The 68,103-nt window shown below is 39.8% G+C and overlaps 1 protein-coding gene across 1 annotated transcript; it reads right to left on the bottom strand.

Moving 5' to 3' along the window:
* Positions 1-22,017: 22,017 nt before the first annotated feature.
* Positions 22,018-58,990, bottom strand: LOC111572771 (vasorin-like). Its single transcript, XM_023276584.3, has 2 exons — positions 58,724-58,990; positions 22,018-27,341 (listed from the first exon to the last, which is right to left on the bottom strand). The coding sequence occupies exon 2, from the start codon at positions 27,318-27,320 to the stop codon at positions 25,209-25,211; it is 2,112 nt and encodes a 703-aa protein (XP_023132352.2). The 5' UTR covers positions 27,321-27,341; positions 58,724-58,990; the 3' UTR covers positions 22,018-25,208.
* Between the last annotated feature and the right edge of the window lie 9,113 nt (positions 58,991-68,103).

Genomic DNA, 68,103 nt, shown 5'->3' with positions numbered 1-68,103 from the left:
TTCTTTTTTTAAAACTGACCAAGTCCATTGTTGACCACCAGTAGGTCTACACTGTTCTGAGTTATGTGGATACACATATATTTTTAAAAATAATCTGTGGTCCACCTGTTTTTTGGGGTCTTTTTCTCTTTAAGGACAGTCACCATTTTTGAGATTTTTGCCTGGATAAAAATAGTGCATAAAAATGCATGCAGGTATAAATACACACAGAGCATATTGTAATCTGAGGGCTAACAGACCACAATGTAAGGTGGTCTGGCTCTCATTGGGATTGGGTCTTGAACCAAGTCAACCAGGCTTCTTTCATGCAAAAGCATTCCTTGCTGACTGATTTCAGATGCACCATGTTTGGTAAAAAACCTACCAGCTGTTCTTTCTTATTTTTGCATATTAAAGTCCAACCCCAATGTCAGCAGAGTCACAAGAACATGAATTTACGCAGTTCTTACTATACAGATCACATGTGGCTGAAAGGTGTAAATGGTGTTTATTGCTCATGGTTCAAGTATGAGCTGTTCTCTGGACTTGAGCCTGAAAAACGTCACACCAACACCATTGTCTGTGGTTGATTTTAAATCTCAAAGAAATATGTTTACCAGTTTAAGTCAGCTGATCCTGGGCGTGAAGTGTGGCGTAGTTTTATGGTTTGGGCCTACTTTATATCTCCCTAGCAAGAAAGTAATGTTCCGATTAGCAGTAAACAGAAATAAACACCTCATAGGTAAAGAACAGAAAGAAAAATTGAGTGAAGACAGAAAGAACATCAACATCAGAATTGGTTTTCTATTCACCAACACTTCGCAGAGTTCTCAGCCACATGAGATTGCATCATGGGAGTTTCAGCAGAAGTTTTGATTAGCTTGTGCAACAGTGGCTCAGTTAATGCTGTAATCCATCAGTTCGTAATGTCATTTCCAGACGTATTTAAAACCTTACATAACACACCTTTTAATCATTATACAACAGTGGGTGATAAGGGCATTTTGGTCTACTGAGAACAATGAGGGAAAAGGCAGCAAGAGTTTCTTAGTGATACCAGAAGAGTAAAACCCTGTAGAATACTGGCAGACATGAATCAAAATGTACAGCTTAAAGAGGCATAACAGCTCACGCACCAACATCAGTTTGTCCATGTGGAGGAGCACTTCTCAGCTTCAAAATATAAATTAGATTGTCTTAAGCTGGGTTTGAGGCTGGGCTGCACAGTGGCTCGGTGGTTAGCAACGTCACTTTGCAGCTAGAAGATCCCCAGTTCATGTCCTGGCCTGGGATCTTTCTGCATGGAGTTTGCATGTTCTCCCTGTGCATGCGTGGGTTTTCATCGGGTTCTCCGACTTCCTTCCACAGTCCAAAAATATGCTGAGGCTAATTCATAATTCTAAATTGTCCATATGTCTGAATGTGAGTGTGATTGTTTGTCTCTCTGCGTGTCCCTGCGACAGACTGGTGACCTGTCCAGGTGTCTCCTGCCTTCTCCTAAAGTCAGCTGGGATAAACTCCAGCCCCTGAGGACAGCAGTGTATAGATAATGGATGGATGGATGGGTTTGAGGCTTTACTTCTTATACTAAGAGCCTGCATTGAATTGCAGTTTCTTGCTCTATTAAAATAAGTTATTGAGTTATGGAAAGTGTAGGCATCAATTTCAACCATTCTTTTAAAAAATCTGTCTCCTATACAATACTTTAAAGGCCCTCTCTGGTAAAAAAAACAAAAACATTCATATGGTGCTGGATGGCAGATCATGAGCATAAGAAGGAGTCAACAGCATGGCCGAGTATTTCTACCTGGAAGCTGCAGTGTCTGATGACAGTCACAAAAACATGGACTCAGACTTCCAGGGTTTCAGATGTAACAAACCTAAAGAACCAGTCCTGTACTGTCATTCTGTCATTGCTCTTCAGAGTTGCTTTCCAGTTTAAATGATAGAGTTACTCCCATATCACAGCTTCTCACTATGTGGTATACAGAAGCTTGCAGAGTTTGAGCAGAGTCCTAGGTGAGCTGGTGTGCTCCAGCTGCAGTGAGGACAGCAACGACATCATAGATTCTACACAAAGCAACAATGCAGAGTTACATCTAATCCATTTTAAGACAGTGAGGGATTATTTTAACAGAAAAAAAATTCCAGATAAGCAACTTTAATACATGGGGATGAGTTTTAAGGTACTAAATCAACAACATGAAAATGACTTTAAGTGAGGTTTCATCATTAGGTTCATTAGTTCAGTCCGGTTAGGTTATATACAGGATGCTGCAGGAGAAGAGTGTGACTCACACTGGAGGCATTTGTCATTTTTTCAGTTGCAGTTTTGTATTTTAATTCTACAGTTTGAAATCTGTCTTTTTAACTTCAATTTATTAGTGTAGTTTGCAAGTCTCAGTGGTTTACTGTTTGAGATATAAAATATTCAGTCAGAAACCTACACTCTGTTTCCCAAACTGTTCCCAAATCAAATGTCACAACCACTTCTGCATTACAACGAATCCAATAAGCCAGACGAGTGATTCTAATAACATCTTCCTGCTAAGCTCTCATATTTGTCAGAAACAATAGACTGAATCATTAAAGAAAGAGGCTGCAATCTGAGCTACATTTGACAGAATTATTCATTTGTATGATTACATTACAAAACACAGATTTACGGATCAAAATAGACTGGAAACTGTGTTGCATTAAAATGAGAGAAGGAAGTGTTTTCACTTGCTGTTTAGGACAGAAAGTATCACAGATGTGTGCATGTGTGTTGCGTGTGTTCATGCTCGCTGGATCGCCTGTACTTAATTCTTTGTCAAACTCTGCGTTAACACCCAGAGAAGAAGCGGGAAATTTCCACAGAGCTTTGCCATAGGTCTTAAGATTATGTTGTCATCACAGTTCTAGTTATAGCCTCTGTTTGTTGGAACACACTTCTGTTTTTCCTGTTTGACTGCTTCAGTTTCTTCCACTGTTTGTTGGAGCTGAATTACGCAGGTTTGGCTTATGGAAATGACAGACTTGTGACCAGTGGAAGTTTTTCTTTAAGACAATTAACAGTGTTTATGTGAGTCTGGTAGGAGGCTGTAGCTTGAGCAGAGACACGAAAGGAAACTTGTGCAAGGTCAGACAAATACAGAACCCCACACTGATGAGGTTGAACTATAATTAGAACAAGGATTGTTTAAAATGCAGACATTTAGATGGTTGTGGAGTTTCACAGAATGTTTTCACCCAAACTATATAGAAAGAACATCACAGATAAATAGAAATAACAGAGGAAATGTGGAATACAAGTGAAAAATGGCTTGGTAAGATTTCTTGAAATAAGATATGATATTTAGAATATTGAGATCTTAAAATTAGCTGGGAAAACTAATTTTAAGCTCTATTTTACCAGGATGGTCAAGCTTAGGTGTCTTAAAATAAGCCAGACATGATTTTTTAAAAAAAGAAGCAGTTTTTCACTCAAAAATAGATTTTTGCTTTCATGCAACCTCCTAATTTGAGATGTATTAACCCTCCTGCTGTCTTGATTTACGGGCACCAAGAAATATTGTTTCCTTGTCTGAATAAAATCCAAAAAATCAGCAAAAAAAAAAAAAAAAATCCCAAAATTTCTGAAAATTTGCAAAACCTTCAGGAAGAAAATTCCACTAATTCCTTAAAAACTTCCCTTAAAAAAATTTTTTTTTAAATCCCCCAAATTTGGCAAGAAAATTCTTGTAAATATTTTCAAAAAATGAGTAAAAATCTTTCACATAAATCCTAAAAATATCTAAAGTGATTACATATATATCAGTAAAACTTCTATTTTCTTTAAGAACATTCACATAAAAACCAAAATCCAGCAAATTTCACTGGATTTTGTTAGATTTTTTTGTGAATGAAACATTTTTAACATTTCTTTTTTTCCACCAAAAATGTTCAAAGATTTCCCAATAATGTTGAAAATGTGGAAATCAGAAGTTTCACTATGAACATTTTTTTTTTTCCCCACATTTTGAAACTTAAAACGGGTTAATTTGACCCACAGGACGACACGAGGGTTAAACTTATTTAGAGTTTTCTTGTAAATTTCAACTCAAAACAAGATAATCTCAAGATTGTTTGACTTAACAAGATATTTAAGATGCATTGTCTTAAAACAAGTCCCTCCATCTGCTGAAATGTCACTTAAGTGAATTTATCTTAAATCAAGTGAGATGAGACATTTTGACTAAAAATAAGATGAATATACTTGGTAAGATTTTGAGTTTTTGCAGTGTATGGAGCAGATCACTTATAATCTGAGGCTACAAAAGGACGGAGGGGAAGGATATTGGGAAAAATGGACTTCTTCTTAGCCCAGTGACTTCAAAAATGCTGTCTGCTTAAACCTGCCTAAGCAGGTGTCTATACAGACGCATCTATACTGTGTGAGAATGCATGTGGGTAGACAGATGAGGATGAGTGTATTTATTTATTAGATTTTTTTTCCCTATGTAAGTTGTGACTCCTTGACCTTGTTATTTGTGCTATGTATGTTTAACCATGTTTGTAGTAAAAATAAGAAAAATAAAGTTTCAAAAAAAGAAAGAAAGAACATCTTATCCTGTATGTCAGTGATACGGTTGAAGGAAATGGTCCCTAATCGGTAAATTCTCTGTTTCTGTTCTGTTGCTGTGTGTCCTGCATCAGCAGTTTAAACATCTTGTCATTAGTTTCTCCCAGACAACCTGTCAACACATCCTGGTGGTTTCTCAGTTTGATTCTCTCATATCTCCTCCCAGCGGTTCCACACGACCTGCTGCTGAGATTTAATATTCAATCTCCCACCTGCGAGCTTTTCACTGTTCACACAGCCCACTGCTGATCCCACACAGTCACAATCTCCCTATGAGTGTTGGAGCAGGAAAGTGATTAGTTTGTCCAGCGAGGGCATGTATGTGTGTGTGAGTGTGTTTGTGAGGTTTAGTTTGGCACAATGCATCCAGAGAGTTCTGTTTTTATGATTTCCAAATTTTCAAAGGAAAACAGATTGTAAAAAAACAAATCTTTTCAGCATTTTTGTTCACAGTTTCGCTTAAACAGCAACACAGTTTGAGAGGAAAATGGTCCTAAGCAGGTTTGATTAGTAATATACGTTTAGTATTATCAGTTTAATGTCTTGTTTTCTCTCAGGATTTGCTGTTTTATTGTCTATTAACTCCAAGCCCATCACAGTGAAATGACATCTAATTTGTACTTTCTTCAAAAATCAAGCATGTTGTCATTTAGAGTTAATGAATTGAATTTTAAATTGCACCCTTGAATATGTTCTAAGTCAGGAACACTCAAGTTTCAAAAGTCATCCTCAGACTCAACACATTTTTAGAAATGTTGTAGGCAAAATAAATGAATTAATAGCAGAGCTGGTGCAGGATAAAACTCTGATATAAAAAAACTTTGGTATTTTCTGGGATGATAAAGACATACATTTGCAAATGACAGAAATAAATAAACAAAAACCAAGGGACCAGTCACAAAACTGTGAGAAAATTGTTGTTTTTGTTGTTGGCGGAGTACTGCACTCTCTGAGTGCTTTTCTAGTTTGAAGAATATCTTCATTAACTTTTAACTTTTTTTTTGTTTTCTATTTTGACGATCATATCTGTTGCCACTTGAAAATTGTGACGCTGCAGCTCTATTCACAGATCTCAGCATATAAATAGACAGATATCATCCTTTAATTTTGACAGTGTAAAAAACTAAAGCCATGTCAAATCCTACTTAATTCTTTTGCATGTTTTTTTGATGTACTTTCTGCTCAGCTGGCCCACAGCCACACCAGCACTCTGTGTGGCTCCATAATATTCACAAACACTTTTTAAAATCAACTCCTAGTAACATCTGAACCCAGCAGAAGGAAACACACTGATCGTATTTTTAGCCTATGAAAACAGTTCATGAGTGTTGCTTGACAGTCGTACGGGAACCTAAAGTGAGCACCAGAGGAAGTAAAGCACAACTTGAGCATGTCTGTGTGTACATTCAGACTTTGTGTGTGATTGTGTTCCTCTCACAATGGGAGCATAGCCGACCTTGTCTGTCTGGTCTCCGAGGTGAAATCATTGTGCCCTGGTCGGACTGCACCTGCTGACCAGGGCTGTTCTACACGGCGTCTAACAAGATTAAACATTTCATCACACTCAGTCATTTCAGCAGAGAGGGCCACATTGTCTTTTGTCTGAGGAGGAAAACCTCATATCTGAGAGCGGAGGTCACTCCTTTGTGTGGAGGCTCTTGGGGATTTATCTTTGTGGAAGGAAATGAAGTGGTGTCTGTCAGTCAACAAGCTTCAAGTAGCCAAACATGAATAACTGATTTTTAAATGCATAGAAAAGTGAACTGCACTGTGTTATTAACGCCTCTCTCAGGATAGTTTACACATCCCCAACTTGGCTGCTGTTCATCGTATAACGTTTTTGCTGAGCCAAGAAATGAAAAACTATTTCAAATTTTACTAGAGGAAACCAAAAGAGCACAACATGCTCATAAAAGTGCATGGAACAATATGGGTTTTATGAAATATTGGAGACATGAGACAAACTCCACCCTATATGAAAACTGACATTTCCTGCTCTTGCTAAAGGAAAAGTTCATTCTGCATGCAGTTTGGCTCACTGAGCTATGATTCATTTACTAATCTTGTATTCCACTGAACTTTGTAAAATGCCACTCATTGGGTTTCCCTCTTTTCTCCTCACCTCCACCAACCATCACTCACTAGGGCCACAAAAACACAGCCTCAACCATCTTCCATAGGAAACTGTGAATACAGAGAAGACCAGCTCCAGGTTTGGTTGCAGAAACCACATTGCTTGACGTACAAACAAACAAGGATTATGATGAATGCCCATCGAGAAAGCCAATGGAAAATCCAATGAATGTAGAATAACCTGAGAGTCGTTCAAGAGCCTGTTCTGTTCTGTTCTGTTCTGTTCTGTTCTGTTCTGTTAAGAAAGAAAGAACATCTTATCCTGTATGTCAGTGATACGGTTGAAGGAAATGGTCCCTAATCGGTAAATTCTCTGTTTCTGTTCTGTTGCTGTGTGTCCTGCATCAGCAGTTTAAACATCTTGTCATTAGTTTGTCCCAGACAACCTGTCAACACATCCTGGTGGTTTCTCAGTTTGATTCTCTCATATCTCCTCCCAGCGGTTCCACACGACCTGCTGCTGAGATTTAATATTCAATCTCCCACCTGCGAGCTTTTCACTGTTCACACAGCCCACTGCTGATCCCACACAGTCACAATCTCCCTATGAGTGTTGGAGCAGGAAAGTGATTAGTTTGTCCAGCGAGGGCATGTATGTGTGTGTGAGTGTGTTTGTGAGGTTTAGTTTGGCACAATGCATCCAGAGAGTTCTGTTTTTATGATTTCCAAATTTTCAAAGGAAAACAGATTGTAAAAAAACAAATCTTTTCAGCATTTTTGTTCACAGTTTCGCTTAAACAGCAACACAGTTTGAGAGGAAAATGGTCCTAAGCAGGTTTGATTAGTAATATACGTTTAGTATTATCAGTTTAATGTCTTGTTTTCTCTCAGGATTTGCTGTTTTATTGTCTATTAACTCCAAGCCCATCACAGTGAAATGACATCTAATTTGTACTTTCTTCAAAAATCAAGCATGTTGTCATTTAGAGTTAATGAATTGAATTTTAAATTGCACCCTTGAATATGTTCTAAGTCAGGAACACTCAAGTTTCAAAAGTCATCCTCAGACTCAACACATTTTTAGAAATGTTGTAGGCAAAATAAATGAATTAATAGCAGAGCTGGTGCAGGATAAAACTCTGATATAAAAAAACTTTGGTATTTTCTGGGATGATAAAGACATACATTTGCAAATGACAGAAATAAATAAACAAAAACCAAGGGACCAGTCACAAAACTGTGAGAAAATTGTTGTTTTTGTTGTTGGCGGAGTACTGCACTCTCTGAGTGCTTTTCTAGTTTGAAGAATATCTTCATTAACTTTTAACTTTTTTTTTGTTTTCTATTTTGACGATCATATCTGTTGCCACTTGAAAATTGTGACGCTGCAGCTCTATTCACAGATCTCAGCATATAAATAGACAGATATCATCCTTTAATTTTGACAGTGTAAAAAACTAAAGCCATGTCAAATCCTACTTAATTCTTTTGCATGTTTTTTTGATGTACTTTCTGCTCAGCTGGCCCACAGCCACACCAGCACTCTGTGTGGCTCCATAATATTCACAAACACTTTTTAAAATCAACTCCTAGTAACATCTGAACCCAGCAGAAGGAAACACACTGATCGTATTTTTAGCCTATGAAAACAGTTCATGAGTGTTGCTTGACAGTCGTACGGGAACCTAAAGTGAGCACCAGAGGAAGTAAAGCACAACTTGAGCATGTCTGTGTGTACATTCAGACTTTGTGTGTGATTGTGTTCCTCTCACAATGGGAGCATAGCCGACCTTGTCTGTCTGGTCTCCGAGGTGAAATCATTGTGCCCTGGTCGGACTGCACCTGCTGACCAGGGCTGTTCTACACGGCGTCTAACAAGATTAAACATTTCATCACACTCAGTCATTTCAGCAGAGAGGGCCACATTGTCTTTTGTCTGAGGAGGAAAACCTCATATCTGAGAGCGGAGGTCACTCCTTTGTGTGGAGGCTCTTGGGGATTTATCTTTGTGGAAGGAAATGAAGTGGTGTCTGTCAGTCAACAAGCTTCAAGTAGCCAAACATGAATAACTGATTTTTAAATGCATAGAAAAGTGAACTGCACTGTGTTATTAACGCCTCTCTCAGGATAGTTTACACATCCCCAACTTGGCTGCTGTTCATCGTATAACGTTTTTGCTGAGCCAAGAAATGAAAAACTATTTCAAATTTTACTAGAGGAAACCAAAAGAGCACAACATGCTCATAAAAGTGCATGGAACAATATGGGTTTTATGAAATATTGGAGACATGAGACAAACTCCACCCTATATGAAAACTGACATTTCCTGCTCTTGCTAAAGGAAAAGTTCATTCTGCATGCAGTTTGGCTCACTGAGCTATGATTCATTTACTAATCTTGTATTCCACTGAACTTTGTAAAATGCCACTCATTGGGTTTCCCTCTTTTCTCCTCACCTCCACCAACCATCACTCACTAGGGCCACAAAAACACAGCCTCAACCATCTTCCATAGGAAACTGTGAATACAGAGAAGACCAGCTCCAGGTTTGGTTGCAGAAACCACATTGCTTGACGTACAAACAAACAAGGATTATGATGAATGCCCATCGAGAAAGCCAATGGAAAATCCAATGAATGTAGAATAACCTGAGAGTCGTTCAAGAGCCTGTTCTGTTCTGTTCTGTTCTGTTCTGTTCTGTTCTGTTCTGTTCTGTTCTGTTCTGTTCTGTTCTGTTCTGTTCTGTTCTGTTCTCTTCTTCTCTTCTTCTCTCTTCTTCTTCATTCAAAGCTAACTGGCTGCTGTGTGTAGCTACATATTTAACTGTATCTTGCTGTCTGCTGTCAAACTAATTCTTTAAGTCATGTAAATTGAAAGGCAAAACCTTGTTATTGTTACTGTTAAAGATCTTTTAGATGTCAGATGATTTAACCATTTATTTAAACAATTACATGTAAACCAGTATCACAGTGTCAAGACAGATCAACTGTTTCCCAGTTCTTTGCGCCACAACTGGAAATCCAGCGTATGATTTGTCAGTGGTTACAATGGGCTCTGCAAACTGCTCTGCTTCATCTTCTTGTCACAGTAACTGGATATTTTTTTGCTCACTTTTGACTGACAGGAAAACAAATACTAAGGGCAGATAAAAGCGTCACATGCGGCTTCAGCTGGCAGACGATTTGTATGGATCAGCACACATGGTGGTGCACAAATGAGAATCCACAAAATGAAACTATTCTTGAAATAATAAACTACATTGTGTCTGTCAGAAGTCTGTCTTTTTCTGCTCTCTTTTCCTACATTTACCATCAATAACATCTGATCAAATGTCGCGTTCCGCCTTTAACTACTAAGTTTAGAGAAACAGGTCATTCTTGTCAGTGCATCTGACTTTTAAAGTCCTAATAAAAACCACCAAGAAACACTAACATACTGTGATATCATGGTCCCACAATGGAATCCTACAGACAGTTGGAGTGGATTACTCCCTAAAACAAACAAATACCACGTGATAAGAGAAATCAACATGTCTAAAGTTGTTTGCATACATTTACTCCTCCTCCTAACCTCCCCTCTAATTTCTCCCCCATCCCTGTTCCCCTTCTTGCCAGGACGTGTTCGAACCTGCTTCACCTCTGGCCTGACAAACACCAATAAAACAGAGCTCTTTGTTATGTGGGTGGCAGTTCAATAAGACAATTGCTATCAGTTTGATGAAGGTAGAGGAAAAGCCCAGAGGCTTCCCACACCTTTCTGTAGACCAGGGAGGGAGGAGACCAAGATACCGATGAAAAGTGTTTAAGATGCTACAAACTGGATGTAACTTCTGTGTCGCAATGTAGCTGAGAGTCTGGAAGACAGAGGATGAGTAAGACTTAAAGAGAGTCTCATAAAATTGAGTGAAAACATGCTGAGTGTCATGACTAATGGGAGAGAAAATTAAAAGCAGCAAACAGAGGGACACAGAAAGGATAGAAAGCAGGTAATTAAAGTTGACAAGGAGATGAGATGTGTTGCTGAAAACAGCTACATAGTCCAAATACACCGTTTCTTATATAGGTGGGCATAAAGAGGCCGGTCATTGCCTATTCCTGCCAGGGGTCACAGGTCAACCATTGGAAGGCGAAGGGTCAAGAGGAACAAGCCCTGCAGCAGTCAGGAGTTTAGAGAGGAGCTTTGTGAGGGAAAGCTGAGGGACAGCATTCGGAACGGATTTAAGTGCAACAGCTGGATGTCAAGTCAGAAATTACAGGAATAAACAAAATCAAACGAACACTCACTGAGTGACAGGGTTGAAAGGTGGACCTGTAGTTGGAGCTTGGGTAGATGGAAGCTGTAATTAGCAGTTAACTCACAGCACTTAGGATAATGGCAACTTAGATTCAGCATTCTCCCACCACTCCTACATCATAGTCTACTTCTCTGCCATCATTCAGCGAGTTCCAGTCCGTCATCGCTTTGACAATAGATTGCTTATTATGCTCCTGTCCTTTAGTAAAGCAGAAAGTAAAGGTTTATGTCCTGCCATGTGTCTTAAGCTAAGGCCTTTTTTGCAAACTGCGACCACATTCTTGCTCTATATGCTTTTTGTGGCCTAAACATAACCATATCTTAAAGGTGAAAAAGGCAAGATTTTTAACATAAATACAGCAATAATATAGTAGTGAACAACTGCTATTTAAAGATATAGTAGTAATGTGATTCTGGGCAGATACTGAGGCTACACTCTGCTGCCCATTACTGTATGTTAGTGCATGTGAGTCCCTCCCTCTGACACTGTTGGCTCTCCAAGTATTAAACAGGCCGACAGTGACCTCGGCATGTTTAGGAAAGGCAAATGAAAAGGCGTAAGTGCAGTCCAGCATACAGCTGGTGCACTTTAAAGCCAAAAAGGTTTAAAAGCATAGCAGTTATTTTCATTTACGCTGCTTATTTAATTTATATTCACTTCCACTGACCATGAAAACAGACATACACAGAGTAGAACAGACACCAGCAGGGAAAATGAGAGAAAGGTAAAACTGATACCTTGTCACAGTTATTCAGTGTATTTTACAATGCTAGCATGAGAAAATAGCTGTGTCTGGACTATTTTTGTTGCCTCTCATGTAAACAAGCTTTCTGGCTGCAGATGAAAGTGAAGGGAAGTGAAGGGACATTCATCAGTATCATTATATCTGTGACACAATATTTTAAAAAGTACTTAGTTAGACTTTTAAATTACAATACTAAACTACATCTAGTTGCTCTGTGAGATAACCTGCGACTGTAACCATGGAATTAAAATTATTTTGTTGGGTCTAACAAATGCTCTGGTGTTTTCATCTTGATTTTAGTTGAATGTTAGTGTTTGAAAGGGCGTAACTTGAACAAATTTTCCACAGAGTAACAGGTCATTTTTCCACATTGAAACCAACTCAAAACTAAGTGGCACAGTTGTCACCAGACAGAACTGAGAAATCATAGCCTCATCATATTATGTGTTTACAACCTTTATCAGCGCTGCTCCCTGCATCTGTGCTTCAGACAAATCTGCATGCATGAATGAGCCTTTCCCATGCTCATGCATGATTTATGCCTCCTGCACACTATATGCATGTTTGCAAGCATATGGTTTACAGGCTTGTATCCCTCACCGTGCTGTAGTATTAGTCTTGCTTGTTATGCTTTGCAGTGAAGGTCTAGAAAAGTGCAAGCCACTCGTAATCCCCTCTCTGTGCAGTCATGTCATCTCCTATCACAACATGACCCTGCCTGGCCCTCAGGGCCTATTGTTGTACCACAAAAATACTGGAGCCCAATAAACCCTCAGCTGCTGCTCCAAGGCCCCAATGAGCACAACTCCTCTCTTCATATACCTGCAAGTTACCGCTACACAGTGCTTCATTTTCTTTGGTTCTCTCTGTTCATGAGTTTATCCTAATTTAACATTTCGTTGCACTCTTTGGCTGCTATTCTTTTTTCTTTTCTTCTTACATTTTTCTTTGAGAAACCATTTGCCTTTAACCAACAGTTTCATTTGACAAGAAAATTATGATTTAACCACACAAACATTGAAATTCCTTTCTCTTCTGCTCTCATTTCGGCTTTCTTCATCGTCATCACTTCGTTTAATCTGTTATTTACAGCAGAGATGGCAAGAACTCCAGTATGCATACTTTTAGAAAATGTTTTTAACTAATGGATCCACAGATCTGTGGGATCTCGGGTGGTCCTGTGACATGCTGTGTTAAAGACTTAAATTTTAACTTCTGCCTCAGGGAACATGGAAATCATTAAGGGCCCTGGGTAAGAGGAGGCCTTTGGGTTCCATGGGCAGATGAACGGCAATTAAAGCTAATTCAATTAAACCTTGCATTGCATTTCAGAGCGGAAAAGGAGCATCCACAGCTCTATGCACTGTGTTTTTCTCATGAGAATAAGCAACATGAGCTCTCAACCCAGACAGTGTGGGAAGCCATTTTGGACAGAACTACAAAGTGAGTTTGTGCTGTGTCTCTTTAACTGATTCACTTTGTCTAAAAGCAGTCACGTAAGTGATCTAAGTTCCACTGAACTGGAAATAAAGCTACAGAGCGGTTTTTCTACTAGGCAGCCCTTTCCTTGTGTCTTTTAATTAAATCTTAGACTTTTACTCGGTAATTCAAAGTCCAAATTTAGTGTCAAGACAACTCTTTATTAGCAGAAAAATGTCAAGATGAATGTTAACCACCACATGATGCAGTATTTCAACATTTTCCTTTGAAAGCTCTGTTAATCAGATTTTTTTTACACGTTCTGTTAATGAATAGACCTAAGGATTGAATATGCAAACTGTGTGGCTATGGCTACAGATTTATTCATGGTGTCAGATAACCCCATGGCCTCGACTTTTCCTCTAGCGTCACCAGGAAGGCTGAGACATTCAGTGAAATATGTTTCACCATCCACAAGATGTATTATTGCTAATTCTTATTCCGACATTCATTGTTGTCAGAAGATGAATTCTAACTTGATTTTTGATCCCTTGACTTTTCCTTTGGCATCACCATGAAGTTTATCATTGTGGGTCTTGAAGAAAATGTCTCACCAACTTCTTGATTTTCTAACTGATTGTTATGTGGATTGAAATTTGATTTTCTCCAACCAATCAGGAGGAACTAATGAATCTGCCTGAAGCTTGGCAACACTTGAAAACATCAGAGATAGTACCACCCATGGCAACGATGGGTGGAACATTAGTCCTCCTGCAGCACTCACTGGGCTGCTTTTTCAAGTGAAAAACTGCCATTTTATATCCTAATGCCAGAAGAACCAGTCAGCTCGTAGAGTCTATGTACTCTAAGGTCTACTTAATGAGTGTCATGAAATCTGATACAGATATTTATGTTGCTCTTAGGAAGAAGTTTGATATCTTTCATGAACCCTTAATGTTTTTTAGTTACAATGATCAAGTCAAAATTTCCCCTTTGTCCAATATTTTGATTCATAATTAAATATTTACAAAATTAACACAGACATCAACCTCATCTGTGTTTTATTGCTTATATTTTATACACTGATTATCATGCTCAAATACAACACCTCTACTGACACTGTCAACATGTTAGCATGCTGACTCAATGGCTCAAGTACAAACTCACAGAGCTGTTAGCATGACTACAGACCATAACTTCAAAAGGCTCATTAATTCCCTAAACATATGGCCAGTGACATTTTATCAGTAGTCTCATGAATAAATGTATTTAGTGCATTTGTTGGGAACTAACTTCCCTTATAGATGAATATTTGGTGTACACATGGTTACTTCCAGCAGTAGGATGATAAATGTCACGGCTCAGTCCACAGGATGTGTCATGTATTCAGATTTGTGAGTCTAAATATCCAGCCTTAGCCTCTAAACTCTGAAACTTCTGAACTATATGGATGCCACTTGTATCAAGCACATGATTTAAGCAGATCAATCAGGAACATTTTGCTGCTTAAGAAAACATAATGGAAACTTTACAGATAAACTATCATCATGAATCATGATAGATACTGAATATAAGCCAGGCGTTCAGATCCTGTTTTACACAGGTATTTGTGTTACTCCCCACACATATCAGTGAAAAATAAACTAAACACAGCAAGAACATTTAGAAACTGAAGACATATGATAGAGCTGGTAAAGCATTTAATTTACAGAGAACACAGTAAGCAAACTGTAGGGAATGGATGTACAGAACTCCTGTGAGCGGGGATGATCAAGATTTACTGTGACTGGAACTTCCTTTTCAAGATTAGAAACACATTCCAGCAAAGCACCGTAGATCTGTGCTGTGAAATAGTGCTAAAAGGTTTAGTGCATTCATAAATGATTTTAAATACTATGAAGTATGTGAACTCCTTTTAACAGAGACATTCAAGCTTTTTTGTGCCAGAATTTTCTCCTCAAAAAGCATCAGTGTCCAAAAGACATAAACCATGCTTTTAGTGTGCTCACAGCTGTAGTAAACATTCTCTCTATCTCCCACTGGCTCTTATATGTCAAACAGGTATGTCGGCATTGATAGAAAGTTATACTGCAGCACAAAACAGCTGCATGTGGAATTCCTGGTCGTAATAGGGGAACTCGGGTACAGTATATACACAGAAGTATGTATGCACATGCACTCTGAGCCAGGGAGTTAAGAGGCTTGCTGGGTCTGTTTCAACCATTATCAAGTTCAAAAATCTGTCTGCAGTTGAAGTTCACCCCATTCACTCTTTCCTCCCCATTCTTCTCTCCACTCACTCCATCTATCCACCCCCAGCAAGCCTTGACTGCTTTCATTACAACCAGATTGTTCAAATAAATCAAACCTCTCCCCCCTTCTCCTGCCTCCTCTTTTTACTGTGTGTCTTTCTTTTTTTTTCTCTCAGCACCCTGCAGCAGAGAAAAGTCTCTAAACAAGAAGCATATTTAGGGAATAATGAGGGTGATGGGCTGTGAAGTTGAGGTTTGTTTAAATTTAGGGCCTAATAGTGGCTTCAATGTATATTGTTCATGGTTGTTTACAGGAAATGACCCAGATTTGCTGGTTCAATCCAGCTGAAACTGTAGACACAATGAATGTGAGAACTAGATATGTTTTAAATGTTTATCTTGGGTTGTGATGAAATGCATAGCAAGGTCTTCTGAAACTAGCCTGCTTTTCACTGCCTCTGTGGCTGAAACGGTTTAGCATAAACTGGACTTATTGGTGCTTTTCCCACATATTTCTTTAGGAAACAAGAGCAATATGTAGATAAAGCACTAGTAATTACATTATGTCTAAAAACTATTGCCCTCCCTTGGAAGTTTTCCCCTTTTATTGCTTTTCAACATTGAATCATGATCCTTATAATTTGGCTTTTTGGACAACACCTTACCTAAAAGAAACTCTTTTATGTGAAAGTGAAAACAGATTTCTACAAATAATGTCAATAAAATGAAAACTATGAAATGTAAAATAAGGAATTGTATTCATAGCCACCACAGGTGCAGCCACTTGGTGCTAGAAGTCATCATGTCTCAGTGATTGTAGTATAAAGACACTGATAACTGGAAGATACTGTCACTGATGAATCAGTATCCATGGCTATAACCACACAATGAAGAGAAAAGAACATTCTAAGAAACCAATAAGATTATTGAAGATTCCTTTGAGTCGAGTTAAATCCATCATTAAGAAATTGACAAAATGTGGCACGTGTAAACCTGCCTACAGCAGAGCATCCTTAAAAACTGAACGCAAAAAAGACTAGTAAGGGAAGACACCAAGACTGTAGGAGGAGGAGGGCTGAACATTTCTAGAAGAGATCCATGATGCTGTTGACAAACTGACAAAGGGACATACCTTACCTCATGCACAGAAATGCACTTTAAAGTCTATGAGTTCATGAGTTTGGAGGTTGTGATTGGCCCAAAGATATTTTTCCTCATTATATAAGCAGTTGGTAATCACCAGCTCTGGATAAAACCCATTTATGATTTGAAAATTTTAAGTTTTTCCACCTACCTTCCATTAATCATGTTTCCATAATGTATTTTTATGCACATTTTGAAGTAAGTTAATGGAAACAGTAAAACTTGAATAGCTTGCCCAATTTTGCAAACAAGTTTTTATGCTCTTTTTATGCTGTTTTGAATCAGTTAATCAATAAGGAACTGCTAACTCACCTGGTTAATCAGATGTTTCCACATGTTTCTTTGCCTTCAGCTAAGAAATATGGCTGATATGAGTTCCTGAAGACTCCTCAATTTTTCTCTCCTAAATGCCAAAATTTTGTTTATTTTTTTCTTCTTCTTTAGAGTTTATTGGCACTCGGCAAACAGCTGTTTTTGTTTCTGGCTTCTTCTGCTCTGTTTATTACAGCCATGTGTAATGTAACCTATACTGCCACCTTCTGACAACACTACACAGCCTACTTTATACATGCCAAAGCAGTTAATAGAAACAAACCTATTTATTTATTTTTTTTTTTGTATTTTAATTTTTTTTTCCAATCACAATTCAAACATTTCTTTAGAATTTACATGGAACCACAGGCATGTATAGACAAGCTGCTGAAGATTTGACGTTTTTTCTCGTGAATTTGTATCTTCCAAACTTTTTCTTTAACACATTTTTAAAGAAATGTCCGAGTCATTGATGTTTGGTTTCTCTCTATGATCCAGTAGTTTTAGCAGTTATATTTCCATTTAACTGATTTGCAACAGGAAACATTAATGGAAATGTAATTTACTTATGAGCATAATGAGACAGTATCTGCCACATATTTAAACATGTAAATGCTCACTCACAGCATGCCTATGTTTTTTTTACACCAAAAAGCCAATGGTCAGATACAATAACCATGAAGAAACGATAGGGGAAGTGGACCTATGCGTAAATATAATGTTTTATTTACATGAGTTATTATGTTTATCTTTCTGTAATTGGGAGAAAGAAAATGTATAATTTACTGGACTTGGGGTTGCAGCCAGAACTTGTTCTGGACCAAGGCTAGGCTATCTGTTAGGAGAGTGAAAGGAAGTGAAGTGCAACAGACAGCCAGTGAGAGGCCTTTTCTTGGAATGCAATGCAATAAAAACAGTTTCAGCATAGACTTGCAAGCTGCTACTTAAGTGCCACTGACCTCATCTGTTGGATCTGTTACTGGAATCTAAGCGTAGAAGGTGCTGTCAAAAATATGTTTTCACGCCTCATCACAGCATATTGTGTGCATGTATGTTTTTGACAGGTTCAGACAGCATAGAGTTGAATGCCGTCCTAACGCAGCAATGCGGTTATGTCTCTGGGTGGCGGGGGGGACTGTCATTGATAAAATCAGTGTAGTCTGGACAACTTTTTTCATATCCCTGATCAAAAATCTAATTTAATATCTCTTTTCAGAATGAACTGGCCCAGCTTTCGTTTTATCTGTGACGTTTCTCATTTCTAAACACACTCAAAATGGCTAATTTTTAGTTCCTTCATATATCACCATCTACTGTTATGGCATTTTATTACTTTTATTGAATCTTGTGTCCACATGACACAATTTTGCGGAATTCTAAAACAGCAGTCTGTCTTTTCTTAGTCTGCCATATGAGGCCACACCCTTCAACAGTGGCTCTTGCTTCATCAGACACACAAAACATCCAAAGAAAAATGTTGAACCCCCGGTAATTTCTGTGGAATTCATAATGATCATCTAAAAAAGCCACAGTGGCTTCATTCGGATCTCCAGCTCTTTAAAAGAGTCCCCCTAATTTTAATCCTTCATTTTTTAAATACTCAAAGGGTATAATCTGTTCCATGAATGTATAATTAGGCATTTGCATTGCTGTGTAGACTTTCTACTGTTTTTAAATGTGGTCAGCTGGCAAATCCACAGTGATGCAGACCTCTGAAATCTGAATGCATTTAGTTTGTGTCCATCTTTTTGAAGCCAAGCAAACATTTCAAATTTACTATTCAAATCTAATCATATTTGAGTCTTCAAAGAAAACATTCTGCTCTTTTAACTTGATCCAAATACTTAGCAAATTTGTAAATTAGGTTATAACAATTGGATGCACTGACTGGATAAGGTCCCATACACTGATTTGTTCTGCTGAAATTTGGCATAACAGGCCCTGGCATTAGCTGGCTCACTGTCGTAGCTTGACAGGACTTTGAAATGATAATAAGTAGCTATGTTTCCTGCTTTGACAAATCAAAATGCCTATCCATCCTTTCAAGCCAGATCTATGTCTTGGAAATGTCCATGACATGCTGAGTCTGGACAGCAGGTCTTGTGTTTTCATATCCGAACAGACATAGCTGAACAATGAAGTCACTATTGTTCAGTTTGCTTGGATGGATTCTGATCGCTGACACAGCAGTGAACCAGGACTGCCAGTTTTTAATATCTGATCTGAACGACTTATCAAATGTTCAGGATTCTTTAGTGCAAGTTTAGTTTATTGTACTGTTTTCATTTTACTTTGGCTAAAATGTAAAAATTCTGCCATAAAAAAAAATAATAAAAACCAGCCTTGACCAAAAAGCAGCAGAGCCATGTAAGCTCTGTCATTTGGAACCATGTGTTATTGTGTAATTTTTTCCACTGGCGTCTGTTCTTGGCTATTAGCGGGAAATACTGAAAATGACCTCTATCCACAAACCGGCACGACGTCACAAAGAATCATGTTGTGGTTGAGGCTGGTGTGTAATGAGGAGATACAGGGTGTATTTAATCAGCTTCTGTTGTTAATGGAAAACCAGTCTGAGTTGTTGATGTTGCTTAGGCTACATTCACAGTGCAAACTTTGGTGCTCAATTTCCATATATTGCTCAGATATGATCGTCTTTGTTTGGCTGATCACATTCTTTTAAAGATGAGAATAACATCAGATTCCATTGTTACCTTGTGCCTTGCATTTCTGTTATAGGTGCTGTGATGGCAACTTAAGAAAAATAGGTGTATTGTGGTGTAACATGGTGCTTATCCAGAGTCTAGATCATGTTTATAAAACCCTCTTTGGTAACAGGATGCCTTTTGCATGGTAAAAAGTCATCACATGAGTAATTTCTCTCTGCTGTTGGAATCTTTCTCGTGTGGTGTAACACTGGTATGGGCATCTGAAACAGTTTCTTGCTTTGGATGGCATTCAGATCTGGCTTTGCACTCATCATGCAGAGTTTTATTGTGTTCATCTAAATGTCAAACAAATTAGTCATGCTGCCTCATGCGGTGGAAACAACTGCAAAGACACTGCCGACGGAGTACCTGTTTTTGATCAACATCATCCTTTAGCTAAAATATTTACATACAACTGATGATTTCTTTCTGCAACTAAAGCTTCCTTTTCAGTGTTTCTCTCCTGCTTCTCACTCATTTTGATGTGCAAGTGTGGAGCCTACATGTCAACAAAATCTGTATATTTTACATAAACTTTAAAAAACTGTATCCAAGAAAGAATTCAGAGTAAACGATGTTCTATCAGACTTCTCTAATAGATTAGTAAAGAAAGCTGTGCAAGTTTTCTTTTTGTATCAACACTGAAAAACATTTGAAGATGATGTGTTTGAGTTCATTCACTTTACTTCTTATTACGTTTTCTGACTATTGCTCCTTCACACATCACAATGTCGATGCCAAAACAAAATATCACGCAGCCGTAGAGTTTTTGATTTCGTTTATACGTTGATGTGGAATGGAAAGCAATGGTTTTGTGTCACCCAAAACGCTTGAGGTCTGCATTCACTATCTGATTCCTGCCAGTGCAAGATTGTGATTAATCAATCTAGAGCAGGAGTCACCAACCTTTTTGAACCTGAGAGCAACTTCAAGGGTACTGAGTAGTACGAAGGGCACCTTGTTTAATACAAACTTCCTCAATAGCAAACTTGCACCATCATCTTTAAACAATAATAATAATAATGAAAATAATATGTAAAGAGATTGTCTGATCGCATTTATGTTAATTATTCCTTACACTAATTATTAACGATTTCCACAACAATGACGGTAGGAAACACACACACACACACACACACACATATATATATATATATATATATGAATTTTTTTGTAAATATCTTTCTTGGCAGTTTTGTATGAATCAGCATATTTGCAGCATTTTGTTTAAAATCACACCAGTTACATTCTGTGCAAATTATCACTTCTTACATTTTTAGGAAATCATTAACTGTCATCAAATCATGCTTCATTTGTGCAAACCACTACCTTTGTAACATTTTTGAACAATTCATGAACTCTGTCCCATGTTTGTACAAATTATCAGTTATGTAAGAAAAAAAATGAACTCTTGCACATTTTGGAATGAATCCTATCACATTAGTACTAATCACCAGCATTTTTCACCAGCATTGCAACATTTTTAACAGATCATAACAACAAATCATTACATGTTTTCAACAAATTATTTTTCACATTTTTGTGTAATGGCACGGTGTTTTGAATGACAACATGTTACCTCTTTCTTTGTCTGTAAATGTGTGTTAGTGGGAAGCCTGGCATTGCAGAGCTTATCATGTCTTACCTTTACCTTGCAGCTCACAGTTCAGATGGTTCAGTTTCCCAGTGATGTCCGTTAAAAATGCAGGGGCAAGAATCCACTCAGTGTCCTCAAGCAGCGAGATGTCTTCCCCTTTGGATTCCATCAACTCTTTGATTTCGGCTAATAGTGACAAAAAACGCTGCAAACCTGTTCCCCTGCTGATCCATGAGGTTTCTGTGTGTAGTAACAGGTCACCATGTTCAGTTGACAGCTCCTCCAGCAGCACCTTCAATGTCCTGGTTGTTTGGCTTTGGAGCCATTTATGATCTTCATGACACGAGTCATCACATGATCAAATCCGGCCACTTTTGTACATACATATGTCCTGCTGGTGAATGCTGCAGTGGTAATGTAGGAATGTTGGGAAGTCTGGATCACCTCTGCATCGTACAATGAAGCCTGCATGGCGACCCGTCATGGAGGAGCCCCAGTCGTCACTGGAACAAGCCCCTGATCTAGAGTTATGGAAAGGTCAAATGAATTGAGACGTCATCGTATTCAGGACCACACTGGCCCAGATCTAACCTGAAATGACCAGATTTTATATGATTTCTGATGTTCACACTATTGTGAAAAAATGCAATCTGAGTCATATATGAGGGGGAAAAAAATCTGATTTTGGTTAATTTTGCTTGCTGAACATAGCATTATAGTCTTACATGTGCCTAAATTCCTCAAATCCGCAATGAAGAGAAGAAAAACTGCTAAGGCCCTAATGTGCTGATCACATTAACATGCGCATTACTGTACCATTAAAAAGCCATATAAAAGTGACTTGAAGCTTCATCCAGCACCATTCTGTATAAAACACAAAACCACAAGCAGGTAAACATGAGGGAATTTTAATACTGTTCTTTTTCTCAGCATTGCTTTTCTGGCAAAAAAAAAAAATGTACACAGAAATTCTACAAACTACTTAACTGACAGACATACAACAATAAGAAAAAAGACAAGGCTCCCTAAATAAACAGGGAAGGTACTGTAACAAGCACGTTGAAAATATTTCAAACATTTCCTGCCCCTCTCACTGTCCAAAGCAACACAAAGAGTCTTCCAGTTGATATGTTGGAGGAAAGCAGATATATGAGCATCTGTGTGTGTGTTTATGCTGGAATATTGACAGAAAGTAGTGATGCCAGAAATGGTAAGTTGACTCTTGACAGTGCTGGAGTGCTGTGCATGGACTTAACTATGTGTGGGAGTAGAAGCAAAAAACAGGCGCACACACACACACACACACACACACACACACACACACACACACACACACACACACACACACACACACACACGCATGCACTCACACACATACGTACACACAAATGAACAAACCAACTGATAACGCTCAGTCATCTGAGCTTTCTGCTGTTAGATAACCATGAATTGAATAAGGTCATTGTTTTAAAGCCTGACTAAATTCATAAACATTTCATGATTCTTCATTTTTACGTTAAAATGTAATAGAATACAATGAGTTTAAGACAAAATAAAGGCCCCTTTGTTCTGGAAGTACGAATCAGCATGTAATATGACACTAAAAGATGTCAGTAAGGCTCTGTAGTAGCATTGCTAAGGCACGTCTCTGTAAACCCATTATACTGAATGGTATCAAATTATTTTCCTGATTTTTTTTCTAGGGAAAAGATAGAAAAGGGAACATGAAAAACACTGAAACCTTGTCACATTCCCAGCCCCAGACAGGAAAAAGGGAACAAATACACCACAATGTTGCATTAAGCCTGCACATTTCACAGTCTGGATGGCAGAAAACAAACAAAATAGTCTCCCAGTTATCAGTGTGAACCAAAAACACACTGGATGGTGAGCAAGACGATATGAGGGAAGAAAAATCTAGAGGGGAGCACTATTTGAGTCATATCTCTGAGACGACAGAGAGGAAAGTAGTGCCTAAAACTCACTGACACTGCAAACTGCCTCGAATCTCTTTGAACTTACTTTCTTTTCTTGGCACGTGTGTGCTGCTTTATAGGAGCAGGCTCTGAGGCAAAAGGCCTTTGAACACAGTTTTGGAAGCTTTGGTGTTCAAAAACAGTCTGAGGCTTGTCTTAACCATGTCTTTATGGAGCGTCGGCAGACTTGGCAGGGAGAATAAAGTGTCTGACACTAAACCGGTACATTCACTTGGTGAGTTCCTCAGGCATATGTTGGCAAAAAAGCATTCTGTACTTGATGTAAAGATGACTGAGTTTTAAGTTTAATCTTTACCTTTATACGTATTAACCAGCACAGTCTCATAAAAGAAATTTGTAACAGCTACATTGATCCACAGGGCAAAACAAATTAGTTGCACAAAAAAGGCGGTAAAACTGTGAAATGCCTGCATGTTTTAGGGGCTATTCTGAGGCTTGGTCACATAGTTTCAGTGCCAGAACTTAACTTAGTAATTTTGTAGTGTAAACAAAAGACAAAAGCAACTGAAAATTACAGAAATCAGTGACTCAAAACAAAAGTAAACATCAACTGAAAAGCATTTGCATGGGTGTATTTTAATCCAAACCATGGCACTTCCGAAATGTAACCAAATAATTTTTGCACCTGACCTGAAAAAATTGTTTTGTCGAGTAAACAATATCAAAAATCAACTGAAAACAGCGAGTAAAAGAACCACAAAACAGTGGGCAAACACCAGACTCGAACCATGACGTGAAACTTGTGAGTCACATGAATTGGATGCAAGATAACCAAGCCAAAGAAATGTCGACGGCTCACAATTTCTGGTGCTGTGAACCAACATAGCTGTCACACATTGTGAGACTTCACTGTTTTTTAAGTAGATATTTAACTACTGCTGGTTGCTCTGAGATTTGGTCTTCCAAGAACTTGTACTGACTTCTGCATTCACTACAAGTAGCTCAGGACAGTTTTAGCCATGTGTGACCTAAAATGAAAACGGTGAATGATCAGAATCTGTCATAATTTATGTAGGCTTTTTTAAGCAGGAACAATTAACATTTCAACTCACAACAATAGCAAAACTAAATTAACATGAACAGCAAAAAACAAGATAAAAATACAAAAACACATGTCAAAAACAGAGTATCATGATATCAACTAGACAAAACAGCATGTCCATCACGGCACAGAGCAATGCAGGCAAAGTCCATTCTCATTTATCTTTCACAGCAAATCTCCCGCAAAATAGCCAAAAGCTATGGGAAGTGAGAGAATTATCGTACATCTGTTAAGGCTGAAGAACCCAAATCTGCGTGTGAAAAAACTTGGAGGTTTCAGATTAGACAGTTTTCAAGGTCATCAATGTATTGCTAATTTTCAAAAGTTTTCTTTTATTGCATTTCCTTAGGACTATCAGTTTTATGGCAGTCTGCAAGTGGGACATTGGAGAGGAAAATTAGTATTTCTTTCAGTGCAAGTCATTTATATAGTCCCCATGGAGTGGTTGGAACAACATTTGTACCGGGACATGTGGTCCAGGCAAGTGTACGTCTGCATCATTGTTTGCATTTAAACCACTGTCATGTCCTCCAGTTTTGTAGCCCCAACACTAGGGCTCTTTCTCCATACCATGTCTCTCAAATCCAGCAACAGGATTGCAGCTCATTCACATAGTTTCTTCTTTAATACAAAGACTTTTTTTAAGAAATGAGCTCTCAGTTACAGTTGTGTCAATGCAAAAAGGCACTTCCGTTTTCAGTCTGCTACTAAGACCCTTCTAGTCGATTGCACTTAATTTAATCACTTGGTTCAGTTTCACCACCATCAAACTCTGCTCAGTGACTTTAAACCACATCCTCTTCATTGTTCCACCGTGGTTTTGCACACTTCCAGTGTGCTGTAATCTTAAATCCATCATTCAGTGTCTCTGAAACAGATCATCCATTGCGTAGTGTCATCATTTGAACAACAAAAGATATTAAGTGCCACTTCTCAAATTGTGGATATCTGAAATTGGAATGAAAATTAGATTTTAACCACTAACTTAACCATAGCAGGATCAGGAAGTCCTGATGGGCACTCTTTCCAAAATCTCCCCAAGTGTTAGAAATAAGACGGCTTCAGGGATGCTACGTTGTTATTTGACGGACAATGTCCTTGCATCAAAGGTGCTTCATAGTCCAAACCCCCATTTTGTTGCAAGAATTGAGGCTGCTGAGGAGTGTGACAACAATCAATGTCAGGCTGCTTGAGAGGTAGTGTACCATTCCCCCCATTCTCCAAGCAAGCCTTTAACCCTTCCAGTTCCATGGGGTCGGAATCAGCTGGACCTAGTTCTAGCTCCATTCCTGCATTGGCTTGCCTCCTCTTCCGCAGACAAATGATCGTCCCAGCCACCACAGCCAATCCCAGCACCAGTGCTAGAGCAGCCAGAGCAGAAATGAGAGTGTATGTCACCGAAGTCTTTGTTTCCACCCAGGGCTCTAAGGATGTCAGTGGAAGACCTTCAGTGCGAGCCTCTGTACATGAGCTGTTGGCTCTAGAGTTGATTCTCTCACCAAGGGGGCTGGCGCAGACCGAGTAGGTACAGTTGGGTCTCAAACCACGCAGAGTGTACTCGGGGTAGGATGCCGGTACACTTAGTATCATGGGGCGGCGGTCAGGCCCTGAAAGGTTACGGTAGGTCAACCTGATGCCACGGATATGTGGCCGTGTCTCGATGAATCTGTGAAGATCAAGAAGGATTGATGTGGAGGTCACCTGCCGGGAGCTGATGGCATCAGGTTTATCAGGCAACACGGGGGTAACTTCAGAAACGGCTGTTGCTGAAGGTTTTGGTGGCTCAGGGACCTCATCAACATTTTCACAGTAGAGGCCAGATGTTCCTGAGGGACACATACAGCTGAGTTGACCGAGTGGGTCAAAATTACAGGTACCCCCATTGAGGCAGATGTTTGCTGGGCAGATGTGCTGCTCGTATCCCCCACTAGTGGAGCTAGGAGAGACTGGGGGTTCTGGTGGAAGGGGGTAGCTATATGTTTTTGAGGATACGGTTTCTTCACTAGGTGGCGGAGGAGGAGGAATAGCATTGGTATGGGTGGCTTCCGGAGATGTGGTTGGGATCTGGGGAGCAGGAGTGCTTCCAATGGGGGGGTCAATCAGTAATGTTGTGGTTGGTGGACATCCAAAATCTTTGTGCTCCAGCGCTGAAAGCATCTTCCCAGCATTAACTAGAGGAAAGTGACATCTGGTTTCCTCTGGCCTCCCAAGTGTCACTTCGTTCTCTTTTAGCCAGACAGGGAACCATGCTAATGGACATAAGCAGTTGAATGGGTTCTCAGCCGCTGTCAGGTGCACCAATCTTGGGAAGGTTAGGAAAAAATTCTGAGGAAATCCCTGGAGATTAAGTCCACTGAGATCCAGTTCTTGAAGTCCAGTTAGTTTCTGGAAGTCTTCTACCCTCAGCTCGCCCAGTGGGTTGGCAGCCAGGATCAGCCTGATTAGCCCCTTTAGGGAGTCCTGCTTTAAGGCCTGGGGCACCTCAGCTAATTGGTTTAGTGAGATGTCAAGCTCATGGAGGTTCTTCAGGGATGCTATGAGATCCTCATCCACAGAAGTAAGCCCTAAAGAGGCCACCTTTAGGGCCTCCAGGTGGGGAGTGTGGAGGTCTGAAGGTCCCAGTGTTGGAATGTTGTTGTAGCTGAGGTCTAAAAGGAGAAGCCTAGGGAAATGAAGGGATGGCAGAGAGGTGAGCTGGTTCCCTTGCAGCTTGAGTTCCAGTAGCATCTCTAAACCATCGAAAGCTTCCAAATGAATGCTCTGAATGCGGTTTGCATGGAGATACAGCCTCTCCAGCTGGACCAACCCGGAGAAACTGTCTTTGGAAATGTGGGTAATGTGGTTAGAGGACAGATCTAAGTTCTTCAGTTTGGACAGCATCTCAAATACACCATCTGGAATCTCTGCCAGCTCATTCTGGCTCAGATCGAGCAACTCCAACTCCATTAGACCATTAAAGTCATCTTGAGACAAAGTAACAATGCCGTTCTGGAAGATATAGAGGTTCTGAGTGGCGATGGGGACACGAGGCACAGAGCTAGAGCGTCGATGAATGCAGAATATCGACCCCTGGGACTGGCAGGAACAGTCTGCTGGGCAGTCAGAGGATAACACCAGGCCAGAAGAGAGGAGGAATAGCAGGAAGTAACGCAACATGGTGATGACAGGCTTGAGACTCTGAAAGACATAAAGGAAACAGAAAATGGTTTGTGTTAATCACAGTTTGCTCGCTAAGCTGGTCAAATTAAAAGTGAGGCTTTACAATAAGAAACAAATAGAACATAGGAACATAAAATAGACTGTAAATTGAGTAGTAATACAAATCATTCACCTATGTAATGAATAAAAAGTATGTGGAGAGTTATTTTCAGAATGGACTCATTTCTTTATCTTTTTACTAAACATGTCCATATGATCAAATTAAAGCACATAAGCACATAGATAAACAACATAGTACAATAGGAGAGGTTTAAGAACACTCTCGTTTGATCAACAAACCTTTTCCATAAAAGCAAAGGCATGTATATTGATATAACCTATAACACGGACTGCTTCATCATAGTAGATTTGCTATTCCATATCCTTAATGAGCAGACACCCCAGGGATCAGGGCCTATACGGCAAACCAGAGGTTAACAGAGCCCACCCAGGGTGACCCTTCCTGTGTAAGTCAGAAAACCTATTCCAACTCTTCCTTGTGTTTATGACACGGTCTTTAGCTCATGAAACCCAGTCTGAAGTAATGCAGCAGGACACCCGCAGCCACAAGGCTACTACATACAAACATATCCAAGACAAATATGGTGTGAAGGCACACACACACTTGCTAAAAACACGGATACCATATACAGGACTGCAGGAAACTGGAGGCAAAGAGGAACTGGTGGGGGAGTGCACATGTGAGTACAAGAGAAGGCATGTGTTTGGCAGTGCAGGAGACTGGAGCAGGGTGTAGTGACAAACAAGGCATTCATTTTAAAAATCCAATTTCTAATTTCTAATTTCTCTAATGCAACTTCAAACACAACTTTGAAACTTCATTACTACATTACAGCTTCAAGATTTTAGAAACGTGTGTGCACTGTGAACGTGTGACTCAAACTTCCAAACTTTCCCCCCCTCTCTTTTCTTTTTAACCTCTTCCCTTGTGGGAGGAATAAAGATAAGTTATGTCCATCCAGCTGCACCAAAAGAGTAGCGTCCAAGAAACGGTGGACAGATTTACTGCCTTAGGCTACAACAGGAACAGTGTCTCCTCAATGTAATAGATGTCGTTATTCACTTCACTGTTAGATAAGACAATCACAGCTACTCCTAACCTCACCTCCTTTAAATATATTCATGCCTTTATTTAGAGCTGGTTGTGCAGTGATGAAGTTTACAGTCTATATATGTGTTTCTACCAAAATTAAGTGCAGAAATACAGTATTGTTTCATACATCTGAGCAGTGTTTGACTGGAGTCTGACTAAACTGTTCTTCACATGGAGACTGAAGGTTTAATTTTTTGCAAAGCTGCTATGAAAATCAGCTTGTCCTGGACAAACTAAAGGTTGTTTTACTTATTAAATTATTCAGCCTTGGTTAGAATGGGGTGCAAATTATGTCGACGTAAATGAAAATACTGCTGTGTAGTCAGCATAGATGATTCAGCACTGGAATGGACTGAGTACGGAAAGTGTGATCTCCAACTCCAGACCAATTGGAGCCCAAAAAGTAGAATTTAATCAGACTCATTTTCGATGGGTTGGAGGCCAGGTCAAAATGTCTACGAGTCACAAACACCGAAACTTGAGAGTAAACCTGGAAACAGTTAAAGAGAGTTTAACTCAAGATGAAAAGATAAATGCAAGTAGAACTGAAGAGACTGAAATTTAATTTGGAGGGATAAAAATACAACACAACATAACATGGCAGCTGTTAAAGACTTGGATACTTTGCTATTTCTGCTGTGGAATAAGAAATGATGTACAGATTTCTAATTGACATTTAGAAAAAGCAGTTATTAGGGTTAGATGACTAATGTAGTTGCGGATCATTTGTCATCAGGTACATTACTTTCCATTCTGTGCCTTGCATCATCCTCTTTTCTTTCCTCTCGTCTCTCCCCTCCTTTGACCTGGTTTCTGTAAGTTATCCATTGCACTGTTGCCCTTTCCAAGACTCCTGATGGGGAGAAACCTAAGATGCTTTATTAAAGTCAGGGGGGCATCTCCTGCTCCATACCTCCATTCCCTTACTGCCCTCTGTCCCCCCATTAACACACAAGGTCTGAGCCCTTCAGCCTGGCAGCAATTTGCAATATTCCCTAAAAATCTGTCTTTATGAAGGGAAAGTAGGGAAAGACTGGAAAGGGGGAGAGAAAAAAAAAACAGGGAGGTTACAGAAGTGCCTGCTGACAGAAAGTGGTCCGATCTTCTAGTGACCAGCCAAAGGTCTAAGTTTTTTTGTGAGTGTTTGTGTCTTAGGAACCAAACCTAAGCCACCAATTTCAACCAGAGGCTGTCAAAGCAGTCCTATGGTAGGGCTTCACTGGTACATTTCACAACTCTTTCTAGCCTTTCTACGCTCAAGATTCTCACACACTTTAAAGTCAAACTTCACCCTCAGCTCTGAGTCTAAGTCCATCACAGTGTAATTATGGGAGGGGGTGGGGCAGGAGTGGTTCATTCCAGAGAAAATTTGAAAACATTTTCCAAAAATCTGGAGTGCCACAGACTCGCTACAGAATTCCCCTCCAGAATCCCTTGAAGTGGACATCAGTGTGGTGGAGGACCATGGCGGTCGCTGGCTCCAGCCCCAGGAAATCCAGTAGCTGGAGCTTTAAGAGCTGAGGCAGTAAAGTGCAAAGTGCAAGAGAGGATTGGCGTAGTCTCCAGTGGCAATGTAATGTTAGTTAGAAGAAGAGTAGAATGACAGTCTGAAGACAAAGAATGTAGTAGGCAGAGCAACAGAAACAGTCCAAGAAAGTCCAAAAAACTGCAGCAGAATAGCGTTTGTGAAAAATAACTACTGTGAATGATGAGTCTCGACCAGTATATACTTAAAAAGGAGTACAGTTTCACTGACTATCAATCAAGCACATAGGTTGAGGAAAATCGGTTGACCCCCTTTTATTACGGGAATTGGCTTTTTCTTAAATATACAAATTTCATGGTGTATAAAGACCCAGGCAGTCAACTGTGTCAGCACTGGCCTTGCAAAGGTCATGACAATATAAACCACTAGGCATGTTGAGCCATTTTCAACTTTTGAATAGGCTATTTTTATACATTTGGTAAGAAATGCTACTATTAATACCAGTATTGATATGTTTCATATTAGTGCAGCAATTTCATTTAGTTTACAACTCAATAAACCTGTTCAAATGTGCAGTACATCTTTAATTATTCATCCTGTAAATGCCAGCTCTCAGCTTGTGTCTAATGCTTTGTCTTGTTGTAAACCAATGTGTGGTTATGACAGGTTCTTCAGACTGATAGACTGATTTCAAGTTCCAACTTTGTTTCCCATTGAGTCGTACTGATAAAATGTCTAATTGGGCCAAAACATGAAATAGATGGTGAAATCTGTTTAGGAAAAAATGAATGTGTCAAATGCCAATGGCTTCTTAATCCAAACAACATTTTTTAAACTGCTGAACTGCAACATAGTTGTGTGACAAAACACAGGGTGAATTATAAACGGCACATGGTGGCTTTATCCACTATCACTGCTAATTATTTTACCTTTAATCATCACCTAAATTTACGCCAATTTCACTACAATCTTAAACGTGGAAAAAAATCCTCTGTGGCACATGTAAATACTACTAAAAATCAAAAACAAGGAGAAAAATCATAGGTGATTGTCAACATTTTTTGACTCAATATGTAACAAGAAAAAAGTCTGGACAGTGAAGAAAACTGCAATTGAAAGCAGCAGGTCAGTAGATGTATTCAGTTAGATTTTAAATGTTGGACATTTTAGACTGAAAAATTAACAGAACCACTTCAATTCATGTTTAAAGACAGTAAAAACATTCTGTTTTTCCATGAAGAAGAAGTTCATTTACCTGGCGAAACACTCTTCTTAATTGACATCAACTAACTATTTTTCATTGAAAAATCCACATTCTACAGACATCCAATTCCTCGTTTAAAATGTTTAACAACTAGACACAAGATATCGCCTTGGAGGAGGATGGAAAATTTCCATCTACTTGTTAGTCTACATTAAAAAATGTCTGGAATGACTTTGCTAAAGTCACCAAACCACTCTGTCACATCAGACAGGAGAAGGAGCACTATTATTATTAGCATTAGTCAAACATATGAAGCTACAAACTCAAACAATAGTGCATACCTTAAATGCACACACGCACACAATGAAAATGTCTACAATCTGACAGCATGCCCGACTGATGATAGAGTATTCTTGCTAAGACACGGCACATGACTGCTTTTGTTTCAGGTAGATGTCCCAGTTTAAAGACACGCTCAGCTCTAGAATCCGGATCTCTCTTTGTGTGCGGCTACCTTTTGTTTACAGAATAGCAGAACAGCTTGTCAGTTCTTTAAAGGTGCTACTGCTGGCACACTGGATAAGTGAATCATTTTATGACACGAAAGGTGAAGTTTGACTGGAATATGAATGAGAGAACATCAGTGTTTGACAGTCACGAAAGAAAAGGAAAGAAGCTACGATGGCTTTTCTCTTGACAAATCGTACAGTTTGCAAATAAACAGAATCACACAAATTTAAGATGCATACTTTTATACAATATGTGTCTGTAATTATAAATTCCAAGCAGCGTGTATGCGGTTTGAGTCAGAACATGTACTGGAGGTAAGTCCCTCTGACAGGATGTGTCATTTACAGCCTCTCTGCGAGTTTAGTTCAGGGAACGCAGTGCTGGGTGGTACAGTAGACACACCTTCCATCCCAGAGGATAAGTATTCAAACCTGCCTGACATCAAGCATCCACTCTGATGAACACCTTTGTTTAAGAACCTGAGATTCTGCTCTGAAGATGCAACATATTTAGCTTTTTAAGGCCAGAAAGCGACTTACTGTAAATTTCTCCTACGTCTGACAAGAATATAGTTTAATCTTTTAAGTCTTCTTTAGGCAACCTACATTTACTACTTTGTCGTCACTTAGATGACATGTTACAGAAATGTACAGTAGATCAGTGTCTACATATCACACACATGCACACTACTGTGCCCAGCTTTTGGGCTCTTGTGGACACAGAAACTATAACACTGGCCTTGTGCTCACATTTCTCTAGACTTTGAGTTCTCATGGAGGCATCTCACAAGTTGCTCCTATTTAGCATGTTTTGCAATGAAATTCAAAAAAATGATTGCCTAAATTTTTGTCTTCTTAAATTATGTTTTTATAATACTTCACCAGTGTCTCCATGAATCATCCTATTCCCTTTTAATAGGGCTGCACAGTGACTCAGTGGTTAGCACTGTCACCTTGCAGCAGAAGATCCCTGGTTTGCATCCTGGTCTGGGCCTGGGATCTTTCTGCATGGAGTTTATGTGTTCTCCTTGTGCATGCGTGGGTTTTCTCCAGGTACTCCGGCTTCCTCCCACAGTCCAAAGACATGCTCAGGTTAATTTGTGATTCTAAATTGTTCACCAGTGTGAATGTGAGTGTGATTGTTTGTCTCTCTATGAAGCTCTGTGATAGAATGGTGACTTGTCCAGGGTGTCTCCTGCCTTCACCCTAAGTCAGCTGAGATAGACTCCAGCTCCCCCGCGGTGTATAAATAATGGATGTTTTAATGGTATGTTGTAGAGCAAAACAGAATTTTTCCACAACTAACTATGTAACTCACCTAGGCATTCACATATTGAAAAATCCATCCATTATGTATACACTGCTATTAACCTCAGCATGTTTTTGGACTGTGGGAGGAAGCCGGAGTGAACTGCAAAATCGAGTTTTTTATTTTATTTTATTTTTTTAAAGTTTATACTTTGAAAAAGATAATTATGCTGTTATAGGAATAATGGCAAATGCAAGGTAGTTTTTATGTTCTAGCTGTGTTGGGAAGCTAGCAGTTACTCTACACTAAATGAAGCTTCCTGACACCAAAGTTAACCCCGAGAGAAATGTAGTAAGCTAATATGCATAAACATAGCAAAAATAGTTAATTTATTGTTATTGTTGCTGCCGACCTACTCAACCAGCAAAGGAGCTTTGCTAGTGAAAAGCTGTTCAATTCAGAAAACAGCACTGTTACCACCAAGCTACTGAGAAATGCAGTTGAAAGAAGTAATGTGTTACTAGTGTTTGATTTGTGCAAGCAGCAGTATAATTTTCAGTTCATGTCATGTCAGAGAAAAAAAACTGAAAGTCTAAAAGGTTTTATAAAAGTGTACAACAGCAGAACTGCCCAAAATGCAATATTTTCAAAGAAACTGACAGGAAGGCACATCTATAGTTAACTTCGATCCCAGCACACTTCATAAACACCTCCTCTATTTTGAACTTGGTTCAGCTTTTCAAAGGAATGAAGTGGGAGGGAAATAAGGAAAGCGAACAGCTCAATCCATGCAGGCCCATTTTAAGCATGTCTCTGGCCCTCTTCTTTGGTTTGATATTGTCCGGGTGCCCACATCATAAAGCCAAGAATCTGCCATGCACCATATCAACTACAGCAGTTGAAACATGGGGAGCACCTACAGTCTGTGCAATCAATCCTGCATCGCACTGCAACCACATAACTCGGAGTTGCAAAATCAGTTCTCTCTGCTCTTTCATGGACTCATAATTAAATGTGAGTTTTCTGGTGCTATAGTAAGACTTCACGGCGCACAGTATATCCTCAGCTATTTGTATGAGATAAGGCCATGTGATGAAAGAGAAACGTCACTGTCAAAATGACATGAAACAGGTCAACACACACCAACAACCTGCAGAGCAGCACAACACAGCACACGGCCACGAACACACACACATTCCTGCACATGTTCACACCAGCACACACACAAACACAGAGTCTACAACACAGCTGGATTCTGTTACCCACAATACACTGCAGCCATCTCTCACTGTGAGACAGAATGAGAGGCCCACATAAACCTTTGTCCTCCCCTGTGATAAGAGAAAGGTAGCGAGAGGGAAGAGAGAGGGAGACCAGTAGACGATGAGCGTGGGATGTAAACCGAGGGGGGAAAGCACACAAGAGGAAGACAGAGAGAAAAATTTGGTGTTTTAATAGCTGGTAGCTGATGACTGCCTCCATTCATCAACGGTCTGCTGTAAACAAAGGCTGACTCGTCTAAACCTGAGGTACACGATAAAACCCAGACATGACAGCGTTGTATATTCTCTCAAACTAGAGGACGTCTGAAAAATCCTGCACAAGCAAAACCGCTGTTGCTACTTGATTAACACTTAAGAGAAATTTAATGTTATTTTTATAATTTGGAGTCCAGAAAGCATGAAACATGAGGAGAAAATCAAGCAAGTTTTAAACAAATCTCCAGGTTAGAGGAACATATTTGGAAGAGAAAAAAATGATAAGCAGTACATTTCAACAAATCTATCCACCAGAGTTCACAGACCAACTTTCTTGTATAATTTCAATCACTGTATTTGGTCATAACTTTTTTAAAAAAGATTTAAAAAAGAGGACATAGACTTGCACAACAAAAATTTGTCTTTTCTGTCACCATGTTCAAACGACTCAGGAATTACCTTGATGAGTACAAAGCCATCAGAACTGATATGAACAGCAAAAAGTAAAACCCAAGCTGTAATAAATCATATTTATCCTTTGAAATGATATGTTCCCCAGGACTGATTAGAGCACAGATCATCTGATGACAACAGCGAACTGAACCATCATCAGACTAGTATGAAAACCTGTCAGTAGTTCATGTTTATTAAAGGTCTCTTCAAATCACACTGCATGTTCTGTTCTAACATACAAATGAAAAATCTGCATTGTTTACATGCAGGTACCAGTCTTCTTGTGATTCTTTGTATGTTGCATGAGAGCTAGCAAACTAAGGCTCCCATATTTTAACCCTAACCCTAGGAAAATTACAAAAACATTTCCTCTGTAGACTACTTCAAAGAACAAGCACCCACTAGGCAATGAGATGGCACATATTGTTTTTCCGGACCAATGCGGTTTACCTCAATTTGTCCTCAGTTCCCGACCTCAGCTGTAACATCTCATTTTCAAACATGTGAAATGAATAAGATTTCAGCATTAAATGTCTTCCATAATGACTGTATCGTTTTCCCTCTTCACCCCTGTCATGAGAACACTGAGACATCAAAGGAAAGCAGTGCAGCTAATGGGTGAAATCTTGCTAGGAGCTGATCTGGTATTCCTCATTTATTTACACTTTATAACAGTGGGGAGCATTGTGAGGATTACAAAATCACTAATGAAAACTGGAAATGCTAAGAGGAAAACATTCACATTAGCTGCGTTAAAAGGGCAACGGAAGGAGCAGATATTTTGGGTAAATTGTAAAGGTGGAGACAATGCTTTCCCCATTCCCCCAACTGTAAGTCCAACACAGACCGTAAATACAACGCTTTAAAGCACATTACATGCCTATTAAGCATACATTTTCTTCATGGAAGTGGTGAGCTTTTCTTTTCTAGTTTTACCAGAATAAAAATAAGAAACTCGGGTAAGTATGAGAAGCAACATCCATGTGTAATAGCAGACACTGTTTACAAAAAGTTAAACATTAAAAAAATACAGTTTTGAGTGAAAGTACTAAAGCAATACCCTTGAATCACTACCAGTGAAACCAGAATCAACTCATAAAAGATTTCCAGGACCATCGCTTTAAGCAAAAAGGTTGAGGAAAGATTTGGAGGGACTGTGAAAGAGGGAGAGTCAGGAATGAAGGTGCAAAGAGGCAGAGTGGGGAACATAAATTCTGTTAGAAAGTTGGTCGACAGGGTGATTACTTCATTTTCATGTAGAAAAGAAAGGGGGATGTGACTTAGTGGTACCAACTCCCCAGAGTGGAATATCCTGTTACCTCATGCCTGAAAAGCTTACCAGTAAAATCAGTTTAACGACTTCAATCTTTCAAACACTCTTAGGCCCAAAACACTATTGTGTAAGCAGATAAAGTATACGTGTGTGCAGCGCTGGGGCTGAACATGCACAAACAAGCTTGTGTTCGGATATTATAACACCTTATAATCACACACAAAATAAATAAGAATGCTGACCTGAACAGAGTGTTATAAAAGGTCCCAACTCATTTTGTAGGGATTGTGGATATCGCCACCAAATTTCGGTTTAAACAAAAAGTGTGAAGGTGTGCTAGAGAAAAAGCCAGGGACCAAAGTCATTAGGGTACATCATCTGGAAACCATGAGTGTCTGGATGAGACCCGACGTTAATCTGGCGAACGGATATTCAGATATTTGAAGTGAAGTCTTACATTCTTAAGTTCTATTTCAATCTGATATTTGCTAAGACATTTCAGATATTCCTGTCTTTAACCTTGCAGATTACAAAATATTCTCTGGATTGTGTGTTTACATGCCATAACTGAGTAGACAGTATTTTTACACAGCCATTAAATTGTTGGCGTTCAAGGCCTATGGCTCCTTTTACACACAATATCACATGGATCTGGACAGCGGTTCAGACATCCAAAGGTGCTCTCCTTGCAATTGTGGCAAACCACTGTGGTGAAACTACCAAGTCCTGTTGTTCTTTACTTCCATGCTTCGTCCCAAAAAAATCCAAAGATCTGTTTTTTATTATTCTGCTTTTTAATTCTTTATGTTCTATATTAAACAGAAACATCCCCACCAACTTAGTCATCCTCTGTGCAGTAGTTGACGCCCAGATTTTGTCAGCTGTTGTCTAGACTGGGCAGTGACAACTGTGATATGATCTATAATAGGATGAAGAGAGACTCAAGAGGACAAAATTAGAAACATCACAAAACAAAAAGCACATGGAATTCTCTTAATGAAAGTCATTAAAATAAGACACAAGAAGCTGTGGAACGGGACTGTTGTGGTCTTCACTGCAGATGACAGTGAACCAACTTCAGTCACCCCCTGACTCACAATAGCAGAACATAAATATGTCACACCAAACTGAGCGGAGCATGTGAAAGAAATAACAAACACATACTAAGTATGAGTCTAAAAGCTCAATTTCATACACAATTTACATTTCTGTCTCTTCCTCCGTCTCCCTGCAGGCACATTGACAGCTTGACCTCATTGCTATTCATTTTGGCAAAGTACACATTCACACCAGTGCTGTCAAACACAGCAACACAAAGGGAGCATGACCAGTCACCTCTGGAACAAATTAATAACAGGGTGTGTGACAGCCCATCTCCTCCTGTTATTTGAAACTACAGTAAACCTCTTCAAGCTTTCCTCGGCTGCTGGATCCTGATCTGATTTGAGTCTTACCTGCTGTATTTTTTTCTCCACCAGCTTTCCTTATTAGGTGCCCTTTGCCAACTTTCTCAGTCGACTTCTGTTACTCTCTCCATCTCTTTGTCTCTCCTATCTCAGTGCAACACGAATATCTGCAAACTTTCTGAGATTTATGAACAGACAACCTTGTTGTCTGCAGTAAAAGTAGCTTCAGATACAGTACAAATGGTCTTTAATCTCCATGGAGAAGTCAGAGGTCACAGTTCTGAGGAGGGATCCAGTGTCTGTCTGAAGAACATTACAACAGGTGAGTTGTGATCTACTTTCAAAAAGAATGAGAGTCTACTTGGGAAAGCACTGTGACTGTAAGCATGCTGGCACAATGATAATTAACCAGGTTACTCCTCAGTATCGATGGAGCAGGTGCAGAGATAATTATACAGAATGGCACGATAAAGGCACCAAGCAAACTGCACCGCTGTGTACTAATCATCATTTGACAGTGACCTCAGTCAACTTGGTGTCGCCTGTGGTGGCGTCAGCGATGCCTTGGTGTTCTGGTGTCTGACTCAGGAATTACAGAGATGCAAGCTATGCTTCTGCTGCTATGATGAAAATGCAGAGTGGCATTTAGGTGTGCTGCTGCTGCTGCTTGTTAGACCTCAGTTCTTGTCTGTGGGTTTCAGGACTGTTGCTGAAAGCAGATCCAGCTTCTGTCCCAATAAAACACTAAAACCTGCCTACTTATGTTATTATCTGTCTTTAGGTTTGTGGGCAAAAGTCAACACATATTTTGATTTCCTGTTGAAGGTGATTCCAGACAGAAAGGTACTTGACATTGGAGTGTGTGTGTGTGTATGTCTTGTTGCTATTCTATATTTGTGTGACAAATTTTGACATTCTGAAAGCTCCTCCCGACAGGTGGAGTGCTGCTGAGTGCACACTGTGGCCCTTTTTTTCTCCAGTGAGGAAGTAGAATATTTGCAGTTTTGCATCATTGGTTTTTCTGAATGCTAGAAGATCCAGTCATTACTAACACATATGTTATGCAAAAGAGACAATAAAAACAAATGTCAGAGTCATGACATTGATATTTAAGGTGTGTTGATTAATTCACAGTATCGACTCAGACATTGAGCAACAAGAAAGAAAACATTCCAGTGAATAGCTGCTGGTAGCTGCCAGTTGCCTTTAGGCAGTATGGTGAAAACATAATATCCTTTTATATCTTGGGGCAGTTAAAAGACAAGAAATATAAAATACTTAAAACTTATTTGAAGTGCTTAATTATGCCTGTAGGTCTCAGTGCTCACTAATAATGCTCAAGTTCATAACTGATGGTGTCATATTGCAGCACATTTACTAACAAAAATGTCTTACTTCAGCTGTTAGTTCACAGTCTGCAATGTAACAGTCATTTAACTGTTAAAAAAAGAGACAGAGAAAATTTAGAAAACATTAATCCCATAGATTAGTTTTATTTTTTAGCAAATGAATGTGTTGCAACGTGACGCCTTTATGGACACACACAGCTTTTACCTCAACCATAACTTCAGTTTAGGGTTGAGGTATTAAACTCCATGACCTTTGATGCTTTACATTTAAACTCTACTTGAAAAGACGTCAGTAGCAGGAACATTTTGAGTCAACAGACCTTTCTTACAGCACACACCACCGAAGCTTACTAGATGTAACTGATATCACTGATACTGACTGCAGTCCTTTTAGGTATTTTTGTGCCAGAACTCTGATATTGTGCCTCCCGGCTCACTGGCTTCCTGGTACACCTAAACGAGACGTGAAAATCATCAAGGTTATTAGGTCAGCCTGTGTTTAACAAGCAAAGCTGAAAGGTCCACCAAACATGGCTGAGCATTTGTGGTGTAATATTTCTACATATTCTGTTCCATGACAACAAGTTATGGTGCAAGTCTGATGAGCCAGTTGTTAAGGTTAAAGAGACTTCATAGGTAGCATAATATTTATCATCATCATAAACAAATCAAATGTTTTACACATGCAGAGCCACTTTCTCCAGTCCAGTGTGAATTAGCTGCTTTCATCATGGTTTTAACATCAGTGGTTCACTCCACAGCTCCACCAGCTGACTCACAACATTCAGTCATATTTACACTACTGTATATATACAAGTGTATACAGGCACCACTGGTTTGTTAAGGGGGGGGGGGGGTTGTTCTCAAAACTAAATCTTTGGTGCAGTTTGGATTCCTTGACAGCCCCTTAAACTGCTTAGCCATTTGCTGTAATGTAAATCTGAGAAGATTTAGAACAGACAAGATTGTAACAGTTTATGTAAATGTAAGGTTTTTTCAACAAAGCGCTGAATATGTACTTTGCAGCAGATCTGCAGTTGCTGTGCTGAATGCTTCATGGCTTGCTTTCTGAACAACCTGCATCTTCTACTGCTGGAAAACGTATTTCTTTTTCTGCTCATTAGCAGGAAAAATGTGGAAAAAACATGTTTATCCTAAGGTTCAAAATGCCACAACACATGACACGACCCCTGGAAGGATCTGGTCATTAAAATAGTCCTGTATGGTGCTACTGCTGCTCAAAAACTCCACAAAGTACCTTTCATTCACATTTCCTCCCTAATGGACAATATGAATGAGAAGCTTTTTAAAAGACAGAATACATCTGCACACTGTCCACTCAGGAAGCACTATTTGAGCAAAACAAAATGTGATTTATCCTGAAGGATCACATCAGCACACAGTTAAATGACTGTATACTTTGTGTTTCTAAAACTGAAATTCAGTAAATATTTAACTGATAGATAGTGTATGCAAACATAAGTCCCATTTAGAAATGCACCCCTTTCTGTTAACTTCTGAACCTCATGTCTGAATGAGCACAACGACTTTTCTTGAAGTCACTAATGCAACTAAGTGGAACACAGTAACATTTAACACAAAAGACAGGCAAGCACAGGTGATGATACATCCAGGTTTGCAAACGGATTTGGGGAAGGCTTTTTGTTTTTACATTATAGCACCAATATTGGTTCAAAAACATTCCAGAGAGCAAAAGACTCAGTTTGCATTCAGAAACCACAAAACTCCATCTCACTCACTTTGCATAAAACTCACCTATGACTGAATGACAGAATGCCTTCATTTTTCTACACTGATGCACTGAGCAATGTCACATATCCCGAGTCAGAAATGGACTACAGACAGTGTGCAGACAACAGCAAGTGGAAGCCCAAACAAACCTCTATGTACTAAGAGAAGAATTAACCAACCAGGTGGCGTTTACTTGTAGCACAGTTGGTCACACACCTTAATTTCAGGTGGCTTTTGGTAACACCGGTTTTTCCACTGAGAGGACAGAAGCATAAATGCTGGCAGTGAAGCACCACAAGCACAGTTGGGCATCCGGCATTAACGACAACAGCAGCGAAACAGTCATGAATGTGAAGGTTGTGTGTGAGTTTGTGCGCATGCGTCTTCACACCTCAGCGACTCTGATCCTGTCCTGTCTGTCAACAGCTGGAAATATGCATGTCACCTGCAGTTAGCTTCTCACAGGTGTGACAGCAGACAACTGGCAACATGTCTGCTCTTTTTCTCTGCTTCTCTTTTACCGTTTGCACAAATTTCGTTAATCCTCCGAGGGAAGTTGCAAATCCTCCAGATGCTTTAAAGTCTTTTCGTGTACATTCTGGAGTCCTAACAGCAGAGTACTGACCCATTACTCTGGTGATATTAGTGCAGATAATAAATAAAGTCTGGGATTTATAGGAAAAACCTAAGATACTTCATACACAGTCATACACAACTATCACAATTATACTCTGTTATTCACATATCTGGAGTTGACCACTTTAAAGTACATAGTGAACTCTTTGTGTTTTTTCTTAAAGCTACAATACACAAACTTTTCACCTGGAAGCAGTGAAGCCTGTTATTAGTCCGTCAGATCTGTCAGTTCCTGGCTTGCCATCACTTGTCGCTCACCTTAATGAGTTGTTCACATCTGGAAATGGCATCTCCTCTGAAGCTAACGTACTGACAGGAGCCACAAAAGCAGTAAACGTCTTTCAACAGGATCGAAGATACACTGAGGTTATAACTGACATGCTTCTCAATGTAGTAAACTTCCCTGCACTTTTTCTCACTATATCCTACCATCAGTCTTCACTAATATAGAATACATCTTTCATCAGGAATACATCAGGCATATGGGTTCTGTAAAGTGTCTTGAGACAATTTGACTGTAATTGGTGCTATATAAATAAAATTAAATTGAAGTGAAATTAATGTCTGATGCACTTCACTCGTCACTGCTCTTTATTCATTAATCTCCTTTCTCTCGACCTATCCATCCATCCATCCATCCATCCATCCATCCATCCATCCATCCATCCATCCATCCATCCATCCATCCATCCACCTTCATGCTTGTTAAGCCCAGCTGTCAGTTTCTGCACTGTGGCCTCTGGCAGAGTACAGGTTGGGCTGGAGGGGATGAGTGCCTCCCCTCTGGTTGGTACAAGTCTAGACAGATACTGCACCACTACAGCTTATCTGTACTTTAACAATCCACTTCTGGTTCTGACTGATCTCTGCCTTCTTTCGGTCCATCACCACACACACTCTTACACACATGCATTGCTTAAAACTGAAACGTATCTGAACTGTCTGCAAGCATGCAGGGATAGTATGTGCTAACTAAGGTGTAAATGTCTACGTCCAAATCTGGACTAGGTCCAACCATTTAGTGGCAGAAATAAGGTCACGGCAGTAATCAGAGACCACGTTCATACGCACTCTACTGGCTGAGCTTACTATCAGCCCACTAAAACACATAGCAGATCAGTAATCAGATGTCTCAATTACCCCCAGAGTGATCTTGGAAGCATTACTTGCTTATTTTAACTATTCTGCTACTGTGTGTTTTTTGTTGTACTCACACTCTGGATAAATGTGAGGATGTATAGTTATGTGGAGCGATCATAACTTTCTGTCATTCTGCAAATGAAGCTGAGCCTGGCAAAAGTAGTTTTCTGTAATCCCCTACCCCACTTACGGTAACTGAGGTTCTCATTTCCATGACATTATCAGCTTACAGGAGAAAGTGCAAGTAGACACACTGTTGGTAATGTTGGGGCAAAGCCCTGCCAAATTTGTTTTCAGAATGATTTGAACTCAAACCACCACATACATGTCTCCTTTGCTCATTCCAGTATGTGTCTGGGGCAGACATTTATCAACATTTTTTTAGCCTTTTGATTTGAACACGACAGTCACATTTTTATCAGCTGTAATTTACTATGCAAGTAACAGTTCTGCTTTTAACGGACACTTGGTGGATATATTTTACACCCCTGAACCCCAAAACTCACCGGCAGGTTTGTAAGGTAAGGTTTATTTGATTTAATTTTATTTACGGAAGCTTACGGCATTCATCACAGCAAGAAAGTGTCACAGAAAGAATGACATTTTCATCTTTCTTTCCAACAGTCCTTCGAGTAGTCATGTTCAACTTTTGGTTCTGTTGGTATAAACAACCAAATCTAAGGTCAAATTTGAGAATTTCATCAAAATCACTTTACTATACACATCTCCTTTAAAATTTTGCCACAAGCTAGATTCAGTAAAAACAAAAAACTTGGTCGCCACTGACTCATCAGTCACATGACAAAAATTCAGGGACATTTCCCACTATTGGTAAGATCTGTGGTTACTTGGGAAAATGCTGGACATGTTGATTCCATGTTTTTTCAATTTTTCTAAAACAAATAAACACTAAAATGTAACTTTTGGTGTCCGTTTTTGTGATATATGGCATTATAACTTTGCTACACAAAAAAGATTTGGAGTTGTCTACTTTCAGCTAAGGTTACGCCGTTTTAATAGAGGTGCAGGACTTTCTATTGCAGTGAAAATCATCCCACAATAGGGAAAAATGTGACAGGAGCAAAAAACGCCCAGAAACTGCTTGGAGTTCACAGGGTTAAGTGTGGAATTATAGAATTATAGATGAATTTGTACCATAGTGCATGATTTCCAGCCAAACAGTGCATGACGTTTGCACTAAAAATGTGTTCAGAACTGATTTCAGACCTCACATAAGCTACAAACGCCATGCCGGAGTGCTGTTTGCAATTCTCTGTACCTTCACTGGACTTCTGTCTTGGCCAAAGTCTGCGGAGTAATTTGTGTTGAAAATCTACAGGCATGGCAGACATGCACTGGAACATTTGCAACAATCAGTCCTGTTATTTACACTTGCACATCTCCGGACGGTATTTGTCTCGTGCGGACGCAGCTTTACACCATAATGAACGCTGCATCTGCTACGCTGAAACAGGCCCAAAGACCCTCTGACAACCGTCCCCTGCAGCTGGATCACCTCATTAACCCAGCGTTAGGTCAGGCAGTGTGGACGGATTTACCGCTGAGAGACTTCTACAGGAACCCCCTGCCAGCGAGGACACACACAATTATAATTGGATTATGATTGGAAAATGAGTTCGACTTCTGAAAACTGTGAAAACAGAGCGATTTTCATATGAGGCACAAACAGTTCATGCTTGTGTGTAGAACTGGATCCCTGGAGAAGGAAGTTGTCTTGGCATGTGTGCAGGGTGGGTGTTTACTTTGTCACTTATCTGTTTACTTTAACTCCTGACAGAGCCTTTAAAGTAAACACACACACACACACACACACACACACACACACACACACACACACACACACACACACACACACACACACACACACACACACACACACACACACACACACACACACACACACACACACACACACACACACACACACACACACACACAAGCTCATTCCTGTTTCTGCTGGACAGGGAATCAATTAGCTCGGTTAAAGTCACTGACCTTGACTGGTTCATGACCCAGAAACAAAGGCGGCATTTTACACAGAATCACAATTTTATTAAAAGAACTATTAATTCCCACAAGGATTTCTTTTAACTCTTTGTGGTGCTGTTCAGAGCCACACCAGGCCATCAGCTCCTTCAAGTTTACAAGACCAGACCTGTTCCCTGCCATTATTTCCACAGTGTGAAAGCAGCTACAGACACCTAAAACGTGTCCTGGGAGGGCGACTCTGCAGAGAGCCCTCTGTGTCTGCAAGAGAAGGAAAATATGGAACTCATTTTAGTTTGGACAAAGCTTACCCTGTACTACTTGAGCAACAAGTCACTGTCAAACAAAAGAAGAAAAAAGAAACAGTTTCACACTGCAGTACTTTAAAGTTTTCACTTCTGTTAAGAAAACTCTTTCACAATAGCAAACCATCACTGACATAAACAATGAAAAAGCACCAAATTTATTCTGAGATCACAGCTGATGGTTCCTTATAAAGCTGCTTGAATCCAGACCACTGATTACATCACACACACACACACACACACACACACACACATACTAGAGTTCTTATCTCCTCGACAGATGATTAATCACGACAGAAGCCAGGCTCCCTCTCTCTCTGTCACTGCACTCGCTTCCCTATCAGCTCTGACAGATATCAAACTTTGCAAACTTCACACTCTGCTTAACTAAGAGACGACTTCTTCAGAGTTGTGATGATTACGGCTTACTGTTACGCTGCAAGTGTGACACTGCAAGAAAAACTGCTCAAGTTACCCTCCACGTGATTTAGCTGCATAAGGTTAAGGGTCACGTTAACGCTCCGTCTTGCTTCTTCTGTTTGCTTTCTTTTCAGAGGGAATGGGACGGGTGTTCAGCTGCAAACTATAAGAAGAACAGAGTGGCTGTTACTGTGAAGCAGTCGAACAAAACTGTCATTTTCAGTGCATAACCTCAGCACAGGAGTATAAACTAGGAGCAGCTACAGTCAATGCTGTGGGGGAAACTACTCGTTACACATTATAGTTATGTTGAACTGGGTTGGAAGACTTAAATGAAAAATATATTACAATGAAATGTTTAATATCAGTTGATATCAATAATTACTGATAATTTTTGACCTGTTTTTAATTTGACTTTAACAATCTTCCTTTTAATGAAGCACTTCAGCCTCTTTATCAAGGTGTGTAGGTAATAATTTGCACACATATCTACAAATAAAAAAGGATAAAAAGATTACCTCACTGTAATATACATTAAATAGCAAGTAAAACCCTGAAGTGCAAAGAGGATTGACAAGGCGAAACAGCCACAGAGTGGCTCATCAATTCATCAGTGGTTGGAGCAGGTAGGACTTTCAAACATTCTAGCAAACAATTTCATCGATGCTACTATTGAAGTGTTAATTACTTGTGGATATCACAGTTGTTTTATTGCCAAGACCCATGTTTCACTGACTTACTTACTGAGGCATTTTGTTTAACTGCACATAAACAGCTACTATACGTTGCATTTCAGATAACTGCTCAAGGAGTGTTACCTGCCATAGTATCTAATCTCACTTGTTGCTTCTGCTAATCACTGGGTCTGAAATCGTGTTTGAATGGAAAACCAGAGGGACAGATCCACAAATGAAAAAGTCAATACACTCTAAAGTCATTAGTCCAAGCTAAAAATATGAGCACTGCGACCGGTCACATGACACTGCTGAGAAATAGCAGACACCAGTGCAGCTACTGGAGGATGGTGAACAACGGGTCAAAACTTCTACACGCTTCACAGAGTCCACTTACACTGGCCTGCCTGTGACAAAGCCCATTCCAACGCTTCTTTTTGATCACAGACATGTCGCTCCATATGTTTGCAGTTAAACTGCAAGCCTCGCTGCAAACTGTGCGGTGGAACTGGAGAAATGTGAAGGAAGGGCGACGACACGCTCCACTGGAGGCCAGGCGCTGACACACGACTCTGAAAAAAAGCCTGCAGGGATGTTTGGAGAGGGAATGGGGAGAAAAATGGGTGTCCTGTTTATGTAGATGGATGGAGCACGTACACACACGGACCTACAAACACACACACACACTGATAGCACACACAAAGGTTGCCTTGTTTTGCAACTTGGCTGTTTATTTTTGAGACATTTCTGATTTAAAATTTCACTAAGAATTAGAAGAATAATGTCACAGAAAAGAGGATCAGAGGGAAAAGAACAGAGAAAGTCATCAGAATGCTGAATTAAGTTAAAGTGATGCCAGGCTTCTTTCTGATTCCTTTAAAGATAGCATCTCTGTCAGTTCAATTTCATGGGAAGATATGCGGCTGTTTCACATACTGGGGCTCAGTTAAACACCAGACATGGCCTAAGGTTCTGTGCATGCGTAAGTTGGCACATTTCCCCACATTAGCTTTGAGCACAACAGCAGTGAGTAAACACATAGATATGCATGCATGCACAAATGAAACACGCTGTGCTTTAGTCACAATCATGTTTTCCAACAATCCAATCACAGCTCAGTCATAGCAAGTCCATATAAAACCTAAATCCTTCCATACAAAGTTATATTGTTAAATTAAGCTACTTGATGTTAACATGTTTTGGCAAATTTGTCTCATCCTGCCATTTAAACCATCATTGTATCCCTGGACATCCTCAATTTCACTGGATACACTGACCAAATATCGAGTCCACTTCAGTCATTTCAGATCAAGACTACACATGCTGTAATTTCAATTCTGGCTCATAAAAGAAGTAAACCTCTCAGTGGGTCTGCTGCAGCTCTTGTGGCCTGAATTCATGTGGTTTCCCCTCCATCTAAACCCTGCATATGGAAATATGTTTGGTTTTTTAGGGTTTCGCAAGAAGATAAAATGACTAAAAACACATTCTGCGTGAGCATGGTGGGGCACGGTGCCTCTATAGGCTCAGCTGTTCTTCAAGCTGCCATTTACAATAATATTCCATGTTTGTTTCAACATCACTGCGTCAGCTGAGAACAGGTCTTCCTCCATGTTCACTGCTGTTTGCTTACTCAGCTGTGCTGTACTGTGCCGAGTCTGATGTCTTCATCTTATCTACACATTCCATTTAAAGGAGTGATGGGGTCACACGTGAACGCTAAATTTTCTGCCAAAGACAGAATAATTTCAGTATTTTACATGAGGGATTTCTGTCTTACTTTGCTTTGTCTCTGCTCTTCTTGCTGGGGTTGAGCTGGAAACACATCCTACCACACAATAATCACTTTCATCCCAATTTACAAGCATGTGAATCAGAAATTTGTTTTTTGCTGAGTTGAATTGAATTTCTCGTAAGGTTAGATAACTTCTCAGACTGTTTTTTTTTTTTTTTTTTTTTTTTTTTATAAAATAGCCCCGAACAAAAAAATCGGTTTTGGGAGGATGTGCAGCTGGGAATCTCTGAACAGCAGCAGGTTGAAACTAAATATAGCTAATTTGACTAAATCAACTTCAGTTTGATTTCATTTAAATGTAATAAAACTTGCATACATGTAAACAGTTTATGACATCAAAGATATATGAATTAGCATGTGAGGTAAAGTAGTAACGGCTCAATCAAGCTGTAGCTACTTTACATTGAAAATATTTGGCATCACTGGACATATGTTTTCCCTAACCGTACATTTGACTGTTACTCATTCATTCAGAAACAGTTGGGAAAATCACAATTGGACATTTTCTCTAAATTATCCAGCCATGTGCATTTTAGTGATTACAGCTGGCCTCTATATTGCGTTGTTTTTAAGCAAAAGATAATTAAATTGTTTTAAAAATAATGTTGTAGGATTACGTTGCTAGGAAACCTGGCATCTTCTCTGTCCAGGACCTCACAAACTCTTCTAAAACCAATACAATTACTGGTATATGAAAACTATAGAAACACAACAACCAATGTTAAAGGTGCATTTGGCAATCTACAGCTTTTATCCACTGGGGAACTCTTGCCATCGTTGTAACCCTGGGAGAATACATCCCTTCCTGAACATCACACTATAAACACACCTTCCCATTCTTTTGAATAATGGCAGCAGTCAAATTTTAATGAGCTGGGAATTTAGCAAAAGCCAGAAGTCACTGAACTGACCAACAACCCGATGGAGTCTTACACAGATATATTAAGTTCATTTCTCTATTACGGTCAAAACTGCTCCATCAATCCTTGCTACCTCAATTTGTCTAATACGTCCCATCTGTTGTAGTGGGAGCAGTCTGGTGTGTCTTGGCCTCATCTGAGTAACATTTGTGCAGTTCACTGACCTGCTGACTGCTTGTTTTGGACTTGCATTGGTCTGTCTGTGTTTATAGAGCGTCTTGCTTTAGCTAGCAGCTATATCTAGTGTGCTGGTACAGTACACATGACAGGCACAAATAAATAAACGCAGTCTTCTTTCTAGAAGTTCAAAACAGAGCCCGGCTAGTGTCTGAGTACAGCTTCAAGTGAGTCCACATGAAAATAAATAAGCTGTACTGTATACTAAATTTACTCCTTCAAACTAAAGCTATCTGCACACAAATGAGCAGAAAAGAGTGAATTTCCCTGTAGAATCCTGTATATGTATATAAGATACTATGTGTAAGACTTACTAAAACATCCATATATTGTATCGCAGTCCAATTTATTAATTTATTCCACTTTATTAAACACAACTTAGACAGTCCATGACCTCAAAAGTTCCCTACATCCACTGTAGCATGTGTGCGTATTAAATGTACAGTCCAACAAAGTAAGAAAATTGTAAACTAAAGTGTGTGTCAAAGGGAAAATGAATGTGGTAACTTAATAATATTAATTTGACTAAATAAATGAAGTACTTTGAGAGCTTTGGAACCACAAAACAGCTGCTAATGGACCAAACGAGCAACAATTGTGTATAATTGCAGTTTTTGGGCAAAAAATAGTGAAAAATGTCATCTTTTATGCATTCCAGGATCCATATGTTACTGTTTAACTTTGCTTTGTTGGTAACTTTTGAGTATGCTCCCTGTTTTTGCTGACTCTCTTATAACCTACGTTTGCAGCAAATTTCCACTCTTTGCTCTTTTTGGCGCTAAAACTGCTGCAGCCTAATTTTTGATCCACTTTTTCCGTCTCTCAGAAGCGGCGTTCAGTTCTCATCTGTGAACAAGATGTCCCAATGAAAAAGACCACAGACTCGCCCACAGCCACAGTTTGCTCCGTTTCTTCATCTGGACGATGATGTGTAAAGTGCTGAGTTGATGCAAATCATGCATCTGGGTCCGATGAGACGGCACAAACTCAAACACAGAAAGCTGAAGGGAATGTTAATAAATAGTAATTACCATCTTTTCACCAGAAAAACCTGGTTATATTGCTGTATTGTTATTATATTGTGCATTGTCTGTCTTGTGCACTTTTTGCCAAAAATGTTAGCCATTTACATAGAGACAAGACCACACTAAAAGTTGTTTGTCTTCATAAAAAGCTCCTATTCTGTTGACCAGAGTTCTTCACCCTGCAAACACGGCATGTGGAAATGATGAGGAAATAATCAGCGCCTTGTTGACTCAAAGCAACAACTTTAAAGTGTTGAAGCTGACAAGTCTTTTTGTGGACAATGTTTGCTTGGTATAATTATTCTCAGCTTTCTGCTCATTTTAATGTCTAAATTCTATTTTTACAGAAAACAAACACTGCAACATCACTCGCAATGAAATAGGCACTGCCTTTGATTTTTTTTTTTTTTTTTAACTGCAGCATGAAGCTATTTAATTTACAAAAACGCTCTCCCTTTCACAGTAGTTTTATTTGGATGCTGTAAATTATATGGGTCATTTACCCATCCCTTTGATTCCCCCCCCACCCCCCACCCCTGAATTTATTGCTTAATGTGGAGCAGTGAAGCCAAAGAAGCCAGAAAGATATTTAAGATGTATTTTTTTATGTTACAGAAAAATGTCAGAAATCAACAGACATCATAACAAGTTTATTCTGCTGTTTAGGTGGCTGAGAAACGAACACATTAAAAACCATCTGATGTGATCTGTATCTGCAGTAATAAGCTGAAAACCAAAGCCAACCAGAATGTCTACTGGACATGTTGTCTTTAAAAAAAAACAACTGTAAAATGACAGCATTTATCAGAGCTAGAAACTGTAAAAGCAGAAATAATCATCAGATTTTCAGCCTTCTGTCACAACTTCAACTGCTCATCTGTGACCTGTGCTCCAACCAAATATGAGCACAAATTCATGCTTTTTTACAAATCATTTTATTCTACATTTCTCATTTTCAAGTTCACAAAAAAGTGTTTGCAGATAGATTCTGTAAAAATAAAAAAATTAAAATAAAAAAAAAAATTCCGTGCTCCTCATTTCAACTGAGAAGCTCTTAGTGACTCAGCTGTGACCAGCAGTCCAATGACAACAATTCTGGGACTTTTCAAGTGGGTTGAACTGCATGCTGTGTTTATACAGAGCAGACAAGGAGACAAATATGGAAACAAATTAAAGATAGAAGTACTAAATGATCTGTAGCATGTAGAGCCACCATTTTTTCCAGTATTAGTAATACTTTTGGGCAAATTTTTTTAAGATTCATGGAACATAACTTTGTTCCGATAGATGTGCAACACTTCATAGTGTTGTTAAAAATGAGCCCACAGAGAGAGAGAAATGCTCAGAAACTGCTTGGGATTCAGGACATTTATGCCAAATCAGCCTAAAATTTGAAGCGGCACAATGCAGTCTTTATCATTTCTTCAAAATGCCACACATTTTGTAGGATCTGTGATTTAAAGGTCAGTTGGCTTTTGAAGTCAAGTAGTTAACCTGTTCTCATTATGATAAATAAGTGAGTAACAGCTGGAAATCATACACTAGTCCCATCTTGCAGGTTTGATCAGTTTGTCTTTCTTCCATGAAATGGAAACACGTTAAACCAAAATGTACCAGACTGCACAATATCTGCTCAGTAGGGTCGATTTCTTCTCATCCTGATAATGCAGACTGTAAGTTTGACTATGATTCAGCACTCTGTCTCTGTGCCTGCCCCTTCTCTGCCTGTGTTTCTTCTGCTTCGTCAGTTTCTTGTCCCGGTCTGTGGGTTGACTGCTTCACCCTTTGACTCCTGACCTGTTAATCCCCTGCCAGCTGCAGCGAGGCCTCCAAGGAGGACTGTGTGTGCATGTGTGTGTCAATGTGTGTGTTACTGACAGAAAGAGGAGAGAAGATGTGTTTGAAGGCAGAACTGTGTGCTGGTATACACTACATATCTGTACTCTTTGTTCAATCAGTGTAGCCTAGAAGGCTGCGTGTCTGATAGTGTCGATTGGTGAGTGTGTGTGGCATCAATCCTCCCTGCAGCAGTGTGTGAAAACAAAGTATGAAGGATTGTGTCAGTTGAACCCTTTTGCCTCCAGCTATTTTTTTCGAATTTCCACCAGAAATAACTTCCCCAAATTTAGTCAGTAACATCTGCAAAACCGCACGGCCAAAATTAACAATCTTTGGCTCTCTGAATAAACGACACTTGGTAGAATTCTGGAATACAAAAAGTCTCCTTAACCTGATCACCACGCCAACATGAGCCTTGAAAAAACCTCCAGCTAAATATGACATTTGTACTTCTGCTAAATCATAACTACAAATAGGTGAGAAAATAACAGCCTAATTACAAGGAGTCAGTTCAGAAGCTTTTTTTCCAACTACAACTCTGACAAATCTCACGCAACACAAATAAAGCTAGCAGCAGGCGTCTTCACTACATTGACCATGTTAGCAAGATGAACAATGAGACCGGTTCATTTCTCTAGCAGGCCTGGTCCTGGTGCACGGACCTCCAGGGGGAAGAAGGATATAATATAATATAATGAGCTGCAGAGTGCTGCAACATTACTGGGTATGGCAGTACTAAACATACACTCACAGCCCCTAAACTTGTTCTTATTACATTACAGGTTGTTATTTAATAGAGAAGTGAACTTTCCTGTTGTGCATCTCTGAGCGTCTCCCTTGTAAATCTGTTGAGGAGCAAGTTTAGTGTCACACCTGCAGTCAGCTGACTTCACAGTAACTTTTGTCGATACACTTGTGCTGTTGCACAACTTCTTTTAGTGCACAGAGTTCAATTACACACGTTGTCTCCTCAAGTTGTTGATATAATATAATCACAGCTCTCAGCAATTTAGTTTGATTTTGTCTTCTGATATTTAAAAACTCGAGGAATCTTCTTAACAGCCATCAATGTCTATTGTATTTGTTTGTGTGGATACTCCTAGCAAAGTTTTTCATTTCAGTCATCTCATCTACTTCCATGTACTTGTTTTTGCTTCTCATCTACATTACATTAAACTATAAATCATATCAAAATTTAGCATACTCACATCACAATATTTTATCTTTTGAATCCAAGGCAGTAAAATTTCGAATCAGAGCTTCAATCAACCAGTTATTCCACAGTTTAGTTTATATATTAAACACTGAAAACGTTATTGTTGCATTTTTTGGAGAGGTCCAGTCACGGTCAGTTAAATGCAATCATGTGGTTGCATCAAGTTTATGTTGACTGAAATTTGACACGCAAATCTGCAAGCAAGCTGTGTCGAGACATCTTGTGAACTTGTTTTCCTGCTAGAGACCCCATCAGTGAGAGTACTGACTGAAATGTACAAACCTGAGACCATAATGCCAAAGGAAGATGAAGCTAACACTACAGAGGTAACAGAAAGAAGTGTTGAACTGTATAGTTGTTTCACCAGTATTTTAACAACTCAATCTCTATATGCAGAAGTTTCAGTGTTGAAATAGCAATTGAGTATGACTGAATAATTTTTCCAGCTTTAAGCATTACTAACGTCTTAAGCCACTAATTTACACAGCTGGCTGCTGCATTACAACCACTACAACAACACATTTCTAAGTGCTGCAGTTTAAAAACATAATGGTGAACATGTGCACCTGAATGCAGACACACTGAGGTCCAAAACTCATTTCCCAAAACCACCACCTGAGGCAACTGCAGCTCGATGATCTTGCGTGTCCTGACACATACAACATGTTACACACAAGCGTGGACTTCAGCGCACGGGTGGATGGTAACTGACACTGCCGGTCAGCTTGTGTGTGTCAAACGCCATCTCTCCTCACCTGTTGTGCCTTCGAGTTGTTCAGAATATCACAGGTCCAGACCTCGGCGCTTTGAAGTGCTTTGTGACGCCCTGCAGCCCCCAGGCCACTGTCTACATGCAACCTGAGTGTGTGTGTGTGTGTGTGTGTGTGTGTGTGTGTGTGTGTGTGTGTGTGTGTGTGTGTGTGTGTGTGTGTGTGTGTGTGTGTGTGTGCGCAGGGGAATAAGGGCTGCTGAATGGGGATGAAAGGGTGCATGTGTGTGCAGCCAGACTATGTGCCCTCAGGAGAAAAAGACAGGGTGAAAAAAGGGAGCTTGAAGGTGGGGTTTCCCTAATCTACCTCACAACCCCCCATCCCAACACACACACACACACACACACACACACACACACACACACACACACACACACACACACACACACACACACACACACACACACACACACACACACACACACACACACACACACACACACACACACACACACACCCCCTCAGGTAGGGGTTTGGCTGCTGTCGAAGGATTGGAGGTAGGGTGGGATATCTTAAAGACTTCAGACAGATTAGGTAGCAGGTATGAAAGCTTTCTTACATTCAGTCTCTGCTCCTGTCAGCTCTCGCATAGCAAGGAAAGAGTAATTGTAATTCTTGGTCAGTTTCTTAAATCATTTCTAGATTATTAGAAGCACATGATTTGTTGACTGACTGAGGGGGAAATTTGAAGCAAATTCTCTTCTTTAAACACTTCATTAAGAGATGTGATCCACTGATTTCAGGTTATCGGAAGGCTAACTGTTGTAATCTCCACCTGGTCTTTCTATATTAGACAATCTGTCCATCTTGGAAGCATCTTTCCCTCCTGGTGTCTCCTGGTACCACAGAGGAATGTTACGAGGAGTCTGTATGTGTCACGCTCTTTACCTTCCTACTGAACCGCTGTGTTTATACAACACACTGTGAGGATGAGGGAGGGGGAGGCACTCAGAGACACGCTTCATGGGTTAGTAAAGGAGTAACAAGCCCTAAACCATCCCTGGGGGTTGCAGAGGGAGGAGGCAGCAGGAATGGAGCTCTTGGAAAGTGGAGGTTCCCCTCTGCTGAGCATGTTAAGTCTCAGCCTGTTGGATGTGCTGTTTGAGTCTAGAATTCCTCTGGTGTCAAGGAAGCTTGTAAAGATGTAATGTGAGCCTTTTTATGTCCCTGAAAACAGAAACCAAATTTAGCAATAGCCAGCTCCAGTCATAGCTGTCTGCTACCAATTACTTAGAGTACAGGGTTTGACTAATTTGTGGCAATTTATAGTAACAGCATAATCAATGTCTTTAAACTCAACCATATAGAAACAATACCATCCAACTGACACCTCAGTTAATGAATTTTGATAGTCAATAAGTCCCTCTAGTCATTTGTCAAGCAAAAAATGTCAAACATTCTCTGTTTTTCAGCTTCTCCAACATGAGTGTTTTCAGCTCTGTCTTATTTTATTTCAGATTTACTGTCTGTGGGTTTTGGACTGTTGGTCCAACAAAACAAACAAACCAAACAAGTTACTCTGTGGTCTTGGAAAATGCAATTAATCAATAATCAAAGTGATCTCACTTGAGGCCTCCAGACACTTCGGAGGTTTGGTGGTTTAGGTTCAGAGTGCTGGATAATGCGGAAAAATGCATTTGTCAAATGCTAAAGCAACTAGTGGGGAACACACCCAGAGGAGTGTAATGACTAAAGTGAGCAGGATGATTTATCAGCAGTCGGGCCTGATGCTGGACGTCTGCTCCATCTGCGTGGTCCCTGCTTCCATAAATGTTCCCAAATGAGCTTACAGCTCAGCCCAGCTATACATCTGCACAGCGATTAACTTCCACTTACTTTAACGTGCAATTTGCGTTCAAAAACTAAGCAATGGAACTCCATAAATAAAAAGTCACATTTTTATGCTTGGCTGAGGCTGAAAAGTGGAAACAGACTAATCAGTTGATAAAGAGAAAGAAAACAACATAATTCCTTTTTGTTTGAAGCGGCTAAGCTGAAGACTTTCGATGTGATGGCAAATCTTTCAATTCATTTTTTTTCTGTTGCAGTGAAAACTGGAACGTCTGAAACCAGAGCCACCACAGAAAGGAAATGTTAGATCACACATGTGACTTTGAATAATGTCGTTGCTGGACCTGCTTCCCCATCTTCTGCTTGTGACTTACAGCTTCACTGGAATATTGCTGTCATCCACTGTTACATGATTCCTCCTTCATCAGAAACAAAGTAAAGCACAATGCAGTAGGTCACACAGTGCTAGAGTGACAATTAATGGAAATAATGGGATATGTCTTTCCTTTTGGCTTATAATTTGGAGGGAAACCTACACAGAAGACAATGAAAAACAGAAAGATGAACGACAGAGAAGGTTTTAATTGGACAAATCTGCAGCACACAATTCACATCCAGTGCCAATGCAGGAAGAAATGTGCCTCAGGTAAGTGTAAAGTAGGGGTGGAGTACAGGGTGGTGCATGGACCACATTTAGAATGGAGTTGTTTAACTGTAACCACAATCCTTTCTTAACCTGAACCAAATTTTTAATATGCCTATGTCTAACCATCCCCTCTCCACATCTCTTTCCCCAGCTTTAACCAGGCCATAGCTGCAATGCAAAGATGTTTTAGAAGGAAATAATCTCAGAAAGTTAGCGTTGGACATTGCATGCAATCCAGGGTTTTGCTGAATCTTTTCAGTCTGGTGATGGGGATGGTAATCAAGAGGATTTCAGTGACAGTAATTGTGACATTCTGTTCCACATAAAAGGCAAATCTGGAGGAAATATTAGGCTAACAGCGGAAAAAAAAAACAAGACAGAAAACAGACTGAACAGAAACCAGAACAAAAGAGCAGAAGGGTGAGGTTGGAAACGAGCCTCTCTGCAGTGGTAAAAACGTCACATCTGCACATGTCAAGCACAGTAAATGCAGAGAGCAGGAAAAGAATAACCGAACGGCAACAACGGTCGAGACGACAACAGCAGGGAGATGCTTTTTGTCCTTGAGAGCCAAGAAAATCTTTACAGTCAGGGCATCAACACTCAAACCGTAGGAGAAATATAAATAGAAAAATGTTAAGTTACCAGCATTAGAAAATAAGAAGAGCCAGATGTGCCAGTGCAGTGGTGTGTTGTTTTCCTATAAAAAATCTAGTGACCGAAATCTGACCTGAAGGGAGGAGTGTGTGTGGATGGCTGTGTGGGTGTGTAACATCAGAGCACCACAGGGCACACTTAAACTCCACTAAGAGGAGGGGCTTGGAGTTAGTGCAGCTGATAACACACACACACACACACACACACACACACACACACACGCACACACACACACACACACACACACACACACACACACACACACACACACACACACACACACCAATCCATGACTCGATCCTCTTCACCTTGTACCTCTTAACTTCCTTCATGGGGTGATTAACTCTCTGATTGGGGAGCTTTGCTCTGGGTTCCCTCCTATTTAGTTGTCATGGTGGCATGACCCGAACACTTATTAGCTGACCCTTGGGATTAGTCCAAGCTTGAAACGGAGGGGAGTTGGGGTTAAGCCTTCACCTCGAGGTGCTCGCTGCTGCATCTCACAAAAACCTTAATTAAATCGCTGAGACACCGAGTCAGGAATGTTTGCTTAGCTTCTCCCTCTCTCCCGTACGTACCTCGTCCATCCCTCTGTCTCCACCTTTCTTTACTTTTCCCATACTCATACGCTGCATGCTGGGTTTGTTTTACTGCCTCCAACTCCTGGAGCAAGTTACAATGTAAGGTGAAGACAGCAGGTTATATTCTACATATCCCTGTTTGGATCTATTAGATAAAGAACTCCATCATGCAACTCGGTCTTTTGAAAGTTACAATATATTACCATAAGAAGCAGATTAATATGAGTCTAGACATGAATTCAATCATGTTTTTACAAAAAAAAAGATAATATGACAGATGGCTATGATACTGTAAATGTACATTTCCCCACTGTCCTTCTAAAATATCCAATTTCTATAGTGTGAGCACATAGAATCACAGCTAGAGCTGCAACTAACCTACTGCCATTAATGATTATTTTCTTACATGTCATTCAGATTAACAGTTTATTTGCTCTCCAAAAGTCTAAGTCACATCTTCAAATTCCTCATTTTGTGGGAAAAACAATCCAGAAGTTACAATTCTTTAATTTACAATGGTATAAAACAAATAAAAACACAAATACAATACATCCAGGAACCCGGTTGCATCTAATTTTGGCAATTTTCCTTGATTTACAATCCACTTTTTAAAGTCATTTAAAGCATGCACATTTTAATCTAATTATCACAAGTGTCTTCTGTCAGTCAGCTAATCATTAATCAACTCCTTTCAGCGCCAAGCAAAGTCAGTTTTTTGGTAAACTCGTTTCAATATTGCAAACCACAGCAATTAGTTGCAGACTGAAGCAGAACTGAAACTGCAAATAGACCATCCTCAGTGCATGTTCACACCTATATAACCAGGTATCATCACAGCCAAACCTCATAAAGCCATCACTCCAAACTGTCAGACGGACCACATCCAGTGGAAACAGCCTGATTCCTCTCTGGGGATCATCAATCAATCACACGGATTAAAGTCTCCCATCTGAAGTGAAAACTAAAAGAAGCGAGGGAGAGACCGTGCAGGGCACATAACAACCTCTAATCCGATACATTCGACACTAACACGGTCTGAAGCAACGAGCAAAGATAACAGTTAATCCTGTTTCCACATATCTCCGCAGAGAAACACTCCTCTCTGTGTCTCTCCGTGCGTCCCCCCTGAGCGCGTCTGGTCGCCAGATCCTGACCCGAGATAGCGCGACCTGTGCACCGGGACAGGAATGCCAGGAGACGCTGACAGAGTCTGTGTTCACATGTGAAGCAGGCTGAGCAAAGGCACGACAGAGAGCCAAGGCTGGAGCAATTATCAGCGCACAAGTTTACAAGGGAACCGGTTAACTGTGAGCCTCTAATCGATATCACAGCATCAGCCAGATTTCAGACGTCAGTGCAGTTTCTGTGCTGTAGAAGGCTGCAAAAACACACTTCACTTCAACTCATAATCAGTCGCTGTGCAGTTGACTTTGCACCAAAACGCGCGCTGGAAGTTTAAAACCACAATAAAAGCGCATGAGAAGTTTACCTTGGCAAAGTAAGCCAAACGTCCGCGGGAATTCGCTCAGAGCAGCTCCCACTCGCGACTTTTATCCACTTTGTCGGCGTGTCTCTCGATGCAAAGCCTCCCAAACTGTCCCAATGCCTCTCCCTGCACCGCCGCAGAGTTATTGTCCACACAGTTTCCAGCCCAGAGGTGTTCCACTGCAGCGCACTCGCTCCGCTCGGAGACCAGGTCCGTAGCGTCCAGGAGCGCACAGACCTTTAAACAATAGCGCTCATTGAAGTGAAGGAGGCGAGCACTTAAACAAGCTGGAAGTGGGAGGTGCAGCGAGGAGCCGGAGTGCGCAGACGTGCGCGTCCCCGAGGCACGCTGCACCTGCAAAAAGTACCCAGAGGAGAGATCCGTGGAGATGTCTGGAGCTGTTTTGGAAACCAGATAGCTGCATTTTTTGGAGCAACTTATTAAAACATCAGAGACAAACACCTCAAAGCTGCACTGCTGCACATCCTACTGATAACATTTAGTCCTCCCTCTGTTTTCTGTGGTTTTTGGTTTGTCTGCATCTGTCTGGTTTTACTCAAAAACTGCAAACCTTGATGGACCTGTAGCACATTATAACCAATTCAGCTCTTTATTCAAGTTGAAAAAGCTTTTTGTAGGATCAGTTCAACTCATATAATGCAGTTTTCTACTTGTCAAAAAAGTGATTACAGCTCCTACATTGTGACTAAAAAGGTATTTACGCATTAACATGACTTAACTTCATGCAGGAGGGTTACATCTTAAAGGTTTTAGCCCTTAATCATCGTCCAATCAAGGATATTACACACATACACAGAGCACAACTTGTTGGGTTTCTCTGTTTAAAATACGTAAGGCTTGTGAATTAGCACTATATAAATAAAACTGAATTTAATTTAATTGATCATACGGCCTAAACACTGGAAACAGCACTACAGTATTGTTGCGTTTTGTTATTTGCCCACGACGAATATTAAAGTTTCACAAAGACACACTTTTGCTAACAACAGATCTAAAGTTCTGTGTATTTGCAGTGATTGATTGCATGATTGTTTGATCCAGATGAAATCAGCTGCAGATGTTCAGGCTCTAAATCCGGGAAAACAGCTTTAACAAGCAGCACATTCGGTTTTTGGGACACAATCACTTGTTTTGCCACAACTTTTGATTGCATGAGGCTTTGGTGGAGAAGTGGAGCACAGTAAACAGAAGAACCCCCTAAATGTCGTGCAGATAAGGATCACAGGGAGACATACAATGAGCAAAATGGTCAGTTAATGCCATGGTTGTGTGTTTTCACCTTGTAGCTGTAGTGTACCGAAGATAATCTCAAAAGCACAGATTCAGACTTTTGGGGTTTCATACATAACAAACATAAAGAACCGATCCAGTTGACTTTCAGCATGGGACTTTCTGTATCATTAAATGGGTCAATATATAATTGCGGGACTTTTTGTAACATAGCTGACAGGTAGCATAGTTGACGTTTTTGCTGTTTTCAGGCCTAAAATCATCATGGATGCCTAGAACCAAACACCACATGGCATTTTAGAGAAAGATTCTTCTAAATATTATATGTACAAATGAGTAATATTGAAATTGAAAATTATTTATAAAGATATTGTAGTAAACCTGTTGACATGTGATAAATCCACACTTGACTCACACACTACTTTATATTAATTAACTCAGAAAGAATTGGAGTCTTGTAATGGGTAACTTAGTTGAAAGTGATGCAATTTGTTATTTTCCATATAAAATTTGATAGATTGCCAAAAAAGAAATATCTGTCCTGATTATTTCAACTTAATAAAAAGAACACAATCAAAACTATTTTTGAATAAGCTCATTTTATTATTGTTAAGCTAATTAGAAGGTGATTGTTGTTAAATCTGGGCAGTTATTTAAGTAATATCGAGTCATTTTTATTAATAAGTGATTGTTTCAATTCTAAATAATTATGGAATTTGTAAAGACTTGATTATAATGAACATAAAAAAACTTTTTTAGTTCTATTTTTAATAAAAATGTATGCAAGCTATATCCCATAGATTTCAAAACTCCCTCAAATATATATTGACCCGAATGGTTTCCTACTGGTTCCAACATGTCTGGCTGAATTACTCCAATACTACAGCCTATGTGGTGTAGAGTAGCTTTACAGTGTATGAACAGAATTGTAGATGAGTTGGTGTGTTCAAGGTGCCATGAATGGCAAAATAGGAGGGGATTCAATAGATCTGCACATATTAGAGGATACAACAAGTGCAGAGTTAATTCTAAGCTATTTGAAGACATGAAGGGATTAACTTTAGGGGGGAAAAAATTCTAAAAAAGTAATTTTGATACACAGAGATTAGTTTCAGACATTTACTGAATAACCAAAGAGGGACTTTCTGCCACAAACAATGAGCATCATTCATCCAATATAAACTTTTCTTCGCTTTTCACCCACTTTTCTCTTTTGAACATCACCATGACAAATCTGTCACGAAAGTTCACCGACCTATCCCATTTCTCTCTATTTACAGTTCAGTCTACAAGTTTTTGTTTCCATTTTAAGCCTGTGTATTTATACACTGTCTTGGGAAAGTTGCTGCAGGTGCACCACTAACCAAATACTTCCGCCCGTCACCTAAGCTGTAAATGAGCTGTGGACGGAGACACTAAATACAAGCGTGGGTCTGTGCTGCGTACACAGGAACACACTGAAACCTGAAACTCAGCTCCTTTTCCCCAGCCTGGCAAAATGACTTTAACGGCATCACTGACAGTGAAGCAAACCCACTGGTGTCACTCACACCCACACACAAACTCAGCTCCACAGACGTTATTAATCCACCAACACTAAACACATGCATGTAAATTCTAGCATTTAAATACATGCGTGGTACATACATGCACAGCTGCATCACCCACACACGGATGCCTACACACACATAAACACGCTGCAGGAGATCTGAGAGGCTAAAATGAGACGGTCACTCAGGCAAGCCAGGACAAGCACAAGCAATGTGCAGAGAAAATCCTGTTTCCATCTTTATTACTCACACACAACAAGTCCTCACAGTTAGAAAAACACTTCTTTTGTTTTGTTTTTCAGTCCAGACGTTAAAATTCTTTATTTTATGGAGCTGTAATTAAAGAAAATCGAAATGCAACACAGAGCTGCACAAGATCCCAGGAAGGCCGGGACACGAACCAGAGATCTTCTAGCTGCAAGGCAAAAGTGCTAACCACTACACCACCGTGCAGCCAGTCCAAAAACATGTTTAGGTTAATTGGTAACTCTAAATTGCCCTTAGGTGTGAATGTGATTGTTAGTTTCTATATACAGCCCTGCAACAGACTGGCAGGTGTCCAGGTGTCTCCTGCTTTCACCTTCAGTCAGCTGGGATAGACTCCAGCCTTAAACGCATCACATTTAAGAAGCTGGCAGCAGTTAATCAACATTGTTTTCATTTAACATTGAGTCTGTCAGCTCAGCCATGTATTATAAATTCTACTTAATATGCAGCTCATGCATGTAGCCAATGGATTACCATGAAGAGCAGATTAAGACGAGGTCCAGACATGAAAAAATTCCATCTTGTTCGGTAAAATGCGATCTGAAAGATGGTGGCTTGGAGTTACTAATTTTCCCTTTAGAAGGTCAGAAAGTTGTGGTAAGTGCCCATTTCAAGTTCCATAATGCAAAGCTGTCTGATTGTGTAGAAAAAAAGCTTTGATCAGTTTATCTACAGAAATGTTTTTCATGTAAAATTAAACTGGATGTGAATGTAGGAGTGTCACAAGCATTCCTGGAATTCAGTGGGAATTATAACGACACATAAAATGAAATTATCACAGTTTATTGTTGATTTATACCAGAAAATACTCCAAGGCTAAAGTTTCTGCAGGACATATATTTTTTAAAGCTAATACCAGATAAAAGCAGCAGCCTAATCAGTCCAGCATGAATTCCAAAGCTGTTAATAATTTCCACTATGGTTGACCTTCAATGATAAACCTGAAGGCTGTTAGTGTTAATGTTTGTGGTTATCTGTTTTTATTCTCATGTGATACAAAGCACTGATTGTACCGAGCAGCGAGTCGGCCGTGAGCTGATAGGAACATTTGATCTGGCAGCACATTAACAAAAAAGGAAATGTGACATGAAAAGAATCAGGTGTGTTAATATTTGATTTTATTACCTCCGTTCTTCATCTACTGTATGTGGCAGCAATCAGTGGTTCTGTTGTGTTACATGTGTTTGTGCGCCTGCGTGTGTGTGTTTGCAAGGCTGAGAAAGAGGAACACAGAAGTGCGAGAAAACAAACACAGCAATCCAGATCCTTCACAGCTATGTTTGATCTGCTGTTTGACAATGAAACACTAAGCTGGGATTTTCTCATGGGAAGAAATTAATACACCAGTGAACCTTGTTGTTATTCATTTTTAGGCAAAAGACGGAGTATTTCGTATTCTCTTGTATGAAGGTATGAAAATTACTTAAGATTGATATTTAAAGATAAAATTTGCAAAAACATGAAGAACAGTCTAAAGCAGTCATCATTCTGGTTAAAACTACAGTTGCACAGCAAGGAGCTTTCTAAAGCCTGAGAAAATAACCCTGCAGTATCATCTGGGTTATCTGGAGTATTCAGATTACTGTTAGTGGCAAATCAAAAAACACTTTCACATCCATAAAGGATCCAAAAGGTTAAAGTCCTGCAGGATTCAACAGTGAATGGATGTTTCCCTCTGCAACACTCTAATGGTACAGTACAAAGTGGTGTGTAATAGGCTAAGTGTGGCTCCCGCTGCGTGAGCACCGGAGGAGGGCTGTAGTCGGGTACAAAGTGGGAGTGTTCCAGTCAGTGTTTATGTGATTCACACAGCCGGGGCTGTGGAAGGCTTGACCCTTCACAGACCTCCCCAACACAGCGGAAATGACTTCTGTCTATCTAAGGCCCTCGCTCTTCTCCTTTAGTCCCTCCCAAACTCCCAAACTGCTCAACTTGTAGCTTTAGAGGAATGTAAATAAGACAGGAAAACAAAGCTTGAGAAGCAGAGGGAGTGCTAATGTGTGTGTGTGTGTGTGTGTGTGTGTGTGTGTGTGTGTGTGCGTGCGTGTGTTTGCACACTGTACAGCAGGCAGCGTGCTTCTGTGTGTTGATGTGTGAGCCAGTTTATTTGTGCTTGTACGCTGCACATAGCTGCCTAAACAGCATGTTTTACTACATTGCAGACATTGGTACAGCTCCTTTAATGAGGCTGTTGCACAGACTGTGTCTCAGGGAAAAAATTGTTGCGGCAGAGAGGAAAACATGAAATAACACAAAGGAATTCAGGCCTGGAGTTACTTTCCCCACGGGAGGCACTCCGACTCTGTGTTTGGTCCTGAGCCAGGAACACTAAAGGAAGACGAGAACAGCAGCCATGCTTCTTTCTTTTCATTCCCATCTCTCTTTCTCTTAACTCCTCTTTGTTTCTGCCTCCTTTAGATTTTGAGCACTTACAGTAAAATAAGTTCTATTATATTTCTTATTATTCTTTAATACACTTGTGTCATCTTTCCTACATGTGTGTGCTCTTCTCAGACTCTGGTATATTTATAGTACTTTTCTCTGCTGATGATGAAGTTGCCACCTGTACTGTATCACAACCACACCACACACACATAAGACCGCACACACCAGACCAGGAGGGCATGAGAGGTGGTAATGTGTGTGTGAGCAGCATGGGAGTGGCAACTCTCCAGTCGTATTGCCTTAGAGGTATTTCAGGGCATTGCAAAGCAGTGAGTGCATTTCATTCACCTTAGAAGTACTTACCCTGATACAGCAGTTCCCAAAAGACCCCACTGAAATGCAGAACTTCAACTTCCCACACATTATTGTTCTCCTGTTCAAAACATATTCAGTTCCCCTAAGGTTTTGATAATTTGCCTTTTACTCACCCACTGCATACACAATCACACACTGGGGGCAGTGTATGCAAGCTGCTGGCCTGACCTTTGGCACCAATCCAGTTTGTTCAGGTGTAGAAAAAGACCTCTGGATCCAACTACAAATCTTCTAGTTTCTGTGACCAGGCGCAGTCTGCAGGTCTTCACGTCTGCAGCTGGATGAGCTAGAAAAATAGAGAATAGACAGCAGAAGATAAGGAGACATCAGTGGAAGGAAATGTCAAATTACTGTGAGTGTACTTGAAGAGCTTGTAGCACACAGAATACACACCATGCAGACAGGATAAGTAGTGAGTGTATGGGAGTTATGATGTGTCAAAATAAGCCTCTATTTGTAAAGATTATTCAATATAGTAGAATTCTATCACAGGACTGTGACACCTGGGATTTATGTTGTGGAACCCAACCTGAAAGCATTAGGGAGCCCTTGTTGTTGTGAGAATTACATGTTTACCTTGTTAACATGTCCAGAATTATGTTTTTTAAATGCTGGTAGACAGATCATGAGTGCAACGAGGAGTAAACACCAGGGATGAGCGTTTCCACCTTGAAGCTGCAGTGTGCTGACGACAGCCTCAAACACACAGATTCACACTTCTGCTTTTTCATATGGAACAAACCAAAGGAGCCAATCCTGTGAACCTGCAGGGTGGAGCTTTCTGTATCATTATTTTCCTTCAGACATGCTGCATTTAGATAAATTACTCCAAACGTACATGTAATTTTATAGTGTTTGAGCAGAATCGTTGGTGAGCTGGTGTGCTTGAGCTGCTGAAAGTGGGAAGCCATTTTAACATTTCAAATTGTTGGTTTTTTATATGGAAAAGACTTTTAAATGTGAAATTTAGTTACACAGTTATGAGGTTTTTAGGTGTTAAATCAATGACCAGAGAGGGAGCAGTTTATATATTTAACAAAAATGACGGTATTTCCTTAACTTTAGCTGAGAGCTTTGAGCTCCTAAACATACAGAACAAGACAGAAATTGAGTCTAATCAGTAGAATTTAAGATTTTAAAGTAGTACAGTTATATTTATAGTTTTTGTCTTTATATTAATTTGTAACTAAACCAGACTGTGACACACTGAAGTCCATTTTTTTGTTGATGCTAATCACTCCAGTATTAAAGCTAGCACCTATTGTCCTTAAAGTGCTGGTTACTGAACAACCTTAGCCTCCGTTTCTGTCTTCCTTTTGTCCACAGGGAGGCCAGGTGTCGAGCTTAACTACCAAATAAAGCTCATGCAGGTGCTACAAGTCTGGTATCTTGCTTATGGTCATAGATGCTGTCTGTTGTGGAAAGTCTGAAATCCTTTTTCACCACCTGGCCGCAGGACGGGAGTGACCCACTTCTTATCAGGGAGGAGTGATTCTCTGAGAGAAGAAAGGGGAGGAAGAGCAGAGAAGAAGGAGACTGAGAGGGAGAGGAGATGAGAGAGGACAAGGGGGGAGAGAAATGGGAAGAAAAATGATCTGATGAGGAATAAGAAAGTAAAGAAGGTGAAGAAGAATACAGGGTGAGATTTAATGATGGACAGTGAGTGGGAAGAAGGGAGGAAGAAAACCAACAGGGGAGAGGAGAGTGTGGGTGAGATTGGGGGAGGCGGGGATGACACAGTCATGGGAACCCACGTTTGGTCGCTGCTCCAGACTCGGCAGTTGTTAGTCTCGTCAGTGTTGTTGTTTTGTTTTCACATGGCCTTCAACCTCGCTGCGTGGACCACAAACAGATGTTAATGACGTTCCTGCTGTAGCTTCTACTCAGAGTCATCAGTGCTGCTAATGGGCTGCGGTGAGACGTTTTGTGAGGACGGACGCCATCGCAGAAGAAAGAGAGCTGCAACAATACTCTGAAACTGTGAAGACACACAAACATCCAGAGATGATGCAAAAATATGTGGTTTAAAAGTTCATTTTATACCTGAACAACAGGAAATATGAATCCATCTGTACGACTACAGTGATTGAGCAAATGCTCCACATATGGCAATAAAAAAAAAAACTGCTCCATTCCACACACCCATATAAAAGTGTGTGCGGTAACAGATAGGGTGAAATTCCATTCTTCCTGTTTATGGTAACAATTAATCTTACAACACATATAATTAACAGTGCTCAAACAGTTAATTATAATTACAGATGTGTGACAAAGTAAAGAGAAGTCCAGCACAAGTGTCTCAGTAAGGTGTTAAGTTATCACAGGGAGCTTCAGTGCTCCGTAGGGTTGATTCTCTTCAACGTTAATTCCACTTCATTTGACGTTAATATGTTGATCCCCCAGCAGATTCTCAAAAACACTTGATTTGATTTGACATCTAACTGAAAGTAAAATAGAAGAGAATCCTTTTTTATTGTCACTGTTACAAAAAACAATGAAAATCAGTTTGGCACTCTCTGTATTAGCAGCATTCAAAGACACATTATATAAAACAATAATAAACACAGATTTAAAAAATGTATACAACTGAAATATATACAAAAGAGCAGAGATATGAACATTCTATACAACCATAAATATTGCATATTAAGCATAAGTATTGCACTTGTAGTCATGTGATCATTCAGGGTGAAGGGAGACGACAATTGACAACTTGTGGATAAAAGCTGTTTCTGAGTAAAGAATAATCATCAAGCTCCACAGAGGCACAACAGCTACATTTACAGAAAATATCCCAGGTTGAAATAAACTGGAATCATTCTTTTGGCCCATAGATGACAGAGGTGGAGAGTGTTGTCCAACATATCATTTTCAGGGTTGAGCTCTTGAATTTTACAGTTCACATTATATGGTTCACAATATTTTTATTGTCGCCAAACTATGTGGTGACCCTCTGTGCACTGTGTGGAAGAATGAACATCAGCCACAACATTAAAATCCCTGTCACATGAAGTGAATAACCTGGACTGTCTTGTTACAAGGGCCAAGGCTCATTGATATTTGTGGGGAGTGAAGGCTGGCCCATGTGGTCTGATCCCACAGAAAAGCTACTGAAAACATTATTACTGGCTATGATAGAGGAGTCAGAACACACAGGACATCACAGTTTGCTGTGCATGGGGCTGTGTATCTGCACATTGGTTAGAGTGCTCATGCCGACCTCTGTCTGCTGCTAAAAAAACACCTACACTGGGCACATGAGTGTTACAACTGGATCGTGAAGCAATGGAAAAAGTTGTACTGCTCTGATGCATCATGCTTTGTTTTGTTTTTTTGATGATGTGAAACGCCAGGTGCAACATTAGTTCTCCTTTCTTTCATTCCAGATTTGTCCTTTTATCTACCAAGTACGAAAACGAGACAAATTGAAACACACAAACAAAAAACCTGCAGGAAAAATCATAGTTAATTGTTTGGTAATTGGTAATTGGTTTAATTGCCTCAGGGATTGTAAAGAAAGATTAAAACACACACAAACAGCCATATTTATAAAGC

Source organism: Amphiprion ocellaris, chromosome 4, assembly GCF_022539595.1.
Source record: "Amphiprion ocellaris isolate individual 3 ecotype Okinawa chromosome 4, ASM2253959v1, whole genome shotgun sequence".
Classification (NCBI taxonomy): Eukaryota; Metazoa; Chordata; class Actinopteri; family Pomacentridae; genus Amphiprion; species Amphiprion ocellaris.
This window is presented reverse-complemented; position numbering and strand designations above follow the sequence as displayed.

Coding starts and splice junctions, on each gene's coding strand:
- LOC111572771 (XM_023276584.3), bottom strand. CDS start 27,320: ATGTTGCGTTACTTCCTGCTATTCCTCCTCTCTTCTGGCCTGGTGTTA.